The sequence below is a fragment of the Setaria viridis genome, chromosome 3 (genome assembly GCF_005286985.2).
Source record: "Setaria viridis chromosome 3, Setaria_viridis_v4.0, whole genome shotgun sequence".
NCBI classification, from domain to species: Eukaryota; Viridiplantae; Streptophyta; class Magnoliopsida; order Poales; family Poaceae; genus Setaria; species Setaria viridis.
Window position 1 is genome coordinate 23,023,527 of NC_048265.2, and position 71,040 is coordinate 23,094,566.

Sequence of the window (71,040 nt, forward strand, 5' to 3'; positions counted from 1 at the left end):
AGTAATGGCTAGAATTACTTGTTGAATTACTTGTTACTTTAGAAATCATTAAAATGGTTAGAATTACTTTCTTGATTATTTATTTTAGTTTCATTTATTTAGAATTACTTTCTATTTAGAATTATTTTCTTGAGATTGGTAGAATTCATTGAGATTACTGAAAAAAAATTACTTACATGATGCCTAGAATTATTTCTTTAGTTTCATTTATTTAGAATTACTTTCTATTTGGAATTACTTTCTCAATTATTTCTTTTAGTAATGATCAGAACTACTTGTTAATATGGAAGAAAAAATATATAGAAAACTACTACAAAATATAGGAAATTGGTAGAAATCATTGAGATTAGTGGAAAATGGCATGGAAACTTACATGATATCTAGATTTATTACTTTTAATTCCATTTATTTAGAATTACTTTCTAAATAAATGGTTTTTCCTTGTACTAGCTAGTTAAAATGGGAGACACGGAGGAAGACGAGTTCATTCAAAATATTATTAATGAAGGCAGAAGTACATGATGCTTCTAATGAAGAGGATGATGGCAGTCAGTACCTAAATATGACTGGTGATGGAGGTGATGATGCTCCAGCTGAAGAGGAGGAATAAATTGCCAAGGTATATGAATCCCTATAAAAATGTGCATGATTTGAATTATCTACCTCTCAACAATGGTTATAATTAATGATACTATTTTTGTAGCCTTCTGGATCATCATCGAGGCCTAAACGGAAACAAGGCGGGAAGAAAAAGTTGGAGGGGCGTACCATCATCATAGAAGTGGATGATGACGCCACACCAATTGCTCCCCCTGGTGTTCAGACGACATTTGTCAATCAATGTGGGTATATTATTCGGGAAAATATCCCCATAAGCATTAAAAAAATGGAGAGCAACCGCACTTACTGATGCACCTAAAGATCTTATCCCTGAGCAAGAGAAGGAATTGTGTTGGCAATAGCTGAAACTTCACTTCATATATCCAGAAGCGAAAGCAAAAGAACTGAAAGAGTTTGCCTTTAGGAAGATGGCAATTGCTTTCCAGACGTACAATAAAATCTCGCACAAAGACCTTATCAAGAAGGGCATCGAACCAGATTTGGAGAACAAGTTCCAGAAGCTAGCACCTTATTGGGAAGAATTTAAGCAATACATGTTGTTGGAAGATGCCAAAAAGTGAGCTCTACAAGATAATGATAATGCGAGCAAAAAGAAACATTTTCATCGATTTGGCCAACGAGGTTATAAGACGGCGATGCTGAAATGGCAGAGGATGGAAGATGACCTAATGGCAAGAGGAATCATGTCAGCAACTATCGATTGGCCATTCGAGCAAATAACTTTTTCTACACTCATGGCGGCAGCCTAAATAGGGAAGATAGATCATTTATCACTACCAATTCATTAATAGCAGAATTCACTAGGTTGCAAGCTGCACTAAAGGTTAAATGACAAGGATCTTTCAAGGCTGATAGAGAAAAAGATGAGCTAACTTATGCACATGGAAATCCATAACACACTGGACATGTCCGAGGCATGGGTGTAGTTCCATGGAAGAAAGGCTTCATTGAAGGTATCGAGTCTTACAGAAGTCGAAAAAGAAGTAAGGTCGCAGCAAAAGAGAAGTTGTGTATCCTAGAAGAACCAGTACTTTTGACTAATCAAAGAATGGATTGGCTTAAAGTGGTGTGTGCACTTAGCCAAGCAAGAGCTGCATTAGTTGCTAATATGGACATAATAAGCCCCGCTTCCCAACGTCATAGCAGCATCGCTTCCACGGAGTTCCAAGCAGTAGAAGAATTGTCTGGCATGGTTACTGGCAACAACCAACACTACCCCGTGGACGACATCACTATGAGGACCCCATGTAAGCTTCTTACTCTGGTGAGGAAAATGGTCAAGGAGTGGCTCACCGTATTGCTAAAGTACCGGTACCAGGCGGGACAATTCATGGCATGCAGATTCCTGAAGGATATGCTAGAGTCCAGGTTGACCAAGTGGAAACAGGATGGAAAGACCTGGACCTCCAGATCCCTGGAGGCGATAATGAAAAAGAACTGGGACACACCATCGACACCTGAATTTGTTGGGCCAAGCGCTACATAAGGTTTCCGCAAGCAGCCATAGTTTTCGTGTCATCCCCTCAAAGCTCAAGGCACAGATCACAGTCGCCACCAACTAGGGATGAACCTGCTCAAAGGGACCATAGCATGAGTCTATCATCCCCACCAGCTACAAGGGACCAAAGAATGAGTCCACCGTTACCTCAGCATCCCCTTCCTAAGAATAAAATCTCGAAGGCTTGGGTCCCGCCACCTTCAAAGCAGAAGAAGAACCCACCACCTAAGAAAGCAAAGCCTCCACCTCCGAAGCTTCCATATGAACGAACTATGGAGGAAAGTGAAGCCATATCTATGGCTAAGGTTGTTGCTCACTTCGTACCAAAGAAGAAGCCTGAGGAACCATCAATTGATGAAGCAACAAATAAATACTTTAAATCCTTGGGGGTTAAAGAAGTGGTGAAAGAACCCATCTCTGACTATGACCGCTCAATCAAAAAGTCATTTCAGAAGAAAAAAGATCATGGCCCACAATTACCCAGCTCGGAGAACAATCTCAACAATCGATCGATTCGCTCAAAGTGCTTTCAAAAGATGATGAGATTCTAGCTCAATGGATTGTTGAGACCAATCTCACAAAAGAGAAACTCCTAGGGGCAGATGTTATCCAAACTCACCCAGGTGCTAGTAAAAGGGAGTTTAAGTTGGGGGAACCTCTTCTGTGGCCACAGTTGGTGGATCACCTACCAACGAAAATGTATGCATTTTATAAATGGTACATGGAGGCAGCTGCAGATGGACGGGTCATGTTCACTGCTCGGATTCAAGATCGTGATTACTTTCGAGGGTCAGATAACATATGGATTGAGGTTGAAAGTGTATGGTACTTGTACCATCAAGACACCCTTGACAAGTTCCTCATTAGTGCATGGGTTCTATAAGTGTTTGCTCTCATTTCTACATCCAAGCTCCTACATTAATTGTGCGTCATCTCACCGGTACTCTTTTATTTTGTATCATGCAGAATGGAGATTCAACGGTGCTGGAAAAAACAGATCTATCATGTCGGCTTCATGGACCCGCAAGTTATAAATGAGGAAACCTTAAAAAAATGGCCAGATACGACCATGAAGACTATTTACAACTTCCTGTATAAGCAGCATCACATGCAATTCATACTTTTGCCGTACGACTTTCAGTGAGTCATTCATCCCTTATTTTTTTCATCCGTTCAAGTTAATAATAAGTATATCAATATTGCATGTGTATATGTATATGAACAGGTTCCACTGGATACTGCTTGTTATCGAGATTGATCGAAGCCACATCACAGTGCTGGGCTCGAAGAAGAAACCAAAAAAAGAGTACCAAAGCCTCATAGACGCGCTTAACAGGGTATGGGCTCGTTTCATAAGAAACCACCCAAGGCAGTTCCAGCAAAAACTTCATATCAGGGATGACTTTCTGGTATGAATTCAATTTGAACAACTTATGCGGATGGAATCAATTTGATAACTTTCCACTTGAATATTTCATAACTCATTTTTCCATATTTATAGTGTTTGAGATAGGAGAATGGAAACAACTTATGTGGATACTATTGTTGTGAGTTCATCCACAACTTTATATGTCACAAGAAAATTACAGACCAGGAATATAGAGTACGTAAACACAAATCATTCCTCAAGACGAACACCACTGTTCTGAGACACAGTCTCCTTGTCCTTCCCGGCAATATAAAATATATATCCATTAATGTCATACCCTTACCATGACGTTACCTAGCTAGACGGGCCAGCTGCCAATCTTTTGATCATTTTATCTTCCATGGTTTCCCCATCTGGTAAATTTAGGTCATTGAACCATGCAGTCAAACAACGCTTTTGCTCCCTCGTAATCCAATCTTCTGAGCAGCCATTACTTTGAGCACGAATCACACTCAAGTGTTGACCAACTAAAGATGACATTATTGTGAGGTTTTGCATGATGTTATAATGGGCTTGTTCCACATCTTTGAAGTCCTTCTGGATGAAGGTTTTCCTCCCTACTGTGCTGATCCCTTCCAACTTCCCCAAAAATCATGGAACTGGCAAACCAATATGTACATTATCCTTTAGGTAACCTAGGCAAGGCTCGATGATTTCCTCTATATTGTATCCCTCTATCATGGATCCCTTGGGATAACCATGATTCAGAACGTACCAGTTGAGAACTGACATGAAATGCTCATACGTCCACATTTTGTGCAGGTAAAGTGGACCCGGTGCCCGAAAACAATTATTCATCATCCATGTCAACTTGTTTTGTCCCACAAAATGTTGGAAAAAATGAAACTTATATCATGCATGTGTCAATATAGAAAAAACGAAATCTTCTTCTCTCTGCTCCATGGACCTAAAACATTCCTCATTCATGAATAAGGCTCAAACATCAAAGTTGAGTCCAAATGATTAGATAATCTTGTTCTCCTACCTAAATAACCTAACTTCATCCAAAAGTTTGAGGTAAATGAGGTCTAAAATAGCTAATCCACATCTTGTAGATCTAGATCTATATGCAACTCCATTGAGCCTAAAACCTATGCAAGAAGCTTCAAAAAGATAAGGAATTAGCATAAACTTACCTCCTTTAAGCTCAAAGTCCAAGGAAACCAAGTTGAAAACCTTCCCCCACCTTTTTCACTTTTTTCGATTTTCTGGCAACACCTCCCCCGAGCAAGCTGTCGGGGCGACTATGCTATCGGGAGGAGCAAGAAGGGCTCAGATAGCTTTTGTCGCCCATTTCCAGGGGTGGGTCACCCCGTGCCCTGCTCCTGGAGGGGCGGGCCACGGGATGACCCGCCTCTGGAAATGGCCACCATTTCCAGGGGCGGGTGAAATTTCCAAGGGCTAGAAATGGATGCCATCACCCACCCGTGGAAATGGCCCCCACCTATTCCTAGGGGCAGGCCAAATGCTACAGTAACTGCCCCCATTTGTTGGTTCCGGTGGCAATTTCGCCCGCCCCTGGAAAAAATAGGCGCTCCTACAAATCATTTCTATAGTAGTGGGTGTCATTTAACGTAGAGAACAAGATTCAGAGTCTCAGAAGCAGATGAACCAAAGGTGCAAATCAAACACATTGACAGAAGTAACGAGGAATTATACAACTACAATTTACCAGAAAATAGGCTAGTGAGATAGTTAATTTTTGAATTGTGCACAAATTGACACCGTGCATGCATGAGTAATCTTGTATCAAAAGATTCAGTTAATCGGTCACCTATCCTGTAACATTCCACTACTAACATGCTACTAATGATGGATGAAGGCCTACACAGAATCGCCGTTGTGTCCAGTTTTTATATTATGTCTAGATACTAATGATGTAACATTCCACTACAGACATTACTATACAATTATGTCTACAATTTGGGATTAACTAGATACATAGAAAAACTATGTATTGTATCTAAAAAGGTAAAAACGACCTACAATTTAAAGCAGAGAGAATACAAGCTAAGTGCAACATTTGCTAAGAGTCTAAGTGAATGTTGTCTCTCAAGGCAATGAACCTATTATTATTATGATTGAAAGACAATGCAAGACCTTTCCAGGGCAGCTATTCTCGCAGACTAGCACTATTCTTTTGTTTCCATGTGAAGTCAAATTCGTGTCGTGTACAAATGCCGATCACCGATGTTTCCATTGATAGCAAGAAGACGGCACGTGGGTTGCGCCGGTGCCGCGCCGTCCCTTCTCCTGACCACAAGACGGCAACGCAAGGTCACCGATGTGCTTGCTTCTCCCGGCCGCCCACCACCTCGTTGGGTTGGCGACTATGTCTACTACTGGCAGCCATGGGTAGAAAACTCGCCTTTAGTCCCAGTTGGTAGGGGCCAAATCTCCCAAAAATCCATCCGGGATAAAGCAACCGAGACGAAAGGGGGGGTCTTTAGTCCTGGGTCGCTTAACCGGGACTAAAGACACCCTTTAGTCCCGGTTGGTAAAACCAACCGGAACTAAAGGGCATGCATGAAAGCGCCTTCCTACATGGTGCGTGTAATTTCATGCATCACGTACCCTTTAGTTACCCTTTAGTAGTTAAGACTTTTTTTATAATGAAATCAAACTAGTATTTATACAATTACTATATATACAATTCTTAGTATATATACAATTCTTAGCATACTATACAAATCTTAGCATAGTATTTATACAATTAGTATATATATATATATATATATATATATACAAAAATTTGCCTCGGTCATTCCTTGGATCTTCCCATCGTGGTGTTGCTCGATGCGTCTAATTTTCGTCCATTGTAATAAAATTCTCTTTGTGGATTTACCACCTCATCCACCAGGAACCCCATGAGACCTTCACATATTGCCCCTATTCTTTCCTTCTCCAAGAGTTTTTGTTGAATATTATGCATCTGTAATTTGGAAATATATGAATGTTACACGAACAATTAAATATAAGGAGCTAGAAAATAATTAACTATTAATAGTTTTATTTTACATACTTTTAAAGGTGTGCGGCGTCATCTTTAGTCCCTTGGGCCCACAAAACTATGCATGTGCTCACAGACATAGTAGCCACATAGAATATTCCTAGGTTCCTGTCTTAAGCACTTTAGTGGGGAAAGAAACAAGTTACGAAATATTCGTGCTATAGAATGTACAAAATGTGCAAACTTCATATGTACCGGGAAGTCTGTATTCCATGTAAGTTTTTCTTTGAATGGACCTTTGTGTTTCCTGATGAATTATCTCTATGCACTGCAGATTAAAATAATAAATGATATAGTGTTAGGTGAAAATTTAGTAAACAAACTTTTGCATGGAGATAAAGGTCCAGAATTATTACAAGTCTAGCATGTCTTGAATGTCTTGGTACTCCTTCGGTGGTTTCCTCAACGAATCGAATACAGTGACGTGGCTTCTATCAGGCTCAATTATTAGGAGGATCCAGTGGAAACTGTGTACGTAAATGTTCATATTAGAGCTAACTAACATTAATCAAGTAAGGAAAAAGAAAACAAAAATAGATGGTATATACACACTTACTTGAAGTTGTATGGAAGTAGTATGTATTCCTTGTAATTTTGTTTGTCCAGGAAATTGTATACTTCCATCAACGTTTTCTCTGGAAAATCCTGTATCTGGTGTTGGTTAATTAGGGATGGATCCATGAAGCCAACATAGAAGTACGCTTCTCATCAGCACATCTGAATTAACATCTTACATAAAATGGAAGACGAAGTTAGTAGGGCAACGCACGCACAAAAAATAATGATATGAGCCAAAATTTATATATAAATAAATGGACACTTATACAGCCCAGGCGCTGATGAGAGAGACGTCAAGGGCATCATGATGGTACACTTCATATATATCCTTGAATTCCAGCCATAGGACTTTCTCGCCTTCGCCGAAAAAATCAATCGGTTTTACCTTAAGGCCGAATATTTCCCTGTCAATGGCGGATTGCTTCATGTACCATTTATTGAATTCGTACATCTTTGTTGATAGCTTCTGTACCAACTCAGGCCTTACCAGAGACTTTCCTAGCTCAAAGGTCCATTTCGGTTCAACTGGCTGTGCAACTGGCAGCTCACTTTGCCCTAGACATTCAGAAAGGGACATTCCTATTTCTTGGATGAATTTCACTACTTGTTCTTGTTGATCCAAGGGCATTGCTGCTATATTTTGAGCATCTTTTTCTGGTAGATGGCTGAGGTGGAGGACAGTACCAATTGAAGACGACTTTCCTTTCCTTTTTGCCTCTCATCACCCTTGACTAACACCCGGTCGTAGTTCAATAGTGGTGGCAGTGTCTTCTTGGCTTCTTCTGACATCTTTATAAAAAAATTTAATTGTCTTCGATCTACTGGTAGTGGCTCCATTGCCTTTGCTTTTCTTTCTTCGGCCATTTTCTTAAACCACTCCCTGCATTCTGCTTTGGTTTGGGCCCAGCGTTCCTCATGAGTCATTGCCTCCCTGCGTTCCTCAGGAGTCAATTCAGGCTCCTTTGTTTTCTTCTTTCTCTATCTTAGCTTGGGAGGCGGTGGTCATGACTTCTTAAGTGGTGTTGTAGGTTCCTTGCTCGATGTGGCTCTTAGTCCTGGTGACAATGATCTGGGAGGGGTGTTGTTGTCATTGTCACTCGCACCACTAGGATGTGCTGGAGATGGAGATCATGATCGAGCAGGAAGCAACAGTTCTGGTGGTGACGACGGTCCTGGAGTAGGTTGTGCTGGAGATGATGGTCCTGGAGCAGGCCATGGTGGAGATGACGGTCTTCAGCTTTGAGGACATGGTCGTTGCTGGGGATCTACAGGGAGCGGTGATGCATCTGTGCCGGGGATGATGATGTAGCGTTTGCACCATAGAATGATCCCATGAAGTGCATCTCCTAGTGTCCTTTCCCCGTCGCCTCCCAGGAGGTCGAGCTCTAGGCCTTCATATTGGCTATCAATGAGCTGCTCTAGGCTGACGCTGGCGTAGCCAAGTGGAATCTCCATGCCATGGCTTGTCTGCCCTAGCAAGATTGGTAAGGCACTCCCATACACCACCTGTACATATAGCAGAAATAAAGAAGTTATTAAACTCCCGAGGTGTGGATGGATTGAGAAGACTACATAAATATTATGCATAAGTATACCTTAATGGTGATGTTGCTGACCGGTTTATGCAGCTCACATGAGGTGCGTTGTGTGATGACATCCACGGGTAATCTTAGCGTCTACGGATCGGGGACCCCTGTGGAAGAACAGCTGCTCCCGAGGCATTGAGAAGGACTGGCGATGTTTGGATCCGGCAGTGCTATAGATTGGGCCAACTCCGCAACTGCTAGGGTCACTCGACGATTGATTTCCTCCTGCATTCTTACTTCTTGGGAATGCACTTTGGATTCTAACATACGCCGCAAGCTCTCCTCTTGCTATTGCTTTCTTCGCTTGCGGCTTCTGTACGAGTCCATGTCATTTCAGAAAGCGAACTTCCATGAAACGACCCCGTACCCTCAGCAACATCCTGGGTGCTCGGGATTCCTGAGGGCCAATGTGAGCTCATCATTCTCTCGGTCCACCTTCAACCTCCCAGCCTTAGCATCTTCAATGTTCTTGATAAGCCTTTCGGCCTTCTGACGTATTGTCTCATTGAAGAGCAGTATCCCATCCTCTTGACTCAGGTTGCCTCCATGAGCGTAATACCAATTTTTCGATCAATCGGGCCATTCAAGAGTTGCTGATACGATAGTCCAATCGATCAGGTCTTGTTCCATCTTGCGCCATCTGGGAATTGCAGTGCTGTAACCACCTCACCCTAGATGATGATAGTACTCCTTGCCATCATTTCCAACATTGGTGCGAACCTTATTCGCACTGTCTTCACTCGTCTTGTATTCGACAAATGCCTCCCAATGGTCCCTCAACTTTGGCCACTCCTTGAAATCCGGAGTTTGGCCGTTCTTGATGAAGGTGGCATCCAGCATCTTTTTGAATGTTTGGAATTGTGTGGCCATCTTTTGCAACGTCCACGATTTCACATCATCTTCATTACTCCTTCGGGAAATGTGAAATGTTTCTTAACATCTAACTACAACATTTTCTTTTCTGTATCCAGGAGTGTGTATGGATTAGTACTTTTGCCCCTCCATTCCTTGATGTTGATGGGCACGTTGTCTCTTACGATTGCCCTGATCTGACTCACGTACTTTTTTGCCATGTTTTCAGAAGCAATCGGCTTGCCCTCTTTTGTGACTTTCATGATGATAAGTCTTCCATCCATCACCTTTGTACGACCTTGGGGCTTCTAAGGATTTATCGATCTAGAGGGCTAACAGTTCAAGATTCGTTAATTAGTACATAGTAATAACAAATAAGACATTATAGATGGGGTAAAACAATGGAAATGATATATACCTCACCGGAACCTTTCGTCACGGCAAGGTTTTGCTGGGGCTCGGGCTCTTCATTGACATCTCTGGACATGTTGAGGAACATGTCCATCTAGGAACCCTCTTCATTGGTGTACGTTACGGGAAGGTTGGAGCCACTACCACCAGCAATAATCTGCTCCAATAGATAGCTTGCAGTCTCGTCGTCTACCATCTCAACTACTTTAAACACACAAGAAATAATAGTTACATGTATGTTAAGGTATATACATGAAATCATAGAACAACCATGAAAAAAACAAAATGATTGAAATGTACACATGAAACTATACACTTTACATGAAAACTTACAAGACAATTACATGAATGTCTTAAATAAAACTTACATGAAATGTCTTTAATGAAACTTACATGAAAACTTACATGAAAGTTACATGAAAGTCTTGAATGAAACTTACATGAAATGTTTTGAATGAATCCTACATGAAGTGTTTCTACAAATTTCTACTAAATTCTAAGAGTTTCTACCAAATTTGAAGTGTTTCTACAAATTTCTACTAATTCCAACTAAATCTACCAAATTTGAAGTGTTTCTACGAATTTCTACTAATTTCTAAGAATTTCTACCAAATTTCTTCTAATTTCTAAGCATTTCTACCAAATTTCTACTAATTCGTAAGAATTTCTACCAAATTTCTACTAATTTCTACTAATTCTCGAAGCATTTGTACTAAATCATAGTAATTTCTAAAAATTATACTAAATGTATACAAAATTACACTAAGCACTTATACTAAATAAGTCTTAAGCATTTCTACAAATTTCTACTAATTTTTGAATCATTTATAATAAAACATAGTAATTTCTAAAAGTTGAGCCCCTCCACCCGCCGGCCACTTTTCCATATCATGAAAAAGGTGCTGCATCAAAAATGACCAGCGGGTGGGGGGTTTAACTGCAAAATAGTCCCACCACTAATCCTATCCATTGGATTAGCATCTTGTGGTCTTGATTCATAGTTTTCAAGGTTGCACGGGGTAGATGGTTTGCACTAGATACGTCCCCCTCTTGATCCCAGTTCCAAATTGCAACCGGGACTAAAGGGTCCTTTTGTCCCGGGTGCCAATTGCAATAGGGACAAAAGCCTGCCCCCCCCCCAGTAGTCCCGGTTGCAAATTGCAACCGGGACTAAAGGGGGGCATTTTGTCCCGGTTGCAATTTGCATCCAGGACAAAAGGCCCTTTTTCCATTTTCCGTCTTCCGCCTGTTTTTTGCAAATAGATTTTATATATGTTTTCACTGGATTTCAGGAAGGAAAAAATAAGAACTTTAAATATTTTGAACGTGCAAAAATATATTAAATTAGCCAGTATATTTACAATAAGTTTGAATGAATCATTAATTCTATACTAGTTCTTTTAGTTTCTAAAATAATTATTTTACTGCATCACTATCATCAATAAATTATTCAATTAAATAATTTCGATGCTCGAAAAATTCAATTGATGTATGTGGTTAACATTTTTTGTGTTGATTGAATAAATCTTCACCTCAACTAATTTAAACACATAAATTTATATATGTTTTCAACTGGTTTTGTTAAAGAAAAAATAAAAACTTTACATATTTCGAACATGCAAAAATATATTAAAAAACATATTTTGAATAATTATTCACCTCACCTAATTTAAACACACATGAAATCATAGATACGTTAAATTAAAAATCGTATCAAGTAGTGCATGAAATCATAGAACTTTACAATGTAACTTTACATAAAGGTGAAGCATATTTAGTGCATTACAATGTAATGTTAAAAATCTTCTTCTTCACGAAAGTTCCTTGGTCATGATCGTGGCGTAAGTATGGAGCCTCTTCTTTGGCTCGCATGATGTTTGGATCAACTTGAACAGCGAATGGAGGCATGCCATCAAACTGATCATAATCATCTAATTGGTTTATTTTGTTCTCGTCTCCCACTAATTTTCTTTTACCTGGAAGCACTATGTGGCGCTTTGGCTCCCATGGCTCTCCTGAATTTTTCTTTGGTTTGCTAGACATGTCCTTCACATAGAAAACCTAATGCACATCATTGGCAAGTACGAATGATTCATCATTATATCCAGTCTTGGTCAGGTCCACTATTGTCATTCCATATTGATCTTTGGTTACGTCAGTTAGCTTCACCCATTGGCAACAAAACAGAGGGATGTTCAGCAGTCCGTATTCGAGTTCCCATATCTTCTCTATGAAACCATAATGCGAGTCCTTGCTCCTGTTGTTATCTACGGCATCTATGCGAGTACTACTATTTTGGTTCGTACTTGTCTGGTCTTGGGCTCTCGTGTAAAATGAAAAACCATTTATCTCGTAGCCTTGGAATTTCACGATTGTGCTAGCCTTGGCTAACCAAGCGAGCTATGGGTGAATCTCAGAGTTACCCATAAGGTGTTGACGCAACCAAGAGGAAAAAGTATCCATGTGATGATGTATAATCCAGGCATCGGATTTCGTCAGGTGTTCGAAAACTAGCATCTGCTTGTGTTGCTCGATATACGAAGCCACAAAGGATGATTGTTGCAGAATAGTGAAGTGTGCCTTGTCGAACAAATCAGTATCATTGCTCAAACTTGTTTTCCTTCCAAGGGTACTCATTCCCCGCAGTCTCCTCTCGTGGTGTGAAGTTGGGACCCCAATCGAATTAATTGAGTCAATAAAATCAACACAAAACTCAATGATCTACTCTGTTCTATATCCCTTGGCGATGCTTCCTTCAGGACGAGACGATTAAGAACATAGTTTTTTAAGACTGACATAAACCTCTTGAAAGGCCACATATTGTGCAGGAATACTGTACCGAGAATAGTAATCTCTTTTACTAGGAGAACTAGGAGGTGCATCATAATATTGAAGAAGGATAGTGGAAATACCAACTCAAAGCTGACAAGACATTGCACCACATCGTTTTGCAGCTTTACTAGCTTGGTTGGATCGATTGTCTTCTGCAAAATTATATTAACAAACACACATAGCTTTACAAGCGGCAATCGGACATTCTCTGATATAATACCCCTCAGTGCAACCAGAAGCAACTAGGTCATCAACATGTGGCAGTCATGGGCCTTGAGATTTGTGCAGTTCTTTTCTTTCATATTTATTATTCCCTTTATATTTGAGGAGTACCCAGACGGAACCTTGATACTATTCAAGCATTCAAACATGATATCCTTCTCTTCCTTGCTGAGAGTGTAACTGGTAGGACGTAAGTAGTGCTATCTGTTATCTCTCTTTTTCGGATGTAGGTCATCTCGTTGCCCCATACGTTTCAGGTTCTGTCGTGCTCCAGTGTATCTTTTGAGCTCCCAAAAACACCCATGAAGCAAAGCACGTTCAAGCAAAGATTCTTCATCAGGTGCACCACGTCTATTGCGTTGCGGACCTCTAGGATTTCCCAATAAGGTAGCTCCCAAAATATTGACTTCTTCTTCCACATGGGTGCACGTCCATTATCGTCATTCAGAACAGGTTCACTACCCAAGATCCTTTCCAAAAACTACCCTCACATCCTTCATCATATCAAAAACACGCTTTCTGTTACAGTGTGCAGGTTTTTTACGATGGTCTGGCACCCCTTTGAAATGCATCCCTCTCTTTCTCAGCGGGTGGTTAGTAGGGAGAAATCAGCGATGGCCCATATAGATGACCTTCTTACAATGCTTCAAATACATGCTGGCTGTGTCATCTAAATAGTGGGTGCAGGCCCGATATCCCTTGTTTGTCTATCCCGAAAGTTTACTTAGTGCAGGCCAGTCATTGATGGTTACGAACAACAATGCTCATAGGTTAAAGCTCTCTTGTTTATCCTCATCCCACACACGTACACCTTCTTCCTTTCAGAGCAGTAAAAGTTCATCAACCAATGGTCTTAGGTACACGTCAAAGTCGTTGCCGAGTTGTTTTGGGCCTTGGATAAGCATAGGCATCATAATGAACTTCCGCTTCATGCACAGCCAAGGAGGAAGGTTGAACATACATAGGGTCACAGGCTAAGTACTATGACCGCTACTCAACTCACCGAATGGATTGAATCCATCGGTACTTAAACCAAACCTTATGTTACTTGCATCACTTTCAAAGTTTGGGAATGCTCTATCCATTGATCTCCACTGGGCCCCATCCGCGGGGTGTCTTAGCATCTCATCTTGCTTACGTTCTTCTTTTTGCCATCGCATCAACTTAGCATTCATCTTATTTCTGAACAAATGCTTCAAGCGTGGTATTACAGGGAAATACCATATCACCTTCGTGGGAACTCTCTTCTTGGGAGGCTGCCCCTCAACATTACCAGGATCATCTCGCCTGATCTTATACCGTAGCACTCCGCACACAGGACAAGCATCCAATTTCTCGTATTCATCACCACGATAGAGGATACAGTCATTAGGAAATGCGTGTATCTTCTGAACCTCCAATCCCAAAGGGCAAACAATCTGTTTAGCTTCATATATTGTGGATGGCAATTTATTATTCTTGGGAAGAATCTTCTTGACAATTTTCAACATCCCCTGAAATGCTTTATCGGACACACCATTTTTGGCCTTCCATTGCATAAATTCTAGTGTGGTACCCAATTTTTAATGGCCCTGCTTGCAATCTGGGTATAACAATTTTTTGTGATCATTAATCATGCGCTGCAACTTTTCTGATTCCTTCACAGTTTTGCAATTTCTGTGTACATCCCGTAGCACCTGACCAAGGTCATCAGTAGGGCCGTCTTCTACAAACTCATCTTCATCAGCCTCGTTCATTGTAGTATCTGCAAAAGCTTGGCCTGCAGCCCAGTCTGGAATGTTGTTATCATCCTCCTCTTCTTCGCCGTCTTCCATTACAACCCCTCTTTCACCGTGTTTAGTCCAAACTAAATAGTTAGGCATGAAACCGTATCTAAACAAGTAGTTGTGAATAATCCCCCTGGAAGCTCGTGAATAGTCCTTCTTGTTACTGCATTGGAAGCATGGACAACATATGAACCCGTTCTCTGGCTTGTTCGCTTTGGCCACTTCGAGAAAATAATGCAAGCCATCAACAAACTACTTACTCCATCTGTCCGTGTTATACATCCATTATCGGTCCATCTGCATCGTATTACGTACGCATTTTTTTTATTTCTGTTGTACATAGCTAATTTTAATATGATTTTTAGTATGCAGGTCTCTAATATCTTGCCAACATTATAAATATTAGGTTATATGGTAGTTGTTTTTTTACCAATTCAAATATATTGTTTCTTCATCCTTCAATGATTACAAATATTAGATTCTCTAGTTGCGAATAAGTGTGTCATTTCTATTTTGCATCAAAATTCATCGTTACGTGCCTATTGATGGTTATTTGATACACTTTATGACTTATCTACATGCTATTCATGATTGAAAGCATGTCAAATTTTGTAGTGCAAATGATGCTGAAAGTTTAGATATAGATAGAAATACACATATTTAAATTTCAGATCCAAACAACATGATACACTACGACAAACCATCCACTGAGTAGTATCTAGGAGGACTTTAAGCATCCTTGGGCGGCGAAGATGAAGGTTTCGCTGACCCAGCCTCATCCTGTGGTTTATTTGTGCCTCCTACAATGGTAATACTAAGTGGACGTGAAACACTCGGAACTGACGGTGGAGCATAATGACCACCAAAAGGAGGTTCCTGATCCGCCGCAATAGCATCTTCATGACATCATTGCAAATAACGAAGCATTGTTTTCTCCCCCGTGCTCATTTTCTTCAAGTTATCATGAGGGCCAACTATGGTTTTCCCCTTGCTGCGAGAGGAACGACGATCACCCCCACCATCGCCACTACCACCGGCAGCAGAAGTCATCTTTATGTACAATAATTCATACCTTAGCACTGCTTGCATACACACATCCTCTCCATTCTTCCTTATTCTAACCAACTCATTTTTCTCCCTCTCTAAAGCATAAAACAAAGCATAGCAACAATAAATGAAAGAAGGATGAAGTAGCTAACCTTCACAACACTTTGGATGAGTGAAATCCCCATGGAAATAAGGAAAATAAATTTGGGCAGCACCTCCCCTAGGCTTGCTTCGGCACCATGGAAAGGAGGATGAAGCTCTCTATCTTGGGAAGTGGAGTAGCTCAGGCTGAAAGAGGAATATGAGGCATCTGTCTTGCGATTTTATAGGGGAGGAGTTTTTATCCCGGTTGGAAGTTTACTCCCGGTTGGTGTTTCCAACCGGGACAAAAGGCTCCCCATTTTATCCCAGTTGGAATTACCAACCGGGAGGGACAAAAGAGGGGCCGTCGATGGTAAAAAAAACTAGCCGTTACAAGCGGGACTAAAAGGGAGCTTTAGTCCCGGTTGGTATTTAAAATCAAGACTAAAGCTCCTCCAATTCAGCCTACCATGGTATGCAACCTTTAGTCACAGGTCAACTTTAAATCGGAACAAAAGGGGATGCATGTAAAGTGAGCTCCATGTCAGTGGGCTCAGGGGGCATCATCACGTCGACGGGTCTTCGCCTACTGTCCACCAACTGCCACAGGTAGGAAAGGACCGCCTCATCGCCAGGTTGAAACGAGAACGGTGGTGGTGTCTGTAGGCGTGATCTCCTCTCCGGTGAGCCGCCGTCGCCGGTGAACGACGACGCAAGCGCAGCGCCTCGTACATGGGCTCCCAGAGCTCGCGGTCGCGGTGGGCGACGAGGCGCCTCAGCCCGGTGCAGACGAGCTCGGCCCGCGCGAGGTCCGCGCCGTTCGTGAGCCGCGCCAGATCGCGGCCTTGACGTCGCCGGGGAGCGACGTGAACGTGGGCTCCAGCGCGACGCCGTTCCTCCTGCGGCAGGTGGCGACGAGCGCGCGCCGGCAGAGATCGTCGGAGAGCCGGCGCCAGAGCCCCTCCAGCCTCGCGTCGCTCCTCATCGCGGCGTCGTGTGGCCCAGGCCGCCCGCCAGGAGCGGCGGCGAGCGCGTCCACCAGCACGCAGTGCTCCACCAGCCATGGTTTCGGTTCGTACAAGACGTAGAGGACGAGGTGCCACCGCCCGTGCGCCTGTATCCTCAGCACAGCGGCCTCCGCGTCCTCCCGGTGCAGCAGCTGCGGCGCGTCGTACCGGAGCGAGAGGGCCAACGCTGTCCTCCCCGCTTGTCTCGGAACCCGGCTGGGGTTCCGGCCGGAGCGGTGGGGCACCGGGACAAAGCCGGCGTCGAGGAACGCGGCGTGGACAACGATGATGAGGCGGCCGAGGAGGCGCTCGCCGTCCCACCGGCCAGCGTCGATGGCCATGTGGAGGGGAGAGACCATCACCATGGCCCGATGGCGACGATGCCGTCGATGCGGCCAGTGACTTTGTCAGGACGCGCTGACGTGTAGAGACAGGCCATTTCATTGCATTTTCTGTGCCATTAAATTACGATGCATTGCTGCAACAAGAAATCAAGAACGATTCTATATGACGTGGACGCTTTGCCTATACAAATAATTTTGCCCCTCAGACGCCTGTTATGAGGCATTCCTTGTGCATGCGATGATGCCATTGCAAATGGTCATGCCGTATGCTAAAACCGGCATGCCAAGAGTGAGGAAAAGGAAGGAGAAACTAGTATGTTCAGATTTGGTGGCTCTGTACCTATCCGCTACAAATTCGTGATTAAAGGCTCAAAAGTGTTTTGATTAACGCAAAACTTGGTGAGCCCCGGCCTTCCACACTACATTATTGGTGTCATCTAATAGTCCGTCTCATGCATTGACACGTAATTTTGTGATGACTCAACAGACAACCCGTACAATGGGTTGTCTTATAACTTGTCTGGTAGAGTTATATAATTCTTTAATTTGTGCATATGAAAAGGAAATATTATGAGTTGCATGGCAACAATAACTCGTATAATGGTTGTTGAGTTGTGTCGTAGTCCTACAATTTAGTTCATGAGGCGGTTGTTTCGCGAAACAACGACCTCTTTCTCTGTCCTCCACATCATCAAAAATCCTACATGGCACTGCATGAGACGACCTATGAGACCGTTGACGTGTAGCAATGTACTTGCCATGATTGGTTGATTAGAGGAGTTTCGTTTGTTCCGATGACTACAATTTCACATAGAGCAGTTCAATAGATGGTCAGTTTGGATGGTGAAATTTTGTTAATGGATATATAGGAGACTCGCGGATCTACCCCTACCCAAACTCGTGCATTGTGGACCAGTGGTGTGGGAGATACGATCCAACTAATTATCAAGAGGACAGAATGTGTGATTTTTCTATTTGACAGTTATCATACCTTTTGTTAGATGGTTACGGTTGTTGTTGTTGTAGATGTCATGCATTTAGGTGAATGCGTTTCTGCTGGTTTAATTGTATAGAGGTCGTAAAGAAGACTTTTTTTATCCACTTTTTAATTGTAGTGGAGGCTTGAAGTGATCCCGTTAGTTTTTACTCCTCATATTGAGAATGATTCCCAACGTAGTAGATGTTTTCCTCGATGTTCATCACATGACGAGATTTATCGGATCATTGTTGCTTTCATGTATCAAAAAATTATTATTATTTAGCTGCTAACTATTAGCACTAGTAGATCCAAATAGGTCTTGGTCTTGCTCTGCACCAACGAGCCTTGGGGCAGTTGTACCCAATGCGCACCCTCCAGCCAAATAGAACACCCAAACCATAGAGAACAGTACTGCCCCAGTGCCACTGCCCAATCAAGCACACAACACTCTACACTCGCATCCGTGACATTTGTCGAGTAGTTAAGGGCAGCTAATTCATCGAACAAATGATGTTCATCACTTCGATGTGCATCTCACTAAAGGCAAAAACACCCTCTCGACAAGTTTTTACGCAACGGAAGTAATACAAACAAGAACACAAGCACGGCCGGTCACCGGTGTTTCCATCGGTACCAAGACGACGGAGCGTGGATTGCATCGGTGCCGCGCCGGCGATTCTCCTGGACACAAGAGGCCGCCAGCCGGCCTCGCCCTGCGGCGCGCTTGCCTCTCCCGGCCGCCATCCGATTCCTTCGGCCGGCGCCCAGGTCTGCTTCCAGCTCCGACGACTCATCATCACGATCGACCGGTCGTCGCGGTCGATAGGGAATGAGGAACGGCGGAACGAAGTAATACACAGCATAAGAACGGATCACCTTGGTATCTCCGGGCGTTCCTAGCTGTGATGTTGCCGGATTCCACCGCCTGGCCATCACGTACCTCTCCTTCCAGCTCGTCTCCGGCGAGTAGTGGCACCAGTCGGGGATGAACCAAGACGCGGCGCGCGAGTCGGGATGCACGTAAAGGATGACGTGCCTCCTCCCGTGCGCGAGTATCCTCAGCACGGCGGCCTCCGCGTCCTGCCGGTGCAGCAGCTGCGGTGCGCCGTACCGGAGCGAGAGGGCTGACGCCGTCCTGCCCGCTTGTCTCGGAACCGGGCCAGGCTTCCGGCCGGAGCGGTGGGGCACTGGCACGAAGCCGGCGTCGAGGAACGCGGCGTGGACGACGATGATGAGGCGGCCGAGGAGGCGCTCGGCGTTCCACCGGCCTGCGTCGATCACCCTGTGGAGAGGAGAGATCATCAGCATGCCGAGTGGCGACGATGCGGTGACTTTGTCAGGATGCTGGTGACGAGAACACCTGTGGTCCTGCTGGAACGGAGTTTGCTAGTACAAATTTCACGGTCACTTCCTTGCATTTGATCCGAGCCACTAAACTATGATACGTTGCAACAAGATTACAATTTACAAGAAAGACGGACCCTTGCCTATTTAAGTAAGAGTTTTCCATTGCTCAGTCGACTTAAATTTCATCGATAAGCTTTAATTGATATCTCGCGATTAGTATTTGTTTGCACCCAAAATAAAATTCGATTATGAGTATGTGTTGCGGAGCCCAATTTTGCATTCAAGCTAGGTTTGTATTTTTGAAACTCTGTACTCAAAATGATTACGCTTCACAACTCTATACTCATAACCGAATTTGTATTTTGGATGCAACTTCAATTAATTTCTTTGATACTAAAGGGGTGTTTGGATTGGCTCAAATAGAAGGGCTAAAGTTTAGCCCATAGATATAATAATGGACTAGACATGGGCTAACTAGGGCTAATGGGCTCTAAGCACCAATTAGCCATTATTTGTGAAATTAGTTTTGCAATTAACCCATGTTTAATCATATTATTTGGCATCCATAGCCCAATCTAGTTAGATATTGGGATTGATAAAGCGATGGTCATGTCAATTTCCATATCAAATACATAACCCAATCTAAGATTTCAACAAAATACATTTCATAAATATAGAGGTGCGATCCGAATGAAACAATTTATAAACGAGGATGAGAAAATTATATGGAGTAATTGGTAAGAAATCTACCTCAACCCGGTAAAGATAAGAAAGTATGTACTACAAATTTACTTTATTATAATACAATTTGAATCAATTATAGGATTTAATTTATACATCCTACATTCCAAATTGTAGGTTATTTTAACTTTTCTAAATATATAGCTTTTGCTATATACCTAGATTTACATTATGTCAAAATGCATAGCAAAAAATAATATATTAATTTAAAATTTAAAATGGAGGGAGTGCAACAACTTTTACCTTATATCTTCTAAAATTCGTAGGCTGTATTGATGGACTTTACATATGTGTTAAAGCAGATAGGGAGTGCATTGTTTTCGAAAACATATAGAGCATGATTGGTTCTTTTCCAAAATTTTGGCACGCTAAGATTTTGGTAAACTAAAATTTAGGCAAAAAACTTGCTAATATTTTAGTAAGGGGGTGTTTGGGAGAGGGGTGCTACAAGCTTCCCAAACACCCTAGCTAAATCTTGTGGGCTAAACTTTAGCCCCCCTCTAATCATTTAGCCAGTTGGGGGTAGCTAAAATGGACTAAATGGACTAAAAAGTGGTCCCCCGGACCACTTTCCCTCCCTGCCCCCTCCCCTCTCTTTCCTTCCCTCAATCTTTCTCTCTCTCTCTCCCCGCTCCTTCGCCTGAACCGCCACCTCCGCCTCGCCGCCGCTACCGCCGCCTCCGGCCAGCCCCGCTTCCTCCACCTCGCCCGCCGCCTCTGCCCCGCCGCCGCCGCCGCCACCGCCGCCGCGCCCGGCCCCGCGCGCCCCCGCCGCCTCCACCTCGCCCGCCGCCTCCGCCTCGCCGCCGCCGCCTCCGACCGGCCCCCGCGACCTCCGCTCGCCCGCCGCCTCCACCTCGCCGCCGCCGCCTCCGGCCGCCCCACCCGCCCCCGCGGCCTCCGCGCCGGCCCCCGCCTCCTCCGGCCGGATCCGGAACGGCCACGGTGCGCATGCGCCGGCGGTGGAGGCTCCGGGGCTAGGGGCGGCGGCGGCGCGGCGGAGATGACGCTGGAGGACGACTGGTGCCTGGTGGCAAGTTGATGAAGGCTAAACACCAGTGGTAGGAGCCCATTGTGTGGCAGTACTGCTCAAGTGCTCGTGTAACTGTGTTTTGGCCTTTGGGAGGTACGCTTGTAACAGTGCACGCTATGCAGGGGTAAAAGGGTCATTTGGCATAGCAGGTACTAAATTTTAGCATCCCTCCCAAACACCCCCAAAGGCTAAAGTTTAGCACTCTTTTTGAGAGGGCTAAAATTTAGTTCAGGACTAAATTTTAGCACCCTCCTCCCAAACAGGGCCTTAATAAATGTGAGATGTTGCCAAATATTGGTACCAAAGCATGCTAAAAGTTTGGAAGCCAACTAATCAAGTCCATATATGTAACCATAGAGTACATATAGTACCATATTTTTTTCTTCGCCGCCACCGCCCTCCTCTCTCTCCACGCGTCGCCGACCACCGCCACCAGCACCTCCCCCGTCCCCGCGCCGCTCGTCGCGGCTACCAGCCCCTCCCTCTCTCCCCGAGCCCTCCCTCTCTTGAGTCCGGAGGAAGAAGAAGATGCTAATAAGTGGGGTCCGCTCATCAGCGAGAGAGGGAGAGAGTTGGGTGGGGTGAAATGTGAATGACAAGTGGAGTCCGCTCGTAAGTGTTTCCAAAAGGTCATAGCTGTTTCACCAAATGACTTTCAGTTTTCTCACAGCTCACAACCTACCTCAGCTTTTTCATAGTCCAAAAATTACAGCTACTTTTTCAAAAGCCACGTATCAACCAAACACAATACCACATTTTTTTTTCGGGTTGCGTACGCTCATCTCTGTCCTAGAAAGTCAGCGGCCCGGCCTGGATCACGTGGGTGGAGCAAATCAATCGCCAGCGAGGAGGCCCCGCTGCGCTGACTAGAGGACACGATTTGAAGAGACCAGCCAACCAGGCCAACCAACCAACCAGGCAACCTGTCCATCACGCCAGCACGCCGCGCGCGACGACCCTTGAAGGCTCGAGCTTTGACACCGGACGCCCGCGCCGACGACCCGGCCGACCATGGCTCTCGCTCCCACGCCACCTCCGCCGGCGCCGCAGCGGCCGACGATGCGGCACTCCTCAGCGTTCCTCCTTCCTCTGCCGTCCTCCTCCTCCTCGCCAGCGCCTGGCGGCGGCCCCGCCGACGCCAGCGTCGCGCTCGTCGTCCTCAACCAGCCGCTGCCCCGCTTCGCGCCCCTCCTCTGGTCCCGCGGTAAGCCGGTAACCAGCCGGCACACGCACTCCCGGCCCGGTGCTCCTTTGAATTCCGTTTGCTTTGCTGGCTGACTGACTCCCCTGTTTCCTGGCGCGGCGGCCTCCGTTCCGTTTGGCTGGACCAGCGGTGGTAAGGGTGTGCGCGGACGGCGGCGCCAACCGCGTCTTCGACGGCATGCCGGAGCTGCTCCCCGGCCAGGACGCCGTCGAGGTCCGCGAGAGGTAATAACGACGCCGTCCCGGTCCACAGCTTTGCTTGTCTGTCCCGTCTTTGTCGATTGCGTAGTAAGACCGGCGGATATGCTTGGCTTTTTGAATGCAAATCCTCTGTTCGAGCCTTGCTGCGACTGCATGCCCGGCATGTGCTTGATGCAATGTGGCTTGGTGGCATTGGTGGCTATGCCAATGCGTTGCCTGCTCTGCTCTAGTGCTCTTGCGGTGTGCATCTGTCATCTGATTCTGAACAAGCGCAAAGGTTTTTGGTATCCTCCAGTAGAAATGATTTAATTTTCTCGGCTATGCAAAAAAACAGCTACTATTGATGCTGGTGCTGGCGTTGGTTGCCACTTCTCGGTAAATCTCGGCCTATTGGCTAAGGTCTGCATTGCTGTTAGTAGTGGTACTGCATTCACTTTGTTATTTGCTATATCATGAACGAATATGCTTGACAGCTTGAGCAGTGACAAGCTTTTTCTTGTAAAGGAAAAAAGGCTAAAAGTTACTTCAAATTGCATTTCCATCGTTCTCTCTAAAAAAGGTGCATTTCCACTGCTGTTAGTACTTAGTAGTGAATTGTCGTATTTCTTTATGCAGGTACAAGCCAGATGTAATCAAAGGGGATATGGACTCAGTACGACCAGAAGTGAAGGAATATTATTCCAACTTGGTAAACTGCCTTATTCAAAACTAGATATATGAAAAAAATACTGTTTGAACCAGATTATGTGGTACATAGTAGTCAGATGCCAGCTGATACAACTTTCTCATTAAATTGCCACGATATGCAGCATTCTATATGTTTTTAATTCACTGTAGATATCACTGCTGTTATTTACGTTTCTTCACGCATGTACTTTCTTTGAGCTTGAAAATGATGGCATGTTTGATTGCGGGAGCTTAGTTGTGGGTTACTACGAACACCATAGTGGGTAGGAGCACCCTTGATAAAAAAAATGTATCTACGTAATTGTTGGAAACATCTGTCCTCATTACAACTGCTCGATAATAAGCAGGAGCACAAGAAGATCGTACACTAGTTTCAACTTTTTAGTACCTCTTTTAGTTTTTGTGATCAAGTGGACATTTTCCATGTACCAGTGTATTCTTGTTGAAAGGAACAAAACACTGGTCTTGGAGTTTTATCCATCAAATGAAGATTTTATCCAAAAGAGGGGATAAATAACAGTATCCTTCTTTGTTCTGACTTCATATAATATTGGTGGTGGTATCGAGTTAAGATACATAGTACAATATTGGTGGTGGTTGCGATTATAGTACAATATTGGTGGTGGTTGCGATTATAGTACAATATTGGTATCTAGTTAAGATTCAGCTAGGTGATTGCGATTATAGTACCTGTTTTTTCATGATGGTTGCTGATTCTTGTGACCTTGACATTTTTTTGTTTCTTCTGTACTGCAAAACCGCATCTCTATCACTGTGTCATGGACGTTCCTGTGTCAAAAATTTATTCTTATTGCATCATAAATTCAATATGTACTAATGAGCTTGATCTTCATTTTCCTGCAAAATCTCTCAAAACAAACTCTTTATCTTACAGCATATCTTCTAAAACAGTTCTCTTGTGTGATCAATTGCAGGGCACCAAAATTGTTGATGAGTCACACGATCAGGACACCACTGATTTACACAAGTGTATAGCTTTTATAGCTAAGAATTCACCTGTTGCAGGCAAATCTAACGTAAGCTTATCCAACTCAATAATGTGGATTATGCAATTCAAGCTTTACAATATCCTTTGTTACTGACAATCGATGGACGAACAACCCTGCCTTTACAATATTATTGCCATGTATTTTATCTGCAGATCTGCATCCTTGTCCTTGGTGCCTTAGGAGGCAGATTTGACCATGAGATGGGAAATATCAATGTGCTTCATCTCTTCCCAAACATCAATATCGTCCTCCTATCAGATGATTGTCTGATCTTTCTGCTTCCAAGAACACACAGCCATGAGATCCACATTGAACGATCAATCGAAGGCCCCCACTGTGGGTTGATCCCAATTGGCATGCCATCGACAAGCACCACCACCACCGGACTCCGGTGGAATTTAGGTGAGCCTCATCCTTATCTTGCATAGCATTGGTTTAGCAACAGAAATTGACGTTTACAATGCATTTCATCTGTACAGATAATAACAGTATGAGCTATGGAGGATTGATCAGCACGTCAAACATCGTGGAGGAGGACAAGGTGACAGTTACCTCTGATTCTGACCTTATCTGGACAATATCGCTCCAGAAATGAATATTCAGAGTAGGATTATCTGTACCAATCCAAGGTTCCTATTTTGTCTCGTGTTTCACACCACGGAGATGTACCTGACTACCACGAGCAGATAGGACAATATATTCCGTTGCCTTCAATGTTGCAAACCTGATGTAGAGTTAATATATGTAATTTGGCGGTTCTGGTAACAAGATATGGCTATGCTTGCAAAAAGTTCAACTATGTGTAATGGGCTGTTGAAATATCTGACGTGCCAAGAACTGGTTTCCCAAATACTCATCCAAGCAATGCTCTCTTCTTCACAGAATGAGGTCAGGGGTGAGATTTTCATATGAACACTATGATACTATATCATATATGTTATGACGATCTGATCTCATCCGAAAATCAACAATTACATTTTTTTTTCCACTGGGACATTTCTCAAATAATATCATCTTGGAAATTTCTTTCGACATCAGGAAAAAGGCCATGAGATTTTCTGCCAGGGACATGAAGAATAAGAGAACAATTTCCATCTGAAACTGAAACAGAGTCAGTTATCCGAAGTTGCATGACCTTGTGTATCTTGTACATACATCATGCAAAAGTATTTTCACAATGTATAACTTTCTTACTAAAGTAGTTACTTCTAGAAAACAAAATATTGCAGGTCAAAGAATCACAATGGAGATGGGGTTGGCCATAACAAAGTCAAACAACTTGCGGTATCTAGACCCGTATGTCCTAGATAGGATTTCTTTAAACGTATTAAGAAGAATTTCTTAATACGTTTAAAGAAATCCTATTATGATACTATCCATATCTACGTTACTGATGACTCAATGGTTGCCACTATCCATGTGCAAAGTAACCTTAACCCAATTGGATCAGCTTGAACTAGAATTTTTTCAATTCACTCTAAGAACATAATTCAGTTGTCAAAATAGCATCCTGTTTTCGAACAGTCCATAAGAACATTTCTTTTAGCAGAGGTAGTTACCCGGAATCAACCTCATCGCTCAGCTCAAAAGAAGAAAAGAAAGGAACCTTCAGCACTTCAACTTTCCGCTTTCTATACACAAATCCCTCCATCTATATTTATAAGGCATGGTATGATTTGGCACGGTCTTCCAAATAATATTTTGACCATTCATTTATCTTATATTATATTGTTTATGGTTATAAACTTATAATCATTGTAGAGTATGTTTGATTGCGAATCCGACTATATAAATTTTGCATCATAAAAATAAAAAATTAATACTCAAATTATTGATTAAAGATTGCAAAGTTTGAATCGTGCGCGACTTATAAATAAAAATGGAGGGAGTATTACGTATATACTAGAAACTCTAGCATGGCTTTGCCGCGCCCTACTTGAGTTGGGCCAGTGTGCCACCTTCTGATGGCAGGTACAAGGGTATTATGCTTATTTACTTATAATCTTGCAGTGGATGTGCAGTTGCCAATGCAACAGTTGGAGCATAAAAGAGTTTCAGATATAGATATACTGCTTAACATACCACTTTTTGATAGCTACATTTATAATCTCTCATCCCTGCTCACACAAATAAAATTAGGTTGCTTCATAGAAAATCATGAGAATAAATTTGGTTTTGTAAGCTCTGCTACATGGCAAGAAGTATGGAAAAAATTACTAGTGTGTTTGTTCAAACACCACCTTCAGCCAAATGCGCCCATAGCTTGGAGGCTGGAACTCAATTTTTTTTTTTGGTGGTGAAAAGCTTAAGTTATCAACAAGGAACTCGATCCCTCATTCCAAGGAGTGGCCACAATATTAGTGTAAGCAGAAAAAAAGATGCAGACGAAGTTACCAGATCTAACAAATTATGGGAAGTTCCTAGTATGAGGATAGTTTCACAATGCAAAGTAGCAAAAGGTTTAAAACACACAGGCCATAAACTGATCTAAGCTTTTAACACACAACTAATAAGCTCCTTTCGAACTTGTGCCCCCACAGCATATTCTAAGCAAATGACATGAAGAAGATTTGCATGGGAGTGAGAAGAGTCATGTGCATGTTAGTTGGAACCATGGCAAGCAACTAACAGAGCATAATCTGATAAGTCTTATCAAACAATACATGCTCATGTACAAGCAACTATTGATTGACAAATTGCATCGTTGACGCTATTCCTGGAATGGTCAACTTCACAAACAGGCCAGCTGATGCAACCAATGAACTCAACTGATTCAGCTGTTGAATGCTGAAACTACTGCATACATCTATCACACCAATAGATCATCGCTGGATACATAAAGCATTCACGGCAATTGATACAATAATATGAGGCAATGCTACCACAGCTGAACTGGTTAATTCATTGCATTCGATTGATCCGCCAAACCATCGAAACAGAATATAATATGCAGCCAACAAATTCGATTAATCAAGCCATTGCGCTCGAATATGCTACCTAAATTCGTTATGGAGCAAACACAAAGTAGCAGACAATTTCCCAGCCACGCTAGCTCTCTAATTTCACTGGTGGCACCTAGGAAAAACTTCCACGGAGCTTGATTTGACTCACCTGTGAGTTGGGCATGGGTCTCCCCTTCGCCGCCGCTTTTGGAGACGGGGGCGGGAGCATCGAACCAGTTTGCTGCTGAGGCGGGCGAGGAGGCGGCATGTAGCTGGAGATGGGTGCCGCAGGCGGCGGCTGAGGGAGCGCCGGCACTGCAGCCGCTTGGGGAGGAAGCGCGAGAGCGGGAGCTGGAGCAGCAGGGGGAGGAATCGGGGCCTCGAGGAGAAGATGAGGATGGGCGCCGGGGCGTGGAACAGGTGAACCCTGGGAGGAGCTGGTACCGGCGGCACAGGGAGACTGGGGGAGGGGAAGGCTGGAGGAGCCGCCGTCCATGGCGACGACGAGGGGAAGGCGATGGGAGAGGCAGGTGACGAGTGCCGAATCGGAGATCGCGCGAGGTGGCCAGGTGGGGAACCAGGCGGTGGTGGCGCGGCAAGTGGAAGGGATTTGGCGCCGGGCGGACGAAGTTCGTGGCCGCCGTGGCAAGCGGACGGCGGAAGGCCGCGCTGCAGGTGGAGGGAGGAGCGCCCGGAGCGGAAGAGCAGTGGCCGGCGGGCGGCGGGGCAGGCGCTCGACGGTCGCGGAGGCGATGGGGCAGGCGGCGACGAGCGGAGGGAGGCCGCGGCGGCGAGAGGAGTCTACGCGCTCGAGATGAATGTTCCGGAAACTCAGATACCTCGTGCCCGCTTTGGACGGCCCGATCAAAATCCAATGGCTGCAAAAACGTGGCGACGTGGTCCAATCACGACTCGAAAAGTTCACCGGATTTAGGTCTATGGAGATAGTACTCTCCCGCTAAAGAAATGACCTTTTTCAAACTGTGTGCTGTGTCATTTAAATCCCATTCAGCCCATTGTCCATAAAGTTGGCCCAGAAAGAAAAAGGCTTTAGCGAGATAACGGCCCGGCCGCTCTTGGGAGTCTCTTCTTCTTCCTCCACTCCGCGCCCCCTCCCCGCCGTCTCTTCCCCCAAAAGACCAAAACCCTAGCCCCTCTCCAAACCCTAGCTGCCGCCGCTGCCGCGCATGGGGGGCTCGCGGCGCAAGTTGAAGCGCTCCCGCGCCAAGGTCCAGGTGGGGCTCCCGCGCAAGAAGCCGAGAGAGTTCAAGCCGGCCTTCGAACTCCCCGAGGCGCTCGCCGCCGCCGCCGCCGCCGAAGGCGGCGCGGGCTGGGACGCCGAGGGCAGCGTGGTGAAGAACTACGCCGCGTTCGGGGTGGTGGCCAACCCCAACCTCCTCGGCGCGCACGCCCGTGGCACCCCGCGGCTCGTCCAGAGCGCGCCGCTGCAGGCGCCCGACATCGCCGCCGCGCGCGCGCCCATCCCGGAGTTCGAGCCCATCGACACCGGCAGCGACCTCGAGAACGATGGTAAGCTCGTTGCGCCGTTTCATAGTGTTTATTGGGAAATCCTGGAACTGAGTTGCCATATATAAATGGAAGATCGTGTAATTAACATGTTGCGCGTAGCTCTAGTATCTCAGGATGAAGGTGGTAGATTTACTTTGATTTTGATGTGTATAGTTTGATTACATTGGCTACAAATCTTGCCCTGGTTATTGGCTTGAGTGATAATGCTATTCTGAGAGATTGATCAATATAAAATGATATGTGCCGGTAACTGTGATGTCATATATAGCACTTGATGAGTCTCTCAAATTTGATTTTCTTTATAGTACGAATGATTGCTTTTGAGATCTGAATCTTATAAAAAATGCATGCTATGTGAATCCAGCAATGAGGTAAGATTAAAAATAAATTTGATGTCTTCCATATTTTAATCTAGGAAAGTGAGCATCTGATGGTTGAATCCATGGTTTTTAAAGCGGTAAGGCGAGGCGAGGTGACACAGCACCGCTCAGCCGCCTAGGCGATTAAGGCGCGAGGCAAGGCGACGCCTTACATATGTCCTACCATATAAAACAAAACACTTTGGCACATGAAACAGAGCAATTAGCATACAAAACAGAGCAATTAGCATCCTAATCACAGACTTCCGTGGTGGCCCCAAGCCCCCAACCTCTCGTGGGCCAAGTCTTATCCCAACCCAGCGGCGCGGCCTGGCTCAGGCATCTTCCCATCTCTCTCTCCTGTTACCTTTCCCTATCCTCTCCTCTCTCTCTCCCTCTGTTACCTTTTCCCTTTCTTTCTCTTTTTCATCTCTCTCTACGCAGCTTGGAGGCGGCTCAGGCGCTGCCCGATTCCCAAGCCGGCGGTGAGCACGAGCTTGGTTGTAGCTAGGGGAGTATCAGCCTACGGCGGATCCATGGCATGGAGGTGCCACGGTGGAGAGGAAGCCCTGCGTGGGGATGCGTGGCTCCTCTGCTTGGGCGGCGCGCACGAGATTGCGTCAGGAGTTGCCGCGTGCGGAAGGGTCGGAGCTGCGCAGGAAGGGGAAGGTCTCTTCCCACTCGCAATCCCTCTTCCTTGTCTCCTATACTCTTGTCCCTCTCGATTTCTTCCCACGCGGGGATGCGTGGCTCCTCCGCCTGGGCGGTGCGCACGAGATTGCGCCAGGAGTCGCCGCGCGTGGAAGGGTCGGAGCTGTGCATGAAGGGGAAGCTCTCTTTCCTCTCGCAATCCCTCTTCCCTGTCTCCTATACTCTTGTCCCTCTCGATTTCTTCCCGGCGGCAGGCGGATGGCGCTCGATTTCTTCCCGCGCAGCAGGCGGATGGTGGGAACTAACATGCAGGAGCTCGATTCTTTCCGTGCGGGAACGATTTGGCGGACGCCATACGTGCGGCTGGTTAAGCGACGCCGACGCCCAGGATTTTCTGCTGCCTGGATGCCTAGGCGTCGCCTTGAGGACGCTTTAAAAACCATGGTTAAATCTGAGAAGTGCGTAGTTTGCAGGAAGCTTCTTCAAATTTAATGTTAATTTTTTTAAATAAAAACAGTTTTAGAGCAGATAGAACAAAAACTCAAATGTAAAGTGCACAAGGTTGTATTGATTCAAACTCAATTTGAATTGCTTCATTCAAGTTGATGAAGAATTAAATCTCTTTTGATTGTCTATCCACAGTAGCTTGTCTGGTGCTTGTTACTAGCATTATTCTTGTGCATTGCCATGATTATATATTCTCTGAAGAGTATGAAAAAATGGTTTCTGCTATATGTAATGAGTTCCATCAATGATTTCGCTGTATATCGCCAAACGTTCAGTGAATTAAAATTGGATTTTGTTTCTCCTTTTTGCAATATGTTGTATTTGATCGGAGCCTCAAAATGCATCATGTATGTATTAATTCTAGCAATATGATCAGTGATCACGAATTTTAGTCTATAGGCTATTACTCAACACTGATGCCCATAAAAAGTGTATCACTTTTCTTTCCATGAGATTTTCTCAAGATTGCTTTTGTCATGTCCATGTAAGCTATATACCAATTGGAGGTGTAATATGCATGTATAGTTTCATGTGTCCTTTGTTGTAGTTTAGGGACTTAGCTTTTATGCTTGGCCATGGTTATCATACCTTAATTATTGTGCATAGAAGATTTTGACTATGCAATGTTTTGTGGGATTCAATAGTGAGTATGACAGTTTACCTGTGTATGATCCTCATCCAAATGATTCTATGTAACAGATCTGAAATCTGCACTTGGGAAGAAAAGGAAGGATGGCAAATCTGCACCATTGCAACCACTGACTAAAATTCAACGTGTTTGCATCGGCAGATTAATAGAGAAGTATGGTGATGACTTCAAGGTATAATCAAGTTCCAAAATGTGTCTATCCACGCTAATGATTACAGAGATTTTAAATTCTGGGAAGGTAGACTGAAAACTCTCATGCTTGCAGGCCATGTTCATGGATACCAAGCTGAACGCAATGCAGCACTCAGTGGGTACTCTGAAGAAGCTCTGCGAAAGGTACCACGCTGATGGCAAGCCTTTTGTGTATCCACTGTAGTATCTCACGCAAACATCTATCGTTGAGATTCACAGTTTACTCTGTTCCTCCCACAAATGGAACATGAACAATTTTGTCGATGGTGGTACTTGCGGATGACTTGAGTGTAACAGTGAGCTTGTTTCTCTTGTCATGTGTTGTTGGCATTGCCATGTGGTAACTTGTGATCTTAACTGTCATGTACTTCGGCTTGATGTAATCCACATCGTCAGTGACACCCTCCCCCGTGAAGGCCCTTCATTCACTGAAGGCCTTGCCCTCCAAACGTGTATGTATTCACGGCTTATGAAGGTCACTCTCGAAGCTACGTTGCGGGTGGCTCGGTGTTTCATGTAGCAATGTAGTCTAGTATCCAACACAATCTCAATGTACCTACCTACACGAGTATCCGTTTAGTTTTTAAGAAAAGAGAATCTATGCATCCACTCCAAAAATCCGTGCTTTAGGGGGTGTTTGGGAGCACTCCACTCTACGAAAATCTTTCCTCCGCCCCCTCATCTTTCCTTGTCTTTTAGCAATCTTATTTTCTGTCAAACTATCAGATTAATTTGCAATTTTGTTGCACATATGTATCAACGATGGTACCACTTGATGGTGAAAATCTGTTTTTCTTATGGGAATTTCAGTAATAAGAAATAAGAAGCCAATGGTCCGTAATAATAATTGCTCTCTCCTCTCTGTATTATTTATATGTGAGTATCCATCAGTCATGACAACTGAAGCGTACAACCTACAGCTAAAGCGTGTATCTACTGATCTCGAGCTTGCCTAACCAAAAGAAACTGATGAAAAAATGTTTATGTGAACTGTAAAGCAGAAAACATAAGAAACATCATTTTCCTCCGCTATATATGAGCTGCAAAAAAGCTCACTATTGTGCAGCATGTGACCCTCCATCAGTATTGGTTGTGCTTTCTATGTTTATTCCGACCTCACTCTTCAAGAATTTGGAGTACCACTGGGCAGAGAGTTTTGGCTGCCTTGGCAGCTCTGGATCCTTAAAATCAACATGATAAAGACCGTATCGCGAATAGTAGCCTGCCAGCAGCTCAAATACATCAAGGAATGACCAAACGAAATAACCCTTCACATTGGCTCCATTCCTGCAGTAACCAAAAAGGCCCAAAAATTAGCACAGCAATTTAATATTTGGGGAAAAGAAGACCATCTTCCTTTGTCCATGATTACAAAGAGCAGAACATGTAATACCTTAGTGCAGTGAGGGTGCTGCCAATGTAGCCACTCAAGTACTCTACTCTCTTATGGTCCTCAATTGAGTCATTGAAGAACGCCCCATATCCTAAATATAATGAAAGGCAAGAACAAACAGGAATTAGTTCTACAAAGTAAGCAACAATACATTGGCATCCATAATAAGTGCGACGGGGTCTAACTGAAAATGCAGGGCAGTTCAGTAGAATATCACTTGCCATTTTCTTGCACATAGACAGCAACATTCTTGTAAGTTTTGCTGAGGTACTCGAGCATGCATTGCAGCCCCTGTGGATCCGTAGGCATGTTGATTGGAATAAACTGTACCAAGCACATCAACTCTTATCAGTTTGACTAGCTAAAAAGCAACAGAAAAACATCACTGCATTTGGTTAGATGCAGTTCAGTTTAGTTACATTAGGAAAGAGTAAGCAAAATTCAGTAAGGGAGATTTCAAAGAATACCTGACCAGTAGGTGGATCATTGCGAGAAACTGCAACAACAGACAGGCAGGACATGGTTACAACTTCAACAGGCAACCAAAATTGTGCATGTTTGAGAAAAGATGCTCTTCACTCTTCACCACATTATAGATGAAAGAAGCTTCTAGTCATATGTATCTGAAGATGCAGCCATGTGTACTGAAAATGGCTTCTTTGCACTCAAAGATTAAACTTACATCTGAAGGTAGCGGCCACATCACCATTGTAATCCCGGGGCCCGGTATCTGCGCTGTTCGATCGGTCGCTAACGTACACTGAGGTGTAGTGGTTTATGCCAATGAAATCAGCCGTTCCACGGATCATCTCAGACTGTTCTTTGGTGAATTTCGGAAGACGGGACCCAACTATCCTCTTCATGGTTTCAGGATAGTCTCCATATACCAAGGGGTTTATGATCCTACACAAAGCAATTGTCCAGTCATCGTCTATAAACGAATCTGTGTTCCGTATTAAGTTATTAAGAGGGGACAGCATTAGTAATTCGGAAAGCGAACAAGAGAACTGAGGACTGACCAGCCAATCATGAAGTCCATTGATCTCCGAGTTGCTGCCATGTCTGCGGGGCTCGTCGAGAACGGGTAGTTCCAGATGCTGTAGACGTTCATGCCAACGACGCCTTTCTGCGTAGCCTGCAACAACGATATGTTGCAGAGGTAAAACAAGCTTGCCTGGTCACTGGTGCCGTACTGAATTCTGGTCACCAACAGATCGAAGATCATTATGAGCAGCTGTTATACCTGGTACTGTTCTCTGTAGAGCCTGACGGCGGCGGCGTGCGCCAGGATGGAGTTGTGGCCGACGATGTAGGGCTCCACGGAGGAGTTCCCCTCGGTGCAGTTGATCCCGAACGGCGGCGAGCAGCGGCAGGGCGGGAAGGCGCCGTTGTCGTAGGCGGCGATGGAGATCACGTTCGGCTCATCCATGGTGGTCCAGTGCTTCACCCTGTCGCCGAACTCCCTGAAGCACGCGTCCGCGTACGCCGCGAAGTCCTCCCTGCACGCCCGAACATGTCAACATGTCTCTGGATTTCAGTCCCATGCCACCTGAAAGAACAAGATTGCTCGAGTGCTCAAGCAGGGGGTGGTGATCTTACACGACCCTGGGGCTCAGCCACCCGTGGTACTCGTCCTCCAGGATCTGGGGGAAATCCAGGTGGTACAGGGTCACGTGTATCTCAATTCCTGCAGCAGATTCAGAGAGCTGATCATGAGGGGGGACACTTGTGCCTGTGAGGTCAGGATTGTGCCTATGGGCATGAAGGCTGATAGTCATGTCTCTTTGTGATGTAATGGGACATCGTCAGGAATATGTATCACTCCCAGTCAGTTTTGTTTTTTTTCTGTGAAAATTCAGCGCTCGAAACAGAGTGACTTACCCCGTTTTACTAGCTCGTTTATCAGGTTGTTGTAGTACTCGAGCCCCTTCGGGTTGATGGGTCCTCTTCCTCCTGTGCTCATATAAAGGGCGAAATTAAAAAAAAAGAAACAATTCTTACGGTGAGTAATCTCAGATTAGGGAAAGGTAGTGGGTCTCCCTATCTTTTGACAGTGTTCTTACTTGGAATAAGCCTGGACCAAGAAATGGAGAAGCGGTAGGCCTCCAGGCCAGTATCACTCATCAGCTTCACATCCTCCTGAAACAGTTTGGAATGTGTCCTTATAAGAAAAAACACTGTACTTGTGCAGTTGTGCATCGCAATACTTTGTCAAGTACTCTAATTCTTGTGGTAGCAAACTTCAATTGTATACCACTACCTCTTATCCACGATACAATGAAGTCTATTTACGATTCTTCCTAGTCAAGCTTTTTAAACTTCAGCTATCAATTTTTAGAAGATCACATAGATTGAAACATAAGATTCATGTTAATAGATTCACAATTAAAAAATACTCTCATAATATATAATTAATTCTGTTTAAAACCTTCTCGAAAAATTCTATTTATAAAACCATAAATTCGTATAAATATCGCACATCACATATTTAACATTTCTTGAGTGTTTTTTTTTTCAAAACGATGAGGTTTATTGTTTTTTTAATGATTTTTCCTTAAGTGGTCGACTGTTTTATAGTTTATATTGAACAATCCGCTAGGATAAAAATAAATTAGGAACCAAGAATTTCCAACCAACATTTTCCAATAAAAAAATTCGGTCACTTACTAAATAACTCTTGGGAAATGTTTAAACTAAAAGAACCTTGGTCATTTGAATTTTGTTTTTTAAAAAACCGATAAAACCCGTTAGCTGTTGCAAAAAGCACTCTGGAAATATTGAAAATCCAGTAGTGTCGGCCGTCAAGGAAAAATATATTTACATAAGAATGATGTCATATACTACTTGTATCAGGAGTCAAAATCTGGTACTCACTAGTTTCATTGCCATTATTTGTCAACAAGGTATACGGTGACAGGCTGAAAAGTTGTAGCTAGTATGCCAACGCAAGGAACAAACGGAACAGAGACCGTGGGATCACGGTCCAAACATCACAATCAGGTAATCCAGCCGATATCACGTTTTCATAGTACGTTAGCCAATCGAAATAATGGAGTGCAGACCTTGTATTTGTGATAGCCGCCTGCGCCCAGATCGCCCGTGCTCTTGTCTGGCATCCTCCCTGCAGTCACAGCTAGCCAGCTAGGTGAATAGCTCCAACAAGAAAGAGCTACAAAAAAACCAAAATCCTAAACTCACAGACATACTATGCTACAAAGACTAAAACCAAACTCGAAGAAAAATACATGATGAATACGTTACTTCCGAAACCTTGAAAAATAAAAAGGGGGAAAAAGATAATGATGCGAGTAATTCGAATGTGTGCCATCATCTTTAGGCACTTACATATATCATTGAACTCCAAAAATAAGCTATCAATTGACAAGAGGTATGATGCTGTATCTACGTTCATTTTATAAATTTATATACCATGTACAAATTAAGATCACCTGCATGAGTAAAAGTGTCCCAGATGCTTGGGCTCCTTCCATCTTCATCGGTTGCCCCCTCGTACTACACGTACGCAACAATCAAATTAAGCAAAGAAATCAAATACGGCATACATCAAAGTTTACAGAAAAGTTGCAAGAACGTTCTCAATTGTGTTTACTAAGCCCCTCCCAAGGCTAAAGCTTTTCCACATGTAATTCATGATGAGTTGTCCAGATATGCTGTTATTACCTGATACGCTGATGTGCCTGCCCCAAAGACGAAGTCCCTGGGGAAATCCTGCCTCGTGAAGTTGAGAGCTCGAGCTGCCGTCCCGCCCTGCCATGGCGCCACAAGAAGCAGCTGCAGCGACAGGAGGATGAGGAGGACGTGCCTGCAGATACTACGAGCAGGGGCCCCCATGTCTCTCGATCGAGACCTGACCTCTTCTGTGGCGTTTGCCTCTCGCTCTATCTTGCCGTGCGGCTTATTTATGAACCTTTTCGTTCAGTCTACCACCAGCATGGATGGATGAGAGGGACAGGTTTCTAGTATATGCGAGGGTTTGGAAACAGGATTGGAACAGACGTACAGGGTATGTTTTTTTTTGGAAAGGCAAACCTACAGGATATTGCTTGGGGCATTGGGGGTACCCTGCCTGTTGAGCAACAGCTAGCAAAATATATGTGACCGCCTTGCCGGCGCTACAGCTACCCTTTTTATTATCGGCCATGGATCTCACGAGATAGCTATAGGGCACCTATCAACCTTTTTTTTTTACGGGATGTGTCAGGATTAGAAAAAGATCAAGCTTCATAGGTTTTGACTAACTGGATAGTCAAATTCGATGCATGTTTATTTTATGAAAGTTGATACAGCACCAACTGTTGGTGATGTGCTCAGACCCCACAACCCTAGCCGCTACTTTCTCTATGCCTAAGCCCGAGACCCCTACCGCGCGCGCAGTGCAATCACACCGGTGCACGACGTTCCTTTCTTGTACCTGTGGACTCCGTGGAGGCGTTGCTGCTGCGCTGATCGGCTACGGTGGTACGAGGCGGCTGCTGAGGCGAGGACGAGGAGGAGATGATCGTGATCGACTACTTCCTCTACACCGACACGCATCTATGTTGGACCGGCTGCTTCAACTCTTCCGCTGCGCTGCGCGTCTAGTGGTAACGATCCGTGACCCCTTCTACTCGCAAGTTTCCTGGGTGATGCGGTAGATGTTTTGCTAGAGTAGCCTACCAGCTGTTTCCTTACACCAACTTGTACCAGTTGATTACATATTGTACAATCATTTGATGATTCAAAGTACAATTCTAAATACCTTTCTATATCAACAGTGAACATGTGGAAAAGCCCGAGAGAATATATGGATTTTTAATCTAACAATTGGCCGGGTTCTCCATTATGTTATATCCCGCTTTGGTGTAATAAGTTCGGCCAAGTTATGTTTCTTTTTAACTTGATTGATGATGTTTTGGTCTCGTAGCACTATTCTATAGTTTAGGCGTGTAGCGGTTATACTACACGCAGTAGCCAAATTATTGACCGTACTGATCTGAAATCACTGAACCCAACAAACCACGTTCAGTAAATAGTTTCGAATTACTGAACTGAGTTATTACGGAAAATTGTTCAGTAATTCAGTTGGGTAGCTACACCTAAGATGTAGATTAGCACATGTATGTTCTGATTATGTTTTTATTAGTAATTTAATAAATGAAGATTCACTACATTCAAAGTACGAGTGCTAAATTGTCCATGATAACAACAACCTTGTGTTTTATCGGATATGCAGAAAGCAGAATTGCAGATAGATGTTCCCCAATCCCCTCCATGCAGTGCGACATCCTCCCCGTGGCACTAGCAGGTAACCACGTCTTTTCCAGCCACATCACAATTGCTACGATTGTTGATTGCTCAGCTTCCTTGATATATGCTCGATCCACTACAATAAGACAGCATACCGCCAACTGTTCAGTACTTGATTGCAAGTGAACTAGAATAATTAATATGAAGCCCTTAGGCTACTCCCAATAAAAAGTTTTATGGAGTTTTATTCTCATTAATTAGCATGCCACCTAGTAGGCTTTCCTGATATGACATGGTATAAGAAAGTAAGGAAGAGAAGAGAGGGAAATCAATTTCATCTAGACGAGACTATCTGTGTATATCAACTCTTGATGAGTTAAAATACTATTTGGAGCTTATGAAACCACACCGTAAAATTATTCATTGTAGGGGTAATTTCAAACACCTTCTTATTGTTTTTGTGGCTATCTTAAAAAGATCAATATGAAATCCTCTATTGGGATTAGCATTAGCTTGGATCTCGGAGCAATCTTGAAGTCATAATTCTTTGTTAATAAGCGGCTTACCATCCATTACTACGACAATGCTGTGTACGCCTAGCTAGTAGCTACCATCATTTGTTGGCAAATAAAATGGTTAAGAACCGTTTGGAGCCTTCGAACTAAAAATTAGTTTGGTGTTTGGATGTTAATTAGAATGACTAAATATGACCTAATTGTAAAACTAATTACATAAATCATAGCTAATTAATGGGAGGAATCCATTGATCCTAATTAGATCATGATTAGCCCATGTTTATTGTAGCATAACATGAGCTAATCATGAACTAATTAGGATCAATTGATTCTACTCATCAATTAGCAATGACTTATTCAATTAGTTTCACAATTAGTTCATATTTACTTATTTTAATTAGCATTAAAATATTGGACTAATTTTAGTCAGAGGGTCCAAATGGAGCCTAAGAACGTCTTATTCCGTCGTGAGGCTTAAATTCCTATGCAAAGAAAGAAGGTTGCTCCTGGAAATTCCGAGAAACGACTCCAGTGCCGAAGAGAGGTTGGAAAGGTGTGGAAGTCTCCGAACGCCAAATGCAAGATTCAACTGGTGGACCTCGCTGGCTGCAAGGCGCCAAAGGTGCCACGCCAGCGCTGCCGTGAGACGACGAGAGCAGCTGCGTCACCACTGTCATGTAGCATACCATATACATGCAATGCAGTGGAGGTTTTGTTTGTAGCTAGTGCTCTCCTAGTTTATTTATCACTAGAACTAGAACTAGAACTAGGCGACCGGCCAGCAGGAAGACGGCACCACGATGGAAATGCGTGGAATCAATTAATTGAAAGCATCACAAGATGTATGCGTAACAAGCATATCCGAGCCGAGAAGTCGCGGCCTGTACCGTCCTAGTTTACTCTCCATCGTGGAATGATATACTCAAAATAGATGGATTTTGAAGCTTGCGTTGCTAACGGAGGGAGTATTATTTCAAGTTCTACTCTATATGAAACGGTCTTGATTTGAGCATGACAAACTCATGGTTACGCCACCACTTCGCACAAGCACTACTGAAAGTCCTTATTCATGCCAGATCTTCCCTCATCTGTGTTGATTATCCAAGCAGCACAACAGAGGTGATAAGGACACTCAAGCGAGTTTTCCAATGCATAATCTCCCTCCCCACACAATTTATCTTTATCATTCCACTTATACATCATTGTCAGACTTTGCTTTTGATTAATTCCCGTATATTTTCCCTTTGCATCAGTTTTTGAGTTGAGAATGTTGTAAAACTTGACTACGTAACAGAACATTTCCTTTTTTTCTAAAAAAATCTAGCAATAGAGAATTTTATTCCTTTTGATTTTGTTTTCTAAAATTTTGGTCCATTATTTGAGAATCTAAACGACTTCAAATAAAATAAAAAACTTCAACTAATTAAATCTCCATTCGAGTCTGTATTTTAAATATAAACTGAAATTCAAATTATAAAATTGAGACATTATCTGCACCATGATTTTCTAAATGACTAGCCTGCACGGGTAATAAGTCGACACAAACACTATTTTTCTAGCTGCAAACGTTGAAGATCTGGTTGGAGCACCGAGGTTCTAGAGGATCATGTGTTTGGTATAGTCTGGTTGAGGTCATCTGCCTTGCTCGTTACAAAAAAAAAAAAAACACTTTCGAAAAAGAAAGCACGACAACAAACCTAGCAGCTGCGGCTCGGTGACTCTCCACCGAACGACCGATCAGACAAGGATCCACCGCTCGATCGGCACGCCGATACAGAAGAAATCAGACCCAACATACAGGGAGGAGAACAACGTGTTGGTGTTGCCTGCTGCTGCTGCTGTGACGGGGAGCCTGTCGTGTATTCCTGCATGCTGTCGTGAATTCCGGAGTCGCTACGTGTGCTTGGACATTCGTCCGCCATTGATTGGAGCCAGGACCATGTGGCAGCATGGATGCTCCTTCCTCACCGCCACTGCGTGCGCATGCACGGATGAGGCCCAATGAGTGCGACAGAAGACCTTATACTTCTCAAACTTGATGGATCTCAACTCGAGACTTCCTAGTCAAAGAAAGCATCAAGTTTGAAATTCTTTCAACAAGCTCAAACAACACTTTCATCTCTGCCACGACGGATCCAAGCCCAGAGGAAAGCTGCGCAGGCCGGAGCAACCCTTCCTTCTTCCACCCCTGAACATCAGTACACAGTGTGGTAATAAAAACAAGCTGCTGCTATTGAGCAGAAAAGTTAAACAATTTCATGCCAGCTGTGTTGGAACCAGATGGCACGTAACAAAATGCAATGCAATCCAATCCAAGGCTGAATCAAGGAACCGAAGGGAAACTGAATCCATAAAAGCAACTCCTTATCACAAGTCACTGTTCAAGGCAAGACCATTAGCAACAACAGGTCAACAACAACATAAACAGGAGCAAGACTGCCTTACAAGCACCTCTCATCTGAAGCGGAGGTGCTGTTTTCAATCTTGCCCTCAGATTATGCCATCGCCAGGAAACGAAAAACGATCAGGTACAAGGAAAGAGGTCTCTGGTTGTCGTCATCATCTCATACTCTGAATAAACCAAAAAGAGAACGATGGATGAAGCCCATGTCCATCTTAGAATTGCTTCTTCTTCCGGATCCTCTTGCACCTCCAAGAGATGAGAGCCGCTGCTGCTGCGGTTGGACAGCCTCGTCTGCGCTTCATTTGCTTCTTTGGCTTCCGCTCTTGCCTCTTTCCTGTGAAGTACGGCTTCAGGAACGCCCCGTGGAGACTGAAGCTGGTTGTGGCTTCTTCCCGTGCTTCTTCTTTCTTGACGGCGACTAAAGGGGCAGCGCTCTCATCCTCAGAGTGTGCCCCAGCTTCTCGCTTCACTGATACCCTTAGCCGCTTGGTTGGATGGCTGATCACCTCAAAGTTTTGGTAGCCTTCCTCTGCTGCTTGGTTGTCAATCAATACATCCTCGGAGCTCTACAAGTGAAGAAATAAGATTAGTAAAGAAGTGCAGCCCAAACTGGAATAGTATACATGCTTTGGAGCATGAGATAATTTTAGAAGTTGGCTAACAATGGAGTCTAGGCACTAAATTCTTTATAAATTAACAATAAGGATTATAATCTAAACTAAAAAATATTCCAGATCATCTAATGCTTATTGGACCGCAAACAACATTAAAGAGGATGTTATGCTCCCTTGTGTTTCATATTAGATAATATAGGTTAAAATTTGACTTCATCTCATTTCCTTGAGTTGCTACTTTTCAAGCCTCCTTCAATTTGGGATGCATCGCATCACACCAACAAAGATGCGTACAAAAGATCAGTAGACAACAATTACCCCTAATTACTGTAAATAACTGAAAAGATTCGTCTACTCAAAATGTCAACTGCTACTCTAGTACTAGGACCGTCAGAATTGCTTAAGAGAAAGCCACGCATAATAAATATATTGTGGCAGAGAGCTTTAAGCTCAAAGTACAACAAATCAGTGATGATATGCCCAATCAAGTTGTTATGGTGTGAGCTGAAAGAGGTGTAGAAGCTTACTTCACGGAATTCTCCGATCTGATGTGGACCTTCAGACAATAGGCTCATGGTGCTCTCAAAAATATCCATGTTGCTAGCTTCTCCATAGCTCGAGAGAGCACTATCAGGCATAGCAGAATCATCAATATCACAATCCGATGTGTCCTGGGGAGATCTCTCATGCAGTCCAGCAACTTTGCCCTTTCCTGGTGAGCAATTTGAGCTCTGCGTACCATTCACCCATGTGTTAACTTTAAGGGTTATTCCCTTATTCTTGGGCATTGCTTGCTTGAGATTCGATCTCAGACTGAATATCCTGTCTTGAGCAGCTTGAATGCTTAAAAGAATATGCTCAACAGTGGTACCACCTCCTTCAATACCAAGTAGCCAATCAGCATCATTATTGCCTTTTGTGTTGTCATCCGCTGAATGATCAAAAAAAGGTTTCATTAATTCATCTGCACACTTAATAAGAAATAGCAAATTCCTCTCCTAAATAAAATGATGATTGACAGTAAGTCTGATTCTACAGTTTGACATTGAGCTCAATCTGTAGTCATGAGAACAGAAATTTTACTAATTGAGTGACATTACTATGGGAAGCAGGAAACGGAGTTCTTACTTTCCATGCAGTAATCCCCAGATGCAAGATGCAACCCATAAAGATCTTTTGTTTCAAGAATAACAATAATAAACATAATTCAAAAGCTATGTACATCAGCAAAATGATATATGTTTGCACTTTGCAGTCACTAAGAAACTGCCAGTATTACCTAAGTTGGCATTGTCTTCAATAGAATGGCCATCTGCTTCCGTTTTCTCTGCAGGATGGTTGAAATTAGATATCAACAAGGCTATTTGTATCTCTGCTTGCAAAGTAGAATGCAATGCTTACCAAAATAAGATAATATGGTGTGATTAGAGATATACGATGAAGCATCCATTTTGTCTTCGTTCCTTTTTCTCCTCCTTCGCTTCATGGTCTTCCTGCAGCAAAGAGAGGAGAATGGTACTGATCGTGAGGAGGAACAGTCCAACTCAATCATTTTCGTCTGCAGCTCCTTCTCATGCTTGAGTGCTGCAAGCTCCTTGTCATATTTAGAAACTTGTGATTGCAAATCCTTCATCCGCAGTTCTAGCCATTGGCATCTCCACATTAACGGGCTTATATACTTTCTCCAATGATCAGTCACCTTTTTCTTCCTGCGATACATGATACAACATTGTTACATGTAATTTGCTTTCTCTTAAGTAACATCAATAGTACACACGGTGAAAAAAGAATAAGACATAACATGATTGATTGGAACCGGAGGAACTGGAAATTGCTCCAAGCAAATAGAAAAACTGAAAAAGTACATAAATTTAATGGCATATTCTAACTCTAGTGTCCAGGCATATGCTACCATGATGTAATAGTTGAATTGCGTTCATAGTGCACAAATAGATAGCTATAGTATCACCAAAAACTCGTTTTGGAAGGCATCAGCTGCTTGCAGTTGTTCAAAACATCAGTCACAAACTGGATATAGTATATGTGTGAGTTAGATACAGAAACCAACCCTTCACTCAACATACTGTAAGGTTCTTATTTCAAGAAACTATCCCATCAGATCCTAGAAATAGTTCTGTATCACAAAGATATTTTGGCAAAATGCCTTCTGGGGGTCATGACATGTAGAGTTGTAGACATCAACAATTATTAAACTACATGCGAACTGTAAGTTATCTCAGGTTATGCACTTCCCACTGTTTATGTAACTCTTTGAAGACCTAAACTAGCCTTTGTCCAAACAGAAATGTCCACTCTGAAGCTGCTTTCATGTTTCTTTCTTTAAATCTCTCATTGGCTTATACTAGATGTGTCTTAATAAATGGTACAAGAACCAAACAATTGTTAGACATATTAAGGTGCTTTTCGGCCTAGCCCTGAAGCCGAACTTCTTTTGGGGGACCAAAAAACAGCCAAACCCTGGGCTCAAAGACCAGGCTTTGAAGAAGCCCGGATGCTTCAGAGCATAGAATGAAGTGCAAGAGAGAAGCACCCAGCTGAGGCTCATAGCTTCTATGGAGCTAACTTCTAAGCTTAGTAAGTACAAAAAGATCGTATCATTGTCCATTTGAAACAATGGTTAATTACAACAGAATACAAACTAATAATTTATTTGAGCAACCTTAAAAGATCAGATTTTTCAGATAAGAATGATAGAAGGTCAATTCAAACAATTGAATAAGGGACAAAAAACTAGATTCCATAAAGCATAACAGTAAAACCTCTGCATTGCCGGAATTCCCATTGTGTCCCAGTAAATCACTATGTGATAACCAATTGTTAAACAGAGTGACTTGACACTAGTAGGAAGGCAGGAAAGAAAGGCTGAACTGTAATCAACCACCCTGAAACTGTCATCAATCACCCAAGGTACTTACTTAAATAATCTATCCAAATTGTCGGAAGCAGCTGCGTCCAGCAGAGCAGCAGCATCTCCATTATGAGGATAGCGGCAGAACGGTGAGTCCACCTCAATGTCGCTAATTTCCGAAGGCCTTCCATCATCCTGTGATCCCGATAGTGTGTCCCCAAAGGAACTTGAACACTCAGTGGCATCAGGGTCCTCAACTGTGTTCAACTTGCTGCAAGCAGCAGCACCACCCGGGCCAATAATGTCAACCTCCAAATCCACTGCTCCATTAGCATCCTCCATTTTGAACTCGGCAGCAACCTCCATGTGTACTGCAAAATTAAAGAAAAGTGAGCATTCTCAAGAAAACAATGGAACAACAATATGAAGTGTAAAGCATTAGAAAGAAACAAAAAAAAATCCCCAATATAGGCATCGTATGAGTCGTTGTGTACAGGCTGCTGGCTGGATTTGCTGAAAAACTACGTGATTTGCAACTAGTCAGAGCTCGTGAATTCAAATACAACGCGCAGTACTGACCAATGGTGGCGGCTACGATGGCGGGCGGCTGCTCCTGGCGATGCGAGGCAGACCGCGTCGCCTCTCGCGCGAGCCGTCTACGGGCGCAACGTCCGGCGCCAGGCCTCAGCTACCCCTGGCCAGTGGCGAAGACGCAGCCAGGAGGCCGAAGGCACCAGCTCAGCCGCCATCCACGGCGAGGAGGAGCAATGGCAACGCCACCAGCCCAGGCCAGAGCCGCCTGGCAGGTGCACTCGCGCAACTGTCAGGGGCGGCGGCGCCAGCAGCAACGCTTCCCAGGCGAGGCTCTCGTCTCTCCCAGGCCCCTGGGTTCTCTCTCGCGGCCTCTCTGCTCGCGGCGGCGCAAAGCGAAGACGCGGTGACGGCGGCGGCGGCGGCAGCTGAGTATGGCGAAGGAATTAACAACTCGCGGGAGAAAACAAAAGAGTAAGCCAACAAAAATGGGAGGCAGAAGAGTAACTGAAGGCCAGCGAAGCAAGAAGAGCGGAATCGAACCCTAATGGGCTTCTAAGATGGGCTTCATTGGGCCGTTCAAAGTGGGCCTGGCATCACATCTGAGGCGGCGACGCTTTGTAAAATCACACATACTGTGAGGCTGTGAGTAAAAAATGCAAGCAAAACATCTCAAAAAACAATCAAAATCCTCTAGCTAGGACAGATTTCAGGCTGTGTTATCTGCGGCCTTTACATGAAGAAATTCACTGACTTTCCAAGGATCAGGACATGAGGAACTGAATCCAAGTATCCAACACAAGTGCACTCATGCTCTTTCCGAACCCAAATGAATTCACTCAGAGCAGCTCTTGAGCAGGATAGCCAGGACGCTCAACCAGAACGAAACCTATTGAATACTCCATCATAGCATCAAGCTATCCATCAGAATGCTGGCTAGCTCGGGTAAATCCTGAGTGTAGCAAACAAGAAGAACACCAAATTCCTACAAGCAGAGTTTCTTCGGGGACGGTTTTCACATGTCGTCGTGAATGCCAAACCGAAATCCTTTCCATCAATGTTGCAAGTTCCACAAGGCTCAGTGACGACTAGCTCCCAAAGCCTGCATACGAAACAAGGGGGCATCCGCACACATAATACATCCCAAACCGAGTAAGCAAGTGACAGACAGCACCATCCCAGGCATCAACCTCCAGCAAACAAGAGGCAAGCACGAACTGAAATGTGCAAGGGATCGATACCCTCAAGCAAGAAGAGCCGGCCAAAGAACCAATTTCAGGTGCCCTACGGTCTGCAAGACCTGGTGAGAACAACACGACATGCACTAGCGCTACACCCAAATCCAAACAGCTCCAATCCTCCATTGATGCGCCCACCGGAAGCTAGAGCCTAGAGGCGGATCGAGCGACCCATGGATTGACCCAATCAACCGCGGAAACAAGTGAAGAGCGGCTCCGAAAGCCATAGTGGCGGCGCGACCATGTCGGAACTCGGAACGTCGTTCCCGGCGTGGCGGCGGCAGCTAATCGCTCGAGCTCTGTTACCTACCATGGCGATAACCTATCAATCCTGTAGAGTTCAAAGGGCGCAGCAGATACAGGGAATTCCGGTGGTCAAGCCGGATTTGCGCGCGCGGCGAGCGAGCTGGGATCGACACCGGCCGCCGCTACCGCCAGCCTCCGCGGGTCAGCAAGCGCGCGCCCGACGCTGGATTCCATACAGTGGCAGTGCCGGAGAAAGACATAAGAGTTCCTGGGAAGGATAAGGAACGCACCTTCTTGCGGCGGTGGCGGCTGCTGCTGCGACTGCGGCGGCGGCGGCGGCGGCGAGCGAGAGACTTCGAGGCTGTTGGCTGCTCGTTTGGGCGCCGCCGTCAGACAGAGAGGAGCTGGAGGAGCCGAGCGAGGGAAGGACCAGGCTTTATTCGTTCAGGGGTTTATATGGGCCGGGCCGGGCTGTCTGCAATGCCCACAAAGTTTTTTTTCTAATTTGAATGTGGGCTGCGGAATCACAGCTCCAATTCTTTTCCAAAATTCAACGAGGACGTTTGGAAGTAGGTAGCTCGAGTTCTAGCGCCTGGACCTACAATGGAACATAAAATTGTAAATTAGAATTCTAATGGGTACCTATTTTTGTTTTCGTTTTCTTGGTGCAATTTTTTTCTGGTCACTACCTGTGTGTATATAGGTAGGCGAGAACTTACTTAGCATGTACTTTATTATTTCTAGAAACAAGTATTATTACTTATAAATGAATACGGTAGTCACTTAGCAGTATTTCATTACTTCAACATAAAGCTATTTTATTTTAATCCAATTTTTATATGGGCTTGGCGTTGTGCACCAATAACATAAACCCGCGTTCAGATCTTTTGGGTTGGGCCTAGAATTGTGAATTGGCACTTAAGTTTTAGGCCTTTAGGGCATGGTTCATGGAAATGAATTGGCTCTCATGGAATTGACCTTTACCACGTAAGTGGCATGGCAAAATGGAACTTACTCATCACATCGGATGTTTGATACTAATTAGGAGTATTAAATATAGTCTAATTACAAAACTAATTGCACAGATGGAGTCTAATTCGCGAGACAAATCTATTAAGCCTAATTAGTCCATGATTTGACAATGTGGTGCTACAGTAACCATTTACTAATAATGGATTAATTAGCCTTAATAGATTCGTCTCGCGAATTAGACTCCATCTATGCAATTAGTTTTGTATTAACTCATGTTTAGTCCTTCTAATTAGCATCCGAACATCCGATGTGACCTTTTAGCACCTCGTATCCAAACACCTCCTGAGTTTTGAATATGACATTAGTTGGAACATGGAAGTGAGAAACAAGACATGGTCTGCAATTCACAGGGGTAATCTCAAACTATGATCATATATGAGTGTAAATTACACCCACCATATAATAACATGCATTTGGTCCAAAAAGTAGCAAAATGTGCAAATGGATACACGAACTTGTTAAATGTATGCATATACGGTCACATGTGGTGCACGTAGATATATTTTGCCACAGTATCAGATGACATGGATTGTTTTATGCATACAACCCCTTATCTTTATCCTCTCTTCTCATATAGGTTTTCACCATGCCCACCGGCCACCGCTCTCGTTTATTTGACACCGGTAAAACAGATTTGTTCACCAATCTATTCACTGATGTCAAAGAAACAAGTTTTCATTTCAAGGTATTTTTTGTTTGGACTGCTAGAAAACAAATGTAGGCACAAATAAAAACGAACGGCATGTGTGCCAATTAACACCACATTCGCGCATTGCAAAGTATAAATGATAGCAAAAGGTCAAATAAGCAAGCAATTGGAATGTTAAGATGCTACTTCAAATTTGAAGAATACAAACTAATATTTCTTGCACTTACATTGCCAAAAAAAATTTAAAAAATAAAAATGGATGGGCCTGTGAATTTTATTAGATGAATTAGTGATTAAATTGCTATGCTCTTCTACTGATAAATGGTTATTGCAAAAGTTTCAACCAAACAATGACAATGAAGTGATTAACATTACCATTTGTTTTTTATCTGCTTGTTGCCTATCATGCCGCTGGTCACGATTTGGATCGAGATCGGATGGGGCATTTGGTCAGGTTTGGATCGAGTCTGAGGGGTTGTACCCACTAAACTTTAGCACCTATCATATTGGATGTTTGGATACTAATTAGGAGTATTAAACATAGTCTAATTACAAAATTAATTGCACAGATGGAGTCTAATTCGTGAGATAAATCTATTAAGCCTAATTAGTCCATAATTCGACAATGTGGTGCTACAGTAACCATTTGTTAATAATGAATTATTTAGAATTAATAGATTCGTCTCGCGAATTAGCATAGGATTCTGCAATTAGTTTTATAATTAGCTCATGTTTAGTCCTTCTAATTAGGATCCAAACATCTGATGTGACACTGCTAAAGTTTAGCACCTCATATCCAAACACCCCTTGATTCATCAGGAGAGAATCCGTTCATTCACTAGGCCTTGGGCCTTCACCTCAGAGCTGCTACTGGGCTGGCCTAGAAACAACATCAAGCATATTCAGTCTCAAGCACCCAGCGCAAGTCATCTTCTTCAAGCGCTTGCTCTTCATCTTCTTGGCGGCCACCTGCTCGGCAGAAAATGGAGGGGCAGGGGCCAGCGGCAGGAGAAGGGGGTTATGTGAAGAGCACACCGGTAGCTGGGGCGGCCGCCCCACCCCGCCTAAACGTGGCTCCGTCCTACTTCGGATGTAAAATTAACAAAGTCCTACTTCGGATGTAACATTAACAAAGCGACAAAGCATTTGTTTTGTTTGGTTCGCACAAGAGAGGGAAGTAACACACGCAGGGTTTATCACCGAAACTACGAGAAATCTTCTTACCAGTGACGAACAAAAAAGTATCATAAACGTGTTTTTTATCATAAATTGTGACTTATGATGCGGGAGTGAGAAAACCCTTCATCATTAGTCGAGCGTATAAACCGCGACTAGTGACGTTACTTATTTTGATATGTCACTAAGATAATAACGAATGAAAATTCGTGCCACATGTCGTCATAAAACTAGCTCCTGCGTAGCATGCCATGTCGGACCACAATCTGATGTGGCACAACGGTTGTGATGAATTGTTTCGTCATATATTGAATTAGGCTCATTTCTTGTTGTGCCGAGTCCAATAATTATTGTCGTCATAGATTGATTTAGGCACAATTTTTTTGACTGAGCCCAATAATTGCTGACGTGATAATATAGTTTAGGCTCAATTCTTGTTGAATCAAGTGCAACATATGTTGACATCATAACTTTATTTAGACCCAATTCTTAATGGATTTAGTCGAACATTTGTTGGTGTCATAACTTTGTTTAAGCCCACGAAATAATGAGCCGAGGGGGCGAGCTCACGAAATTTTGGGCCCAGCTATTTTTAGGTGTAGCCCAAGTAGCGCTTAATTAAAACATAATATAATTTAATGTTACATAAAAATCAATTCTGTAATTGATAGCACAATTAATCTGTACACACCACACATACAAATAAATGTTTCTCATCACACTTTACACATTATTATTCATGACCAAAGAACAAGCACAAGCATATTGTCCATAAGAGATCACAAACCACTACACATGATATCTCTCCGACCAAAAACAAAGCTGGCCTAGAAACACACTGAGCACAAACCATAATACTCACAAATCAGCACAAGCAACTAGGAGGACATGAGCAGATGTCTAAGAAACCCATTGACCTTACCCTAAAATTTAGCAGTTGACGAAGGAGGTACTCAGTTTCTCTTACTGCTTTCTTCAAACTCTCAATCTCTTCAGACTGCATTATCATTGCTGCATTTGAAGGTTGTGCCTTCCTCTTCAAGTCGCTCAGAATTTGTTGTCTTAGTTCTATAGCTTCTTGTAGCCCTCCCAAAGAAACTTCAGATCTTGAGCTTGTAGCTGAGACTGGCTGCACGGCCATATAATCAAGGAAGGGATTGAAAATTATGAGGACTAGAATTTGGTAGTGCAACCACAAGGATTGTTTTCAATATTTCAGCCTACAAATGAAAGGAGCAGAAGTCAAACTTCAATCTTAAATAAAGCAACTGAATAAATTAAACAATACAAGATCAGGATAATCACTTGTTTAGTTATATACCACGACATGTGATTGAATTTTAGCAATGTAGGAACGTGGTACTAGGCCCTACACAATAAGTATTTGATCAGTTGTCATAGATATAAGGAACAGAATATACCATGACCATAGAAATGAAGATCTGGCCTTGCAGATAGATCTAGAGTGGACAAGGTAAGAGAAGGATCTCAAATCTAACACAATACACTAAGAAATTTACATTTCGCTAAAGAAATACTCCAGCAGCATGGGGGCCGTGGCCACATCTAGGCGTAACTAGGCTCCGCTCCGCTCCAGACAGAAATAAACTTAAGTAGAGTGCTCTCCGGTGAAGCAGATGTAGATCTAGAAAATTGGAGGGGACTATAGAAAAAAGAAATGAGATTCTCACTTGTTGAGCTCGAAGATGCAGTGGTGCATGGTTGGACGGGGCAACCGGTGCTTGCGCAACATCCTCGCTCAACTGCTCAGCTGCTCAAGCATAGGCGCAACCGTTGCAAGAACTCTGAGATGTTCCCTTAAGAGTGCTGCCGACCATGCCACACCTTGATGGCCCCCGCCCATGGAGCTTGCCGCCGCCATCAAGGTACCCCGCGACCACCGAGGTTAGCCGCCACCATAGATCTAGTTGGACTTTAGAACCAGCAGAGAGGAGAGTGCTAATTTTGGAAATACAAGGCGGGAGTTTGGAGGGGCACTGCGGTAGCCATATTTTTATTATTTGGGGGGAGGCGAGGGAATACAGAATTTGAAGATTCCGCTTTTAAATTCCTGGGAGCGAAATGAAAATTTGGTAAGCTGCACTTGCTGTGGGGTCACTGACAAGATTGTGCGCTCTTATCGAACCATTTGTTAGCGAAGCTGGGTGGGTTAACATAGGCGGGAGACGAATATCTGGAAGAGGCCCATGCTTCAGTGAACCTGTGCGCTTTTCCATTCGCTGACCACAAAGGGGAATAGTTGTTTCTCCAACTATAATGCTTACACGTCTGTTTTCTTAACTCATGTGGATGTTAGGATTTTCCTCTTTTGATCCTGCCAAAGTGCACTCGTGTACCCGTCGAATATTTTGCATGCCTACCCGTGAGCGAAAGCCTGCATATTCCACCATATACTTGTGGCAGGATTCTTGATCAGTGTAGGCCTGCGTATTCCGATCATCCCACATATTTTCATGGCTACTATGATTCCATGAGGCGTGAGCTGGGAGAAGGTGCATTGCGTTATTGATTGGTCATGGTGCTTCAATAAATAGGAGTGCCTCTAAGGCCTTTGCTTATCGGCTCTTCATCTTACACGCATTGTTTAATGGTTATGCTAGGCGACCTACTTGGTTCTGCGCCCTGTGAGAGGTGAGCCCATAGCTTCCATCTTATTTATAGGTTACCATCATTGCTTATAATTTTTAGTTCTGTTGGTAAGTGTCTATAGGAGGATGGATGGTCAAGCAAACGGAGCAAGTAACTTCAATGTTGTGCCACCTCCGCAGCAGCCAGGTTTTGTTGATCCATATGATCTGTACAGCATGAAGAAGCAGACGAGGATGAAACAGATGAGCTGAAAAAATCTGAGTTCGCTTGGCTGCAGGACCACGGTTACACTCATGTGCTTTGCAATGGTTGCTTTGTGTTCCCTTACTGCTTTCTTGCCCACCGAACGTGGCGTATTCGTGATATCCTGCATCATGCTTCTGGCATTGGTCGCTTGGGTCATGTTACCCTAGACTCGAGGGGTAGGCATCGTGCATTGGAGGACTATCTTCGCAGTGAACCTTGTTTTGCTGCATTCCGTGGTGCCACAGGTATGCCGAAATAAGCTTATGCCACATCCATCTCCGTGATCATGTCTGTTGTATCCTCGTTCCCATGTCCGTGTCCGATGCATTGCATCTGTGTGTTGTGACACTCGTGTAATAGAGATGACTTTATTTGTATCGTCTGGATCAATGGTTTTAGCCTATCGGTGCCTGGTGACACTGCACCAGTTTAGTATTTAAAATTCGTATAGTTTCGTTGTTGTGTGTGTGCTTGTGCCACTGTACGAGTATGGATCTGTGGGGATGTATCATGTATGTGTACTTAAGAATGCGATCTAATAAGAACAGTCATGGTTTGTTCATTACTATTTTAGAACAGAGGAACTTACATTGTGTATGTTCTTATATAAGCTGATAGTCCTCTGTACTCTGCTCCCTATTTAAGGCACAAAAGAATCCCCTGTTGTTCACTGCCTCTACTCTCTTCCCCGCGTCTTTCCAATCTCCACCGCTACCAGACGAGCTGCTCGTCCTCATGCCCAAATCCACCAGCATGGCTCAGAGCCAGACAAGCTTCTCAGAGCGCACGAACACACTCTTCACCATGGCAAAATACCTCTCCTAGGAGTTTGGCGCCCACATCGCTGTCATCACATTCTCCCCCATCAGCAAGCCCAAAGCCTATAAATTTTGCATGACCAATTGGGAACACTTTATTTTTCACTTGCATGGGGGATCCCTCTTAATTTATGACATTTTTGCACACCTTATTTTTCAGCAAATGCTTACATGTGGGACTCTGGTTGGTTTATCATATTTTTGCGAACCTTATATTGTCACAAAACCAGCATGTAACAGTGAGTGGCGATTTCTTTTTGGCTACAATGGCAACTTTTATGACGTTCCGTAACTTTGTCACTAAATTTGCTCGAATGTGAAACTTTATGACGTTTTCAGCTAGAAACGTCATAGATCTATGATGAGAACAAATGTGTCATAAAATTTTCATCATAAATCAACACATTTCTTGTAGTGCTGAGACATGACGCAAAAAAAGATGATTCTAGCCCTCAACAGTGGTTTCCCAGGCACGTAGACCTGTTCCACATCAATGTGGTCTACCTAGGCAAGCTGTTGAATGCAAGAGCATCTCGCTTGCTGCTATGCTTCTTGGCACCTCTACGATTGGGATGATCCTCAGGGTCATCGGTAAAGATGTTTGTGTCAACGATGGTGGCAGTAGTGGCGGCTGGGCTGCTGATCAATCCACCTGGAGGAGTCATGGCGGAAGGAGCGAGGAGGCAAGAAAAGAATCTCGTCATGCATGAGTTCAACATTCGTGCTGATCAAGGCGTGGCTTGTAGGAGTATGCAAAGCCCCGAGGCGGTGAACCTGATTGGCCATGGTCGATTCATTGATAGCTAATCCTCAAATAGTCTGTCGATGTTGCAGCGTTGTGTTCTTGCTATCACTATGCCGAATTGATTTGTGTTGGCTCAGGAAATTTAGTGTGCTGGTGGGCGTGATTGGTACCTGCCAGCACAAAGCTTCCCTGGGCCGGCGGGGGAGCACCCGCCAGCAAAGATGCCACTGTGCTGGCGGACGACATAAGCACCCGCTAGCACAAATCCTACCCAAACAACTTCTTTCCCAGCCAATCTTCCAATTGGAGCTTGCCCGAGAGGAGCTCGGGAAAAGCTCAGAAAACACTAAATTTAAGGGGGAAGGTTTTACTCTTGATTTCTTTGGAGGAGGTGGCTGTATAAGGTGAGTTTGTGCCATTTCAACCTTCCTTTTCAACTTGCATCCATTATTTCTAGCTTCATTAGGTTGTCATCTAGATCTAGATCTAGACTTAGAAGAGAGAGAAAATAATTAGAGATGGAGTATTTTTGTATATAAAATTCTATGGTCATATTATAACCATTGCAATGCTATGTTTGTCATTTTAATATAATATACAATTGAGTTTGATTATATGTTTCCTACTTATTAATTATTAGATCCATAGTTTTAATTAATGAGGTTGATTGAATTTAATATATAATTGAGTTTGATTGTTTTATTCCTACTTATTAGTTATTACATACATGGTTTAATTGAGTTTCATTAAATGTAATATAGAATTAAGTTTGATTAATTTACTATAGAATTTATTTTGATTATTTTTCTTCATACTTATTGATTATTGCACCCATAGCTCATTAAATTAGTTAATATACACTGCAAGAAATGTGTTGATTTATGATGAAAATTTTATGATATATTTGTTCTCGTCATAGATCTATAACGTTTCTGGCTGAAAACATCATAAAGTTTCACGTCCGAGCAAATTTAATCAGATAGCTGACCTTCGTGGCCAACACAATGAGCTGCTAATCAACTAGCTAACATGCAAGCTAATTAATTAGCCAAAATACACGTGCATGCATGCAACACATACGCATGTATGCAGCACCAAACACCACGCACATGTCCGGCATCACTAGCCCAGCCATGCACATCTAATCCACAGCTACACCACGCACATGTCTGGCATCACTAGCCCAGCCATGCACATCTAATCCACAGCTACGCCATCCATGCCACATTTCGCCGTGACGTCATCTTCCAAAAGCAAAGTGAAAAGATCATCCTAGAAGATCAAAAAAAATTTCTCCCCCTTTCTTCAAAAATAACATCTCCCCTATGAGAAACCATAGAAGAAAGAAAACAAAAATATCCATGTAAATATGCAATGTGGAAAACTATCCCCCTTTGACAATGGATTCATCAAGAACACGTAAGAGAAGAGAACAAATCTTTTTTATGCTATCTCTCCGACGGCACCGGTCTCTGATGATGAACGGACCGTGGAGGGGGAATCGGAGCAGGCCGAGGCACAATGCGTTCACAAGAACACCAACCGAGCCGCTAGGCGACAAGAGATCCTCAATGCTCCTGAGAATGCTAACGGCGACGGAGACCATGCTGAGTCCCACCGAGACAGGAGGAAAAGGTCGCGAGGCAGCAAGCAGCGCACCCTTTGCCCCCGTAACCTTGAGCAGGAGTTCACCGTGGAGTACGGTGATCATAAGGTTTACATGACTCCAAAGGAGAACCCTGTCGCTGCCAGCGAAGAGCTCGCCAAACTTATTCCCGACACTCCAGGATTGGCTCGAGCGCAAGTGATGGTCCAAACCACCATGACCCTGATCAACCGCATGAACCCATCTACGCCAATTTGATAGAAGCGGGGCAGAACTTCCAAGATGCAACGCTCTGGCTCATGGCGATACAAAGACCTCAGCGATCGGATCAACTGAGGACGCAACGCGAGGCACACGATCAACCGCCACGTCTCCCACTGAGAGGATGAGGAGATCCGGCACAGGGAGGAGTACGACCGAGAGCACGGACCTCCCTAGTGGGGCGGACGTTGTGGCAAGACGCCCAAACTTGAGTTGGAGAGCAGCTATGAGGAATCCAACTATTCGGACTACTCAGACTCCGTGAGCGATGGTTATACCTCTGGAGAAAGACCAGTCGGCCGTTCTCGTAAAGGTCGGGGAAGAGCTCTATCATACCAAGTCACATGGCCACGTGGTTTCAAGCTTTCTGACGTCGACAAATATGACAGGAAGTCAAATCCTACCCAATGGCTCCAGATATACTCCATCGCTATCAATGTAGCAGGGGGTAACTCCGACATGATGGATAATTAGTTACCCATCATGCTCACCAAAAGATTGTCGCAACTGGTTGGCAGTGCTCCCACGAGACGCCATTGACAACTGGGGATAGCTTTGTCTGCTGTTCACTAGTACACTGGCACCTGGGAAAGGCCTTGAAGCAAAAGGCTCCTAGGTTAGATCCGCCAGTAGAAGAATGAGATGCTGCTAGGCTATATCCGTTGGTTCTTCGAGAAGAACTCGGTCCCCTTCTTTGAGGACCATGACGTGATGAGCGCCTTCCAAAACGACCTCACCAACAGCAAGCTGATCAACAAGTGGACTAGGAAGCCATCGAAAAACGTCAAGGAGATGTTCGCCATTACCTGTAGCATGGCGGACGGAGAAGAGGTAGAGAAGGAGCAACTCAATGAGTTCAAGGCCCGATGGGAGGAGGAAAGCCGTTCCCGCCCAAGGGCTCGTGATGTAGAAATACACATTGGCTGTCCTGAATCTTCCCGCAGGGGAGAACAGCGCAGCTGGAAGTGGAAGATGGCTAAAGTCATCGCTGCGATGCAACAAGCAAGGACACATGAGTCCTGAGGAGTTCCAGAAGATGCTGGAGATGCAATGCCCGTACCACAAGAACCACAAGCACACGACTTGAGAATGCTTCGGCCTCAAGGGGGCCTTCTCGAGAAAGGGTTACGGGAAACCACCTTGCAAGGATGACAAGGACAAGGAGCCACGCAAGGACCATCTCACCGATGAAGACTTCCAGATGGCTGACAGGACCATCAACATGATCTATAGCGGGCTCGAGCAGTTCAAGTCCAAGAGGCAGCAGAAGGTCACCCAGAGGCAGATTGTCTACGCTACCGAGCCAACCACTCTAGAATACCTGCAGTGGTCCAAGGTTCCCATCACCTTTAGCAGAGCTGACCATCCAGGTGTGGTGAGGAAGATATCCCCTGGTCATCAACCCCACGATCCGCAACGTGCACCTTGGAAAGGTCCTCATTGACGGTGGCAGTGGATGAAACATCCTTTTTGCCAATACGCTCAAGGAGATTGGTCTCTGCACCGTGGATCTGAATCCAACACAGATTCCTTTCTTTGGCATCGTCCCGGGCGACCCAACGGTCTCCCTGGGACAGATCACACTATCGGTTACCTTCGGTACGATCGAAAACTACCATACCGAGTACCTCCGCTTCATCATGGCTGACTTCAACACTGCCTATCACAACATACTCAGTAGACCAGCTCTGGCAAAGTTCATCATTGTTCTACACTACATCTACATGATCATGAAGATGCCTGCTCCAAATGGAGTCATCATGGTCTTGGGCAACGTGCGCACAGTGGACGACTACGAGAGGGAAAACCTTCAAATCGCAGCCACCCTGGAGCTCTTGGCACGCATGGAGGAAGTTCTCACCGCCTCTAAGAAGACAGTACCGGACAAGCTGGAGATCCTGACTAAGAAGCCAACGACAGAGGCGATCAGGGAGAAGTCGTAGGAGATGAAGAAGGTGTCGCTTGGCCTTGAAGACCCGTCTAAGACGGCGACCATAGGGGCCAACATGGACCCCAAATAGGAAAGTGTGTTCGTCGAGTTCCTCCAGGCCAACTGGGATATTTTCGCATGGAAACCAGTGGATATGACAGGGGTCCCAAAGAAATTTGCCGAGCACTCCTTAAAGGTCGATGTGAAGGCTAAACCGATCAAGCTAAAGCTTCGTCATTTCACACAAGACCGCAAGGAGGCGCTTAGGGTAGAGATTACAATGATGTTAGCAGTCAGTTTTATAAAAGAGGTGTATCACCCCGACTGGTTAGCTAATCCAATTCTTGTAAAGAAAAAGAATAAGGAATGGAGAATGTGTGTTGATTATACTGATCTCAACAAACACTACCCTAAAAACCCCTTCACCCTCCTACGAATAGATCAAGTCGTAGATTCCATGGCATGATGTGTCCTGCTCTGTTTTCTCGATTGCTACTCGGGCTATCACTAGATAAGCCTGAAGGAAGAAGACCAGATCAAGACATCATTCATCACTCCCTTTGGTGCGTACTGCTACACGACTATGTCTTTCGGTCTCAAGAACACCAGTGTAGCATACCAGCGAGCGATCCAAGTGTGCATAGACTCGTAGATCGGAAAAAATGTCGAGGCTTATGTCGATGACATGGTCATCAAGACCAGAGAGGCTGATTTGCTAATTAGTGACCTAACCGAGACGTTCAACAACCTTAGGAGGTTTCGGTGGAAACTGAACCTGAAAAAATGCACTTTGGGCATCCTGTCCAGGAAACTACTCGGCTTCATCGTCAGCCACCGCAACATCGAGGCTAACCCGGAGAAGGTCAATGCGATCACTCGGATGAAGAACACACATACAAGGAGACGCTCTACCTCTACATCTCTGCTACTACCCATGTAATCAACACGGTACTGGTGGTTGAGCGATTAGAAGAAGGACACATATACAGCGTCCAGCGACCGATTTACTTCATTACCGAAGTACTGACGGAGTCCAAGGTCCACTACAATTAGGTGTAGAAGCTGCTATACGCACTTCTGATCACCGCCAAAAAGCTGAAGCACTACTTCGAGGCACACAAGATCGTTGTAGTGTCATGCTACCCCATAGGCGATATCTTGCACAACAGAGATGCCATGGGGTGAATCATGAAGTGGTCCATAGAGCTTGCTACGCACGACATCACCTTTGACCCCCGGATCCCCATCAAGTTGTAGATTCTATCCGACTTCATGGTCGAGTGGACCAAGATCCAGACACCCTTTCCAAAGGAGGAACTCGAGTACTGGTCCATGTATTTCGATGGATCACTCAAGATTGAAGGAGCAGCGCTGGAATCTTGTTCATCTCCCCAAAAGGAGACGTGCTCAAGTACGTCCTGTAGATAATGTTCCCAGTATCGAACAATGCTGCAGAGTACAAAGCGGCCCTTCACGGGTTACGCATCGCAATTTCACTTGGGATCAAGTGTCTTATTGTCAGAGGCGACTCGGTGCTCGTGATCAACCAAGTGAACAAAAACTGATCAAGAACCAGCGAGAAGATGGGCACCTATTGTGCGGAAATACGGAAATTGGAAGGAATGTTCTACATACTAGAATTCCATCATGTCATCCGCGACAACAACATGGCAACCGACTCACTAGCCAAGATGGGGTCCACCAGGTTGGCAGTGCCTCGTAGGGTCTTTGTCCAGGACCTTATAAAACCTTCGATAAAGAACCCCTAGGGGCAAGAGGAAGCCGTAGCATCAACTTCAGCTCCCCCACAAGGCAGCCTCAACGACATCCTAATGATCAAGCCTGAGCTTGACTGGATAGCAGAAATCAGGAACTTCATTAAAGATGGTGCGCTTTTGTAGCTTGAATCCAATCTGGATTGAGAAATGCGAGTGCTCCACGAGCAGATCACTCGGAGGAGCAAAAACTACATCCTCATAGGAGACAACCTTTACCGCCGAGGGGCACAATCACACGTCCTCCTGAAGTGCATCTCCCAGGAAGAGGGATGATAGCTGCTCCATGAGATCCACGCGTGTCGTCCATACATCTATGGGCCCACTAGAAGGTTTGGACAGTCCTAGATACGGGGCTATACACCAAGACGTGTCAGATATGGAGACTATGGTGCAGGACGGTGTGGTCTAAGTGGAAGATAAAGAACTACTCGAGGATTAGGAAACTACTCGTAGCAAATAGAGTAGGACTCTCTAGTAGAATCCGACTAGTATTCTTGTAAACAACCAACCTGTAACCCTGCCCCTAGCAATATAAGGCTAGGCAAGGACCCCCTCCTAACAAGTTCCATCAATACAATACAACCAACACACAGGACGTAGGGTATTATGTGACATAAGTGGCCCAAACTTGTCTAAATTGTGTGTTCGAGTTCACTTTTGAGTTCCTGATCTCGGTGAGCCCCACACATAAAATACTACCTCGGGCACCCCCTCAGAATGTTGTCGAGTCTAAACACCAACAACAGGTGTGCCAGGTCTCTCGCAAAGAATCCACTGGTGAACTCGATGGCTCAAGTCATCATCAAGCCCACCGTCGCATTTGAAGCGGGCATGACATTCATCTTCGGCTCCTGGGTTTGTGTCATAGATGGCCCTGGAAAATTCCACCACCACATTGCGCTGGCCCTGGAGGAGAAACAGTACGACATCAACATTCATCGCCAAGCTTTGGAGGATTTCATCGAGAAATTCAATGAAATTTTTGACCTATTCAGAGGTTCAGGGGATAAGTCTGAGTACAGCTTGACTACTCCCACTAGTCAGATTGATTCCCACGAGCTGGCGCTTAAGCCATCATGCGAATCAGTCTACAATACAAGTCGATTCCTGTTCGAACTCCGAAAATCGGGTGCTGCCTACCAAGCTACCCTATCTAGATCTCAATCCAACTCGGATTTGATCAACAACCTCAACTAGTACTTGATCCGGATGAGGAAACTCCATTATCAGGTCCACAACAGGGCCTGGTTATCACATCTACTCCACAAGGCAGATTCGTCTACTGATCCAACATGAAGCCACCCGCTCTCACCAAAGATGACAAGTCACGCCTTGTTTGCCTACCTTCGCACTCTCCTGTACCAGGAGGGAACCCCTCTGTCACCCATCTACGAAGAAGATGGCTCCACGGAGGTCATCACGTCAAGTTTAGTAGGTATTCTCCGAAGTGGGAACTTCTCGCCATCATTACTCCACAAGGAAGTAAGGATGAAGATCCACCAAAAAGGTATCTGCGATGCGAACGTCACCTAGATGACGTCTTGCAGGATGAGCTCACCGTCAATTGAGAAGGAGAAGAAACTGAAGCTTAAAGGAATCGACAACAAGTAAGAAACGCTGCAAGAGCAGAGCGTCACCGCCGCCTTACAGCTGACCTACCCATCATGAACTTGGATCACGCATTTGAAGCAGTTCAATCATGTCAGCACCATACTCCTCTCACCACCATCGCATCCATTGACTTGATTACTTGGGTCATGCCATAAACTAAGTACACCAGACAACTCGCTCAACTGGTGGAGCGCGTGTATGAACAATTCGATCAACAAAGCCCAATACACTCGGTTCGACGCACCTCATCCCAGCATGGTAGCAGCCATAGAAGTTGAAATGAGGGTGCTAGAAACAAGGACACCAGAATTGAGGGCGCCAGACCGAGTCAAGCCAGAGCAGAGGATAGTCGCGCGGAACCCCCGGGAGGCCGTGGCCACCGTGGGCCCCATGTAGAGCCTGAATGCCTAGTACATGACCTCCGTCACAAGATCAACAATAGCCATGACACCCGTACAATCATTGAACGGCATCACCGCAAACGCGAGCAAAAAGTCGAGTACTTGGGAGAAGATTCTGACGGGTTCCATGCCTTCTCAAAACGAGTACGGCAAATAGTTCTACCCGACAAGTTCAAACCTCTGGGTATGACTAAGTATGACGGCAAGTAGGACCCAGCCTAATGGCTATGGTGCTACTCGTTGTCAGTTCAGGAGGTAGGAGGAAACGATGACACCAAGGTCATCTACTTCCCCATCTGCATGGAGGCAGGGCCACTCACATGGCTCGAGTCCCTAGAGAAGAACTCCATCGACATGTGGAATCACCTCAAGGCAGCATTCACAAACAACTTCACAGGGGCAATGCAGCGTCCTGGCAACAGGATCGACTTGTCTCAAGTCAAGCAGCAACAAGGTGAGACCCTGCATAGTTATCTATGTCGTTTCCTTGACAAGAAGGCCACTATCATGGACATCACAAAGCGGGACGCCATAGATTGCTTCCAGAATGGTCTCTACGACCGCTGGATGTTCCAAGATTTTGGTAGGAGATGCCTGGAAGATCTCAAATCTCTCAAGATCATGATACAAACCTGAGCAGATGAAGAAGACAAAGAAATCAAGATGTTCGAGTCTAGTCGTAACAGAGGCCAGAACAACAACAACAACCAGAATAACGGCCAACGCAACCACAAGAACTGTAATAATCAACCCAATAATGAAATCCAAGGCAACTACTCGGGTGGTCAAAATCATAAGAGGAAGCCAAACAATACTATCGCAGCGATGTCCCACTCTTCCAAGAAAGGTGGTGGAATCAAGAAAGGACTCCATTCAAAGAGCTCCTGAAAAAGCAGTGCCCATGGCACCCACACTCTAAGCACTCTGCGATGGATTGCTATATCCTGCGCAGAGTCATGAAAGATCTACTGGAACCTTCTAGAGCAAAGGATAAGGGCAAGGCCAAAGAAGACGAAGACGATGGGGACAACGACAAATTCAAGAACCCATCCAACACTGTCAACTTCATCTTTGGCAGCACACCGGGTATTGCTACTAAGTGGTCCTAGAAACTAGCCCTCCGAGAGATCATATCCATTGAACCAGCAATGCCTATGTTCCTCAAATGGTCTGAAGGATCAATGGACTAGTTTCTCAGACCTAAGATGCTACCATCTCATCTTGGACCCAATAGTCGCAGGCTCTTGACTCACAAAAGTACTCATTGATGGTAGCAGTGGTCTCAACGTACTCTTCGCCAAGACTTAGGAAGATTCGACCAGGGAGGTACGTTGCACCGACCACACTAGTTCCTTTCTGCACTTGAATCTTGGGGCGAGATTCCTTTAAGGGGGGTAGACAGTAACAACTCTACCTAAATTACGTGCTTTTAAATCTAAACAAGAGGTTAGTCACTAAGCAAAAGAGGTGGAATACCCATTTTGACCCTAAGAAACTCTTTTTGGAGTTTAAAATAAAACTTCAGATTTTATATGCAAACATAAAATTTTACCCAAATAAGCGTTGTAAATCTTTTGATTGCAAACAACTTCTGTTAAAGGCGCTTTGTCTATTTCGGAGTGGGAGAAGGCCAAAAAAAGGAATCAAAACAGGAGTATTAAAGAACCCCTATAAACCACCTAAGTCTTGGAATTCAAGTTTTCCTCCAACTTTGCAACCTGTTATCTCACGAATTCATATCTAAACTCAAGTTAGGCCCTTAATAAAAGTTGTAGTCCCTTGAGTGTGTTCCAACTTTGTTACACTGACCAAGGTCCAAATTGAATCCAAACCTGTTCTAAATCATGGTTAAAGTTGGGTAAAACAGTCAACTCAGCCCCCTGGACATTACAACACTAAGTCTGGAAACTGTCCAGAGTGCGCATCTTGGCGAGGGCGTTCCTCCAAATTTTTGAATTAAACTCAAGAAAAACCTTAAATAGAAGTTGAAGTCCTCAGTTTCGAGAGCAACTCCTTTAACAACACTTTGGTCTAATTCAACTTAGAAGCTGCCCTAAAGTTGGCTCAAAGATAGCTAAGCTACTGAAATTCAACCCTTTCGGCTAAAATGGCTAAGTCTGAAATTTTAGATGTTTGGCAAACTTTGGCTCGACGTATCTCCAAATCCTTTCAAAATCTGAACAAACACCTTAAACCAAGTTTGAACTACAACCAAAGTTGAACAAGTTTGCTTAAAGGAGTTTTGAACGTTTAGTTGAAAAATCTGGAGAGGGGAGCTCCAAAAGCCGGTCGGGCTTGCTGCCCGAAGTGGCCTCGACGCTTGCGCGCCCAGGGCATGTTCGCCCGCGCACCGCGCGCTGCGTGGCCGCTGGCCACCAACAGCGACAGGGCGGGAGCCACGGCGCCTAACCCGCGCCTGTGACAGGAAAGGGCGAGCGCCGGGCTGGCCAACCGCCGGTCGCGCGCATCCCTTCTGCCGCACATCTGCTCCACCCAACCAGTGCGTCGCCCACCCGCCGGAGAAGCTGCCATGCCGTTGACATCCCGTGCCTCCGCCCGCTCGCCCAACCCAGGCCGTGGCCCTCCGCTTCGCCCGCCCGACAGACCGGAGACACGCTTCGCCCAAGGCCAATCACGGCAGGAGAGCGCCCGGAGCTACGCCTCCCCAGCCCAATGGCGCCGCTGGCCAATGACTGCCTTGCCCACGCACCCGCCGCTCCCCGGCCTTATCCTCCCGCCACCGGAGCCCCTACTCGACCCTCTGCTCCACCGCTGCCCTATAAAAGGGTCAAGCTCGCCGTTAGCGCCACCCTTTGCCACCTCCCGCACACCGCGCCCCTGCTTTTCCTCTACGCTGCCGCTAGGCTCCCGTGGAGTTCCCATCTCCGCTCCACCCCGCACTCTGACGACTTCTACGCCCGCTTTACCACCCCTCCGCGCACGTCTCCGAGCAGCTTGTGGCCTCCCCGACGCCACCGGTGTGCCGGAACGCCACCTGCACCGCCGCCCACGAAGCTCAGTCGCCACCGTCGCATTCCGACCCTCGCCGGCCACCTCCGTCGCCCCAACCCTGCCCAGTCGAGCTCAGGTGAGCCCTTGAGCCTCTCCGGCAGCTTGTTGCCCCATCCCCGCCGGCGAACCGCTAGGGATTTCACCGCCGCCGCCGCGCGCACCCTTGGGGACGACATTGCGTCTTCCCCAGTCTTTCTAGGGGCCTGGGCGCAAAAACTCAGGGACCCCTGTGTGTTTAACCCTTAGACTCAGGGGGTAGGATGCAAGTTTGCCACAGGTTTTAGTTTAATAATAGGCAGAAAAAGAGTTAAACTTTGTAAATGCCCAGTAAATCGTAGACAAATCAGAAAAATGCCAAACTACTTTTGTTGGAATCCTTGCTCTGTCTAGTTCCTAAGAAAAATAAGTTTGCTCATGTTACTATTGTAAATAATATCCTATGCTTTTAATTATAGTTTAGGCCTTTTAAATCATCATAAATAGAAGAAAAGTGAGAAAAATGTAAAACCAAATCTGTGATGCTTGCTGCTATGTGTAGAAGCTCAAAAAAATAATTAGGGCTCTGATCTAGAACTTAAAGTTACTGCTTTAACTTTATTTTGGGAATATAAGTTTAAATCTTCCTTTTTGCTTAAGTTTTGATCCAAAGCTCAGAAAAATGTGAAACCAGTTGGGTTGAGTTTTCTTTGCTGTATAGTTTTCTAGAAAAATATGAGTTGTGGTAAAAACCAGAAAGAAAATCACCTTCCTTTTTAAGCATGTTTAAATAGAAGATAAATAGAGAAAATAGTTGTCCTTCTCCAAAAATCATGAAAAATTCACCAAAGCTCCTGTAACACACCTTTAACCTACTGGTAAAATGTCACCCTCTGTTTCACTGTAACGTTGAAGATAGAAAAAGTTAAGCTCATACTACCTTTAATAATGAAATGCATATAATTCCTTTTGGAGTCATCCAATGGCTTCCAAAATTTTACAGTAACTTATTGATGGCTTAAATGAGGTTCTGTAATTTTCTTAGTACCTTTAGCTACTTTTTGGTTATGAAATCATTTTTGGTTAAGTAATCGACCTAAAGGAATAAAAGGAAGCACAAATCCTAATACGCTAAATAAGTGGAATTGGAAGAGGTACATAAAACCATTCAGAAGTAAGTAACTCTCCGAATGCACTTGAACCACCCAAACCTGACCTTCCACTCTCTTTGTGCAACTCTAAGTTGTAAGAAACTATATATGTACACAATCGCCATCAAATTCGAACTCAAGTCTAAACCAACCACATTCGTTTGAAGTTAAAGAAAGTTAAACCTTGTCGAGGTGAATGTGGCTGTTGCAGCTTCCTTTTACTTTAAGCCATGCCTTGCATCGTTGGGTACAAGAGCGAATACAACTAAACTCTTGCATGTGCATGTCGTACAGAAGCTAATCTCGCCGACGGAACCTACGAGCTCCACCCTGCGCCGGAGGAAGAACCCGCCGCGGAGCTTCATCACTTGGAGGGCGAGCCCGAGCTGGATCAGAACCCCGAGGAACCGCTAACTTTTCCTGAAGGCAAGCCCCGGTGCATGAATTCTCTATTTTAAATTTATGCAAGTTGCTGATGCTTATGATTGTGCATTTACGTTTGTAGGAGTTGATTGAAACCATAGATGCATGAACTTAGTACCTTGATTTGAATACTAGTTGCTAAGGTCGAGTAGTTGCCATGCTTAATAGGTCCCAGTAAAAGTCGAGTGATTTCCTATCACTCGCGAGTTATAGGAGTTGAATGTTTTATTTATGTTGCAACTATAAGGATGACGGATGTGGTCGGGCTTATGTTCGATACTTGGTGGATTGCCCCATCTGTCTAAATGAAATTGATCTAAGGTCGAAACGTGTCGGCCTTCGTGATCAAGTGTTTGAAAGTACTAATCTCATACCTAGTATGGGATGGGGAAGCCTGGTACCAGATTGAACTGAGGCGTGGCATACTCCCCTGGCTATCCTTGGAACGTTGTTCCCACGGTGCATCATGTGGGTGCAAGTACGGTCATAGTACAGCAGAGGCCGGGATTATGGAGCATTGAATGCCAAAGGCAGTTGGCCCTGACACGTGCCTAAGAGATCGATGGGGATGGCTGACAAATGAAGCGACCCTTTGTGATGCACGGATGTCGTGAGATTAGGTTCGTCATGCATGGTTAATAAATTCGAATCGATTTGTCTGTCTCTCACAGTTTGGGACTACTTGATTGCTATTCTGCACTGAGTAAAGATGGAACATGATAAAGATATTAATTTTGATGCTTGTTCTTTAAATTTCTTGGAAACTACGCTTGCTTAGTATAGGCTGCTAATTTAGACTGGTTAAAAGAACGTAGAACTTGAGCTAAAATATTGAAATTAAGGACCGACTATAGACGCTTTGGCAAAGCAAACCCAAAGTTAGAAAGCATTGCATGTCTAGGTTTTGATGAAAATAGTTTACTTGATGGGTCAGTCTTGCTGAGTATTAGTTGCTTAGCCTTGTTGTGGCTTAACTTTTCAGGTGATGTTATTAGTTTGGCTGCTGGCACCACTTGGCCTACCCAGCTCCCTCCGGGCTGGACAGTCGAGTGGGATCCCTCCTCGGACGGCGAGGGCAGGGATTTTTGATGTCATGATCGACTTTGTCATGATATCGTGTATCGACGTTCAGCTTTCGCTTGTTTTATTCGACTGTTTGAACCTTGCAAACTTGTTTGGATTTCAGAAACTCTGATGTAATAATTTGTGGAACTAAGTTAATGTGATGGGAATGTTGTAATCTCTGTGCTACTCTTCTTCGTGTGAGCGATGCTTTTCGATCCTGTGTAAGTGGTTCATCGGATGAAATCCGACGGTCGACCAGGTTGACTTGCTTAAAGTGCATAATCGCGTGTCAGGCGACTTAAATGCATTTTAGTCAGGTTAATTTGGGCGGTTCCGCCACAGCTGGCATCAGAGCTCGAAGCACGGTATGGAGAACAACAACCCTTAAAACACTTCTTCTGACTACAGTTTGCAAGAAACGAGTTGAAAAAATCGTAAGTTCGTTAAGGATGAGTTTAGTACGAGAAGCCCTAGGGAAATTTTGGGTCTTTTAAGGTGGCTAATAATTATTGGTTATTTACTGACTTCCAGCACTTGTCGCCACGTTTATCATACGTGTGCCGAGTTCCGCATCGCGAGTATGCGAAGGGTGATAGGAATTCGATTCCAACGAGCCTGTCATCATGGTTGTTTCGCCCACGTCTATTATACGTGCGCAGGTTCCGTATGTTAACTCATGTGAAGGATGGTATGGTTCGATTCCAACAAGCCTATTGTCATGGTTGTTTGCCCACGTCTATTATACGTGTGCATGATTCCGCATCACGAGAATGCGAAGGGTTATATGGTTCTATTCAAGAGAACCTATTTCCACGGTTGTTGCGCTGTCCATGCAGCGTTAAGCGCATGGGTGCCGTTTCTATAGTGAACGGTAATGATTGTGGACGCTTTCATGAGTGCTGGCACGGAAGGTTCAAGTTGTGATGTGGTTTTCTGCAGGTACACTAACTACGTTACGTATGAAATGATGCCTAGCAACTCGACTAGTTATTATAGTGAGAGTCGTATTGTTGCCTTGGCACCTGCACTAACCACGTAAGTTCAAAGATTTTTGGTGATTATTTTTGGTTGTGAGGATTACTAGGACATGCATACATTGTGAAATAAAAGTCTAAACCTAAATAAATAAAACCAAGCTCGTGTATGTCGTAAAAAGAAATGCACCGCAATAAGGATTTTCTAGCTGTCCTTTTTTCCGCCATGCACATTTTAATAAAATCTTTCAGGTTGTTTCATATGATAACTCCAGAAACTTTATATAAGAAATTTGTGTTAAATATCCCAAATAACTTGCTGAAATTTTTTCACAAAATGCTACCACTTAGGTTGAAAGTTGTAATCAGTTTTGTGACCCCCTGTTTGGCTGTTAGCCCTGAGTGCACACCAGTTGGAGTCCTACTGTTTCGACCACCTTAAGGACTTTTTCTGATAGGAGTTCCTTAATCAAAGTTTCTCATAACTTAATAAATAACTTGGTGGTAAAATTGCAGCTTCATTGGGTCTCTGGTTTTGGAGTTATGTTCAGTTTACTTTGGTCGGGCTTGAAAAATTCCAGCATGTACCACTTAATGGAAATCTGAGCTTATCACCTTGTTAGGTCCTGTTCTAGCCCTACCTTTGAATACCAAACTTGTTACACACCATCTAAAGAACATGCTGTTAAAATTTGAGAAAGTTTGGATTAATACTTGCTGAGTTATGAGCTTTTCTCTAATTGCTAGAAATCTGTTTTGATTTCCGAGTGTTGACTCCGTTTCTCACTTGTCCTTTGTTACAGATGGCTCACCCCATGTACATTGCGGTTGGTGCGGATGGCACCACCCACTCGAGGTGCCTCCACTAAGAGGGTTTTTCAGCCATACTGTGGGACACCCTACGCTCCTTTGGGTACCCGTCACCGCTGGTTTACGCGGGACGTGCGTACCAGGACCACGGGATTCCTCGGAGTCGCGTGCACGTGCGGGTGCCCCCGCCTCCGGACCAGCCACAGTGGCCAATTTTGGAGGTTGTGGCCGAGGGACACACACTACAGGACACGTGGGAGTTTGCAGCTTTGCAGGCCCTGACACAGTTCTGCCACGCACACCCCCTGGAGATTGTGTTAGACCCGATTGGGTTGTTCCCTGCCCGGGATAGGAGAGACCCGGATTGGTTGGACCGTATGGAGCACATGGACTTGCTAGGTGTTATGGATCCATAGCGCATGATCTTTGTTTCCACTCGTTGCCTGAATGTGTTCTACAGGATGGTTGAGATGCAGAGCAGGGCGATGGCCACGGTGATTGGGATGGTAGTGGCCAACCAGGTTGCCCTCACTACCGTGCAGAATGGCATGGTGGACTTGTCACTTGAGCTAGTACAGAAGGATGTCTAGATTTCTAAGATGCAGGACAAGATCACTCATTTGGAGGAGGAGATAGTGGATATGGAGCATGATATGGAGATGTTGGCCGACCAGTTCTATGATGTGAACATGGAGCTGGCGAACGCCAATGAGCACCTGCAGGAGCACCACGATGAGCTTAATGCCATTCACGCTTTAGAGATGCAGCAGAACAAGCCGATGGCCCAAGAGGAGGAGCCCGGGGAGATCGAGGGCTTTTCGAGTATGGACTTTGAGGAGGTAGCTCCGCAGCCTCGAGTTGGCGACGCTGACTCTCCTGTACTCAGCTTTGCCTCCGTAGGCAACCTCGATAACTTTTAGATGTATAGGCTTGTTGTTGAGCATTTTTCTTTTGTTGTACTCCTCGGCAACCTATATTTTGGCCAGTGATGTAATAGGTTAGCTTGAGTTGAGTATTTGGGTGTTGAAAAACTGATTCTATGTAGGGTTGCCGTTGCTACCAATTAGTGTAATGTCTGAAAACTTGTGGCAGAAATGCAGTGGCTGTTTCTCCTCAGTTTTACCCCTGTCTCCACTCGTTTTTGATCCAAAGTTTGAATGCCAAAGTTGTGTGAAAACTTCTGTTCTAACTACTCGTAAATTTTCAGCTCCTTCGGATCTGTCAAACGCCTGTTAGAGCCAAAACCCCACTGCTCAGCTTGCTGAAAAATCAGCCCGGACAGCAACTTGCTAGGACGACTAAACGACCTCTTTTCCTTCCTTTTTGGTCAACAAGCGTAAAATGAAAGTAGTTGTGTACGACGTGTTCTAACCCTCGAATAAGGATGAGAACCTTGTACACTTTGAAGAAGAGATATGCACCTACTCAATAAAAGTTTTGTTTGGTGCTTTCGCACCATCGGCAAGACTAGCGTTTAACATTTCAGCACATAATGTTTCCTTATGGTAGACAAGCTTTTGGGATTATGTGACTAATGGAAAGGTGAATCTCGCAGATGGCGCACCGCACACGCTCCAGCTCTGTTCCCAGTGGCAGTGAGGTGCCTCCACCACCTCCGCCTCCAACCACCCTAGAGGCGATCTTGGCTGCTCAAACTGAGCTGTTGAGGCACATCGCCCAGGGGCAGCAGCAGCAGCCCCAGAGAGGAAGAGCTCATCAGCAACCTCATGTTGCTCGCTACGAGGACTTTCTGGGGACACAGCCTCCTCTGTTCCACAAGATGGAGGATCCGCTTGACGCCGACGCCTGGATTCGTGCCATCGAGTCCAAGTTCTCCCTCATCACTGCCCATTGCCCGGATGAGAACAAGGCTCGGTTCACCGCGTAGCAGTTGCGTGGTTGTGCCCTCCTATGGTGGGATCATTACCACGCCATGCAGTTGGCCGACCATGTCATCAGTTGGGAGGAGTTCAAGATGGCGTTCAGGGGCCATCATATCCCTGAGGGTCTCCTGGAGTGCAAGCTCAATGAGTTCCTAGCTCTCACCCAGGGAGGCCGCGATGTCCTGCAATATGCACAGGTTTTCAATGACCTGTGTTTCTATGCAGGCTACCATGCGGACTCTGATGAGAAGAAGAGGGACCGCTTTCACAGAGGCTTGGGTCTGGAGCTCAAGGAAAAGCTGAATCCCATCAAGGTGGATTTCTACAATGAACTGGTGAACCTGGCAATTTCCCAAGAGGATTGCATGAAGGCCCTCAAGGCCGACATGAAGCGGAAGGCCCGAATGCTGGCGCCCAGCCCACCTGCCCAAAAATACAGAATGGCTCCCCCACAGGCGTCTCGCAGGCCCGCACAGCCTGGGATATGGGTTGCTCGACCTCCACCATAGGCAGTACCTCGTTTCCCAGGAT

At 44.7% G+C, this 71,040-nt stretch overlaps 5 protein-coding genes and 1 pseudogene across 7 annotated transcripts; 2 read left to right on the plus strand and 4 right to left on the minus strand.

Moving 5' to 3' along the window:
- Positions 1-16,287: 16,287 nt before the first annotated feature.
- Positions 16,288-17,374, minus strand: LOC140222112 (uncharacterized; annotated as a pseudogene).
- Positions 17,375-22,279: 4,905 nt separating this feature from the next.
- Positions 22,280-25,271, plus strand: LOC117851056 (thiamine pyrophosphokinase 3). The gene is made up of 6 exons (XM_034732957.2): positions 22,280-22,568; positions 22,696-22,792; positions 23,384-23,456; positions 24,391-24,492; positions 24,618-24,867; positions 24,945-25,271. Exons 1-6 carry the CDS (start codon positions 22,376-22,378, stop codon positions 25,058-25,060), a joined length of 831 nt encoding a protein of 276 aa, XP_034588848.1. The 5' UTR covers positions 22,280-22,375; the 3' UTR covers positions 25,061-25,271.
- On the minus strand, positions 24,286-28,404 carry LOC117851057 (uncharacterized). Its single transcript, XM_072292394.1, has 3 exons — positions 28,390-28,404; positions 25,018-28,285; positions 24,286-24,936 (listed from the first exon to the last, which is right to left on the minus strand). Exons 1-2 carry the CDS (start codon positions 28,402-28,404, stop codon positions 27,362-27,364), a joined length of 939 nt encoding a protein of 312 aa, XP_072148495.1. The 3' UTR covers positions 24,286-24,936; positions 25,018-27,361.
- A 52-nt stretch (positions 28,405-28,456) lies between these two features.
- On the plus strand, positions 28,457-31,639 carry LOC117850980 (uncharacterized). The gene is made up of 3 exons (XM_034732872.2): positions 28,457-28,937; positions 31,154-31,275; positions 31,369-31,639. Exons 1-3 carry the CDS (start codon positions 28,595-28,597, stop codon positions 31,477-31,479), a joined length of 576 nt encoding a protein of 191 aa, XP_034588763.1. The 5' UTR covers positions 28,457-28,594; the 3' UTR covers positions 31,480-31,639.
- A 494-nt stretch (positions 31,640-32,133) lies between these two features.
- On the minus strand, positions 32,134-36,742 carry LOC117850979 (beta-glucosidase 22). Of its 2 annotated transcripts, none has more exons than XM_034732871.2 (13): positions 36,370-36,733; positions 36,138-36,201; positions 35,751-35,809; positions 34,752-34,827; positions 34,570-34,641; positions 34,288-34,375; positions 33,932-34,187; positions 33,708-33,823; positions 33,371-33,591; positions 33,156-33,184; positions 32,910-33,012; positions 32,689-32,779; positions 32,134-32,582 (listed from the first exon to the last, which is right to left on the minus strand). In XM_034732871.2, the coding sequence occupies exons 1-13, from the start codon at positions 36,538-36,540 to the stop codon at positions 32,351-32,353; spliced, it is 1,578 nt and encodes a 525-aa protein (XP_034588762.1). In that variant the 5' UTR covers positions 36,541-36,733; the 3' UTR covers positions 32,134-32,350. The 2 variants fall into 2 exon arrangements, 1 of the variants encoding a protein (XP_034588762.1); XR_004639416.2 differs by having other exon boundaries at positions 32,550-32,582; positions 32,874-33,012; positions 36,370-36,742.
- A 4,036-nt stretch (positions 36,743-40,778) lies between these two features.
- Positions 40,779-46,781, minus strand: LOC117850282 (uncharacterized). 2 transcript variants are annotated; one of them, XM_034732104.2, is made up of 6 exons: positions 46,643-46,781; positions 44,405-44,708; positions 42,870-43,177; positions 42,748-42,795; positions 41,996-42,399; positions 40,779-41,420 (listed from the first exon to the last, which is right to left on the minus strand). In XM_034732104.2, the coding sequence occupies exons 2-6, from the start codon at positions 44,701-44,703 to the stop codon at positions 41,067-41,069; spliced, it is 1,413 nt and encodes a 470-aa protein (XP_034587995.1). In that variant the 5' UTR covers positions 44,704-44,708; positions 46,643-46,781; the 3' UTR covers positions 40,779-41,066. The 2 variants fall into 2 exon arrangements, with proteins under 2 accessions (XP_034587995.1, XP_034587994.1); XM_034732103.2 differs by lacking the exon at positions 46,643-46,781 and adding an exon at positions 44,917-45,350.
- Between the last annotated feature and the right edge of the window lie 24,259 nt (positions 46,782-71,040).

Coding starts and splice junctions, on each gene's coding strand:
- LOC117851056 (XM_034732957.2), top strand. CDS start 22,376: ATGGCTCTCGCTCCCACGCCACCTCCGCCGGCGCCGCAGCGGCCGACG. Junction 24,493..24,617: donor CTGTTGCAGGCAAATCTAAC/GTAAGCTTATCC, acceptor TTTTATCTGCAG/ATCTGCATCCTTGTCCTTGG. Junction 24,868..24,944: donor CGGACTCCGGTGGAATTTAG/GTGAGCCTCATC, acceptor TCATCTGTACAG/ATAATAACAGTATGAGCTAT.
- LOC117850980 (XM_034732872.2), top strand. CDS start 28,595: ATGGGGGGCTCGCGGCGCAAGTTGAAGCGCTCCCGCGCCAAGGTCCAG. Junction 28,938..31,153: donor CAGCGACCTCGAGAACGATG/GTAAGCTCGTTG, acceptor TCTATGTAACAG/ATCTGAAATCTGCACTTGGG. Junction 31,276..31,368: donor AGTATGGTGATGACTTCAAG/GTATAATCAAGT, acceptor TCATGCTTGCAG/GCCATGTTCATGGATACCAA.
- LOC117850282 (XM_034732104.2), bottom strand. CDS start 44,703: ATGGAGGTTGCTGCCGAGTTCAAAATGGAGGATGCTAATGGAGCAGTG. Junction 42,796..42,869: donor CACCATATTATCTTATTTTG/GTAAGCATTGCA, acceptor ACCATCCTGCAG/AGAAAACGGAAGCAGATGGC. Junction 41,421..41,995: donor AGATCGGAGAATTCCGTGAA/GTAAGCTTCTAC, acceptor CTTCACTTGTAG/AGCTCCGAGGATGTATTGAT.
- LOC117850979 (XM_034732871.2), bottom strand. CDS start 36,540: ATGGGGGCCCCTGCTCGTAGTATCTGCAGGCACGTCCTCCTCATCCTC. Junction 36,202..36,369: donor CAGGCACATCAGCGTATCAG/GTAATAACAGCA, acceptor GCGTACGTGTAG/TACGAGGGGGCAACCGATGA. Junction 33,824..33,931: donor TCTACAGAGAACAGTACCAG/GTATAACAGCTG, acceptor TCGTTGTTGCAG/GCTACGCAGAAAGGCGTCGT.